The 72,089-nt window shown below is 28.8% G+C and overlaps 2 protein-coding genes across 2 annotated transcripts; one reads left to right on the forward strand and one right to left on the reverse strand.

Annotated features, from left to right (window-relative positions):
• Nucleotides 1-18,948: 18,948 nt before the first annotated feature.
• PrBP (Prenyl-binding protein) lies at nt 18,949-30,488 on the reverse strand. Its single transcript, XM_016057286.4, has 6 exons — nt 30,264-30,488; nt 28,586-28,648; nt 26,911-26,936; nt 24,589-24,714; nt 23,089-23,194; nt 18,949-20,182 (listed from the first exon to the last, which is right to left on the reverse strand). The coding sequence occupies exons 1-6, from the start codon at nt 30,302-30,304 to the stop codon at nt 20,101-20,103; spliced, it is 444 nt and encodes a 147-aa protein (XP_015912772.1). The 5' UTR covers nt 30,305-30,488; the 3' UTR covers nt 18,949-20,100.
• An 84-nt stretch (nt 30,489-30,572) lies between these two features.
• On the forward strand, nt 30,573-39,874 carry ND-SGDH (NADH dehydrogenase (ubiquinone) SGDH subunit). The gene is made up of 4 exons (XM_016057275.4): nt 30,573-30,984; nt 35,020-35,228; nt 37,062-37,168; nt 39,437-39,874. Exons 1-4 carry the CDS (start codon nt 30,876-30,878, stop codon nt 39,579-39,581), a joined length of 570 nt encoding a protein of 189 aa, XP_015912761.1. The 5' UTR covers nt 30,573-30,875; the 3' UTR covers nt 39,582-39,874.
• Nucleotides 39,875-72,089: the final 32,215 nt, after the last annotated feature.

Consider the following 72,089-nt stretch of genomic DNA (forward strand, 5'->3'; position numbering starts at 1 on the left):
TTAATTAGCAGAATTCGACCATCCTATAAAATTAATAATTAATAATATTAGAAATGTATAAAGAAAATTTTTAACTGTCAAAATAATTTTTACATTGCAGTTCTAAATTTAAAAAAAAAACACACACACACATTAAGAAATATTTTTTATGTACAGATATTTTGACTGATATTTGTTTTTATTCGGCATCGCCATTTTTTTCGCATGTTCTTAGCTGCAAAATTTTTGTAACTACAAATCATTGAAGACGACTATTTTACAAGTGATTCATAAGAAGGCGGCCATCAGTTTCATCCATCTAGATTTGGCTTTATTTCGCTATTCTGGCGCACACACTTAAAATTTTAATGCGGCAGTCGATCTTGAGCTGATAGGAGGGTAGTTAATCGAAGGCAGGTGGTGTGAGATAATTATGGGGTTAAATCCAGGTAGGAACTTCCGAGGATGGATAGAGCTGTACCCGCTGAAATTGCACAAAAATTGTGAATACAGTTTTTAAACAAGAAAAATATGATTGATAGTTTTATTTTATCCTTTGAAAAGAAACACAGACTATGAATTACGACCACCTATGACTAAAGATGAGAATTTAGGGAATCCTTCCTTTAAAGGGGATTCAAAGTGCTCTACATTTATTTTGTAGTCAAAAAGTAGTAATAGTTCGAAATGCATAAAAATAAATAATGGTTTTAATTACTTTGCAAAATTTTCTAATTTAAAAGACTACAGTTTAGTTGCAGTTCAGTAAGGACCTTCAATTGAAAAAAAAAAGAAAATACCATGGGGTTTATGAAATAAAAACAGGATTTTATACATCAATCATTAAAATAGAAGTTTCGCTGTTATGGGATATCTGAAAAGGCATGCAACATTATGGCTGCATTGTGTCTGAATTTTTATTTTATTGTCACGAAAATGTTTGTACTAAAAACCTTTTTTTTCAATAAAGCAAAAATATTGCAGTTTCAAAAATTTCATCCTGAAAGGATCAAAAAAGGAATTTTTAAAGCTTTTTTGAAAAAGTATTGTAATTTAGGTCCATCGTGACTTTTTAGCTGACGTCACACTAGCGATGGGATCATATTGCATTGCCCATTAAAATTTCATGACAAGGTGGAATTTAGCTGAGCATGCAAGACGTTGAGAAAATAAACCTTATAATTACCTAGATTTAAGATTATATTCACAATAAGACAAACTCTTTTTAAGGTTTTAATATAGAGGGTTGTTTTCCAACGTTTTGGATTAGGGTAATGTGAGTAGAACAGAGCAGATGGTCACAGATCTCGTTTTAACGTTAGAAGGTTTACACGTAAACCATATTGCAAACCACTTTAGGTTTACATTAAAAGGTTTTTGCCGTGTGAAAATAAACCTTATTTTGCTATTTGGGATCTTACTAAAGAGCGCAGACTGTATCTATTTTAAGCTAATTAGATTGTAATTCAATTTCGAGTTGAATAAAAGAAGTTTAATGATTTAAAAATATCCCACCACTAGCACTTTTTATTTCTATTGACAACTGCTTAGTGAAAGGATAAATATTAATTAATAAATAAGAATAAAAGCTGATTTCACTTCAAATGTGTAAATTTCTTTTAAGAAAATAATCTTAGCTCCAAGCTGACGTCTTTAATTTTGTAATTTCTTACTCAGGATTTTAAAACATTGCTTAACTCGCACAGTGCAAAATCTAAGAAAATGTCAGAGCTTGATTTTTCAAGACTAACAGAATACAATACTTTAACAGAATAATAATCTTTTAACAAAGTAATAAGTGCATCACTAAAACTTAATTAATTAAAAGGTATCGGCAGTTTAAACTGCTTCTTTGTTACCGACTACCTATTATTTAAGAACGAAATTATATTTGCAAAACTAATGCGTTTGGTTTAGTATTAAAATTTGTTGAATATTCAAGTTCAATTTTGCATTATTGAATAAGAAATCTTAACTAAACTAGCACAAGAAGAACGTCACTTGACTGTACCTTAGATATCATGCAAAAAAAAAAAGTTGAATAATATTTACCTTTTCCAAAATACGATACTTGATATGGAACTTATCTGATGCATTAGATTTTTTTTTTGGAAAATATAGTTATCCTGATTTTTTTTATAAAAAAAAGAATAATACTATACCAATATTCAAAAAATGATATGTTGGTTTGGATGATTTATTTACAAGGAAAATGGTTTAAAATTTTTAAATATTTTTCCTATTCAATTCATTATCATAATTTAGAAAGAAGATAATACACATGAATTATTTATTAGCTCTCAATGTACAAGAATTCAACATTGACCATCACCTAAAACCTTTCAAATTAATTAAAAAAAACTTTAAAATCTTTAAAAAATTATAAATTTTTGCTCAAATAGGAGTTAATGGAAAAAAAATTACTCCATAAAAATATAGTTTATAAAAAAAATTGCTAAACAGTCTCCATTAAAACTATGCTATGAAATGTTTCAGAGCATAAAATTGTTTGGAAGAAAAAATAACCAAATTCAAAAACTTTGAAATAAGTTTCAAAAAATTTAAACATGCAGTATCGTATCTCGCCAATCTTCTTAATACAGAACATTGTTTGAAAAACTCCTTTTATACTAACATATGAATAAAAGTACCAACTCTTACACATTCAAATTTCTGTCCAGCAGATTACTGATTTAAGGAGTTTGTTCAGGTCAAAATTTGGAGTTGTCGCTTTTCTTTTTCTTATTCTACACTACAAAACAAGTTTAATGTAGCTTTTGAATATAAAAATTTTCGATGTATTTTTTAAAAATGTATTTTATTAAATTTAGATAAAAACATTTAAAATTTGAACATTTAATTATAGCAGCTAGATGCGCTTTATTTTGGTAGCGTTTCTGACAATATTCTCAAGCTTTTTCTCATTGGCAAGAAAATATTATTGTAATTTTTTGTACGAAATTAAACTAAAATTAAATAACTTTCCAATGAAAAATTCTTTGATTTTTTTTTCTTGCGGTTTTTTCCCCCTTATCCATGGACCAAGATGGCTGGGCTTTACTGTAACTTTTTAAAGATTAAAAAAGTTTGAACAGACATATGCTTTTCATTTTCATAAAACTGTGACTCCCTATTGTCCCCGAACGCGCTGACTAAATATTGATTAAACTTAAACTAACAGTACTGAATAACAGCCGCAAACTCACAGAAGTTATGAAACTTGCATAGTGTTCGTAAAAAACACAAGAGTGTTCGAATAATATACTTAAGTTAGTCGAATTCTGGTATTCGTGCAATTTAAAAATACTATGAGTGCACTCCTAATCAATCATTACCTAATTTGGTTTTTCACGTTTAGTTTTTTCTTTTTTTTCCCAACCTGATGGTTTTATTTTATTTTATAACCGTCGTTGAACAGCCGACTCAATTTCTGGGTTAACAATTGCTGATGTCCAATTCCATAATCTTGTAACTTTGAACCCAATTTAGATGATAAGGGAGCTCTCGGATCAAGTATTGGGGATAAATCTGTCTTTATGGAGGACATTTTGATGGGATTAATCTGAATTTGCGTTACATGGAGAGGAATATCACGAAACCCTCTCACAGTTAGACGGACGGTAAGGTGATTCCAACCCAGGACCCGCTTACTACTGAAGATAATCCGTCTACAACCGAAGATATTTTACGTCAGCACTGTGGTCGGTGCGAGTCGGCTGCGAAATTTTTATCAGCTAGCTATCGCTGTAATTCGATTCCTGTTCACTTCATTGTAAGGCGAAACGCTTCATTCCTTGAGCCACTGCGGCTCCAATCTAATACTTTGTAGCCCTAACATTTACGTTTTGCTTTCAAGGATGTCATTTAGGTTGTGTTTGAAATACATACTCATAAGAGGTAAGAAACTAAAACCGAAATTTTTGTAAAAAAAATTGAATTCTTATAAGTCTTGAATCGAAGGATTAGAACATGAGCATTTTTCTATCTGACCTTCATATTGTTTAAAATATTTTTAGGAAGTGGTGAACAAAATCTAGTGTAATTCTAATTCATGAAAATGTTAATACACTATCTTTGCTGCTATTAGGAGCTCCTTATTAAAACCGCACTAATTGCGATAAGAAATGCAGCTACACAAATGACGCGTAATTAATTTCAACAAAATTAATTAAGCGTAGTCTGCGTCAATAGTAATATGACGATTTTGAAGCTAATTCTCTCCTAAAAAAGATAGTTTATTTTTCCATTTTCTACATTCTTTAATACATATTCTTTTTTTTTAATTTAAATTAACACATATCACCGAAATTTATTTGGCATCCATAATATAGCGACTTATTGGAATTTTCTTAAACAAATAAAAACCTTCGCTATATCAATTTTATTTTTTGTACATAGTTTTTTTATATTTCAATATCAGCCGTGGTGGTCCAGAGGATAGAGCGCTCGCCTTCCAATGAGGTGCATCGGGATTCGATCCCGGTGATGGCTGGTAGATACGAATTCCGCATCCGGCTTGCACCGACCACAGTGCTGATGTGAAATACCCTCAGTGTAAACGAATCATGGATTAGAGTCCCCTTGCCGTTAGGCTAACCGTGGGAGGTTCTCGTGGTCTTCCTCTCCATGTAACGTAAATGCGGGTTAGCTCCATCAAAAAGTCCTCCACGAAGGCAAACTTCTCCCTATACTTGATACAGGAGATCCCTTGTCTTCTGGATTGGGTTCAAAATCACAAGGCAACGGAGTTGAACATTAGTTGTCGTACCATGTTCAACGACGGTTATAAAATAAAATATGTTTTAATATGTACTTTTTTTTTTCAATTTGTACCTAAAACAGAAATTAGTTGTGCAATATTGGCGTCAAAACAATGTGATAATTTTCTCCATTAACTTATTTTTGAATACATGACTTTTTGTAACTATTACCAAAATTAATTTATTTTATTTCTCAAAATAATTAGTAACGAAACTAAAATATTTATGTTTGGCAAACGAACAAATATTGATACTTGTTTCGAAGATCGTAAAATATTGCCAAACTAATTATTATCCATATTATTTACTCCAGTGAAGTTTCACAGAAACTGGTATAAAATAATACTAGTATTATACTATTGTAAGGGCTGTGGTAAAGGGAAATTTTTATACTAATATAAGTTTCTAATATGGATACTGTAGTAAATGGTTTTTTACCTCCTTAATATCACTTAACTACACATATATACATAACCATAATATTTTTATTATTGTTTTATAATCCGTATCTGTTTTATACTACAGTCAAACCCCGCTATAGTGAACCTTCAAGGGACCGACATTTTGGTTCACTATAACCGGGAGTTCACTATATCCGTTAGCAGACAATTTAACTAATGGTTCCTTAAATCCTCACTCTAATTACACATTATTCAAATAAATGACTGAAAAATATTATGTAGTAGCAAAAGATGTGTTATTTTTTTATTACTTTTCGTCTTGCGTATAAAAAAAATCTTGTAATCTTTAGCTGATGAGCAATCCTCAGCATCAGATATGGAAAGACTTCCCAACTCTCAGATAATTTTTCCTGAATTTCTGTTATTCCGCTTTTTAAACCTGTCTAACCTGCCATTCGATTACATAAAAGTAGTCTCACAAAACGGCTTAGCAAAGTCTTCGACATTTGTCCAGATACTGGAAGTTTGCGGCTTCTTCGAATGCTGAACCATTTCAGTAACGCTTTTTCAACATCCTTGTGATCTGCTTTCTTTTCTCAACTTTTATCTGCCATCTAAATTTCTTTCATGAGCAGAAATTGGTAATTAACTATTTTTCCATTTGTAACAAACTGTAGATTTGGAAAGCTTATATTCCCTGTAAATATCAGCTTGATTTCATCCATTTTCAATTTTTTGACTATGCCCATCATTTTATCATCAATGGAGAACATTTTACGTTCACTGCTCGCCATAGTTGAAGCTGAGACACTTGTTTGCAGGCTTTTTTTAACTGAACTGAGAGCCAAAAAGAGTTGAAATGAGGGTCTTATCAACATAGATTAGTTGACCAATAATGAATAATTACTCATTCCCTCTGACAGAAAATGCATATTGATCCCACTGACGCTTTACAGGTGCATCAGTTGTGCCTGAGTTGGAAGCATCTGCTTGGTTCATTTAGGGATGGGAAAGTGAGATAAAAGAAGCTAACAAGAAAAAGTGCTTATCGCTACATTCCCCTCTATAAATGGTTTTAAAAATCTAAAAATCGGCATATGTATTTATTTTGAAGTAGAAAATTTCAAAACTATTAAAAAAAAATGAAGAAAAAAAGTAGTCGAAGACAGAAAAATGTTCATTATATCCAACTTCCTCACTTTTTTGGTTCACTATATCCACAAAAAATAACATTATACGTGCATAGCAAGGCACGGGACCGAGCATTTTGCTCACTATATCCGGGGGTTCACTATAAACCGTGTTCACTATAGCGGGGTTTGACTGTATTAGATTTACCGTAATACGAGTTAGAAGTTCAACTCACTAAAAGTAAGATTAACTATATATTTAAATATATACTTTCATTCAATCTGTGATATTTAGAATTGACAGCAATTTTTCCAAGTCTTGATAATTTCACTTACTTCCTTACACTTAATTAGAGTCTAAATATATTGACTACGAAAATCACTATCACTCTTAATTGTAGGTCTCATTAGATTCCATTACTGATTTTGCACGTGCCAACAAAACAGAATATTTTTAAACCAAAAGGCTAAATTTTCTCGTACCGCTAGAGGTGCAGTAACTACAAAAAAGCCATTAAAAATTTTTTTTTTTTTTCTGAACCTAAACTATTATAGTTTAGCGTTGGTCTTACGTAAACAATATGATAACTGTATAAATATTTAAAGTAAAAATATTTAATTTCATTAGAGAAATCTTGTTATTTGAATATGCAGTTCAGAATAATTAGCAATATAAAATCCTGACTGCAACTTCAATCTTATTTAAAGCATTGCTGAAATTTTTCCACTACCATTTCTGGTCATTGCTTCTCTTCAAAACTTTGTTATGAGGAATCAGAATTTGTGGAAGAGAAATAAAAGTGGTAATTTTTTTGTTGTCAGTTGGTAATATCAAGTATTGCTTAAAACTGCACCAATCCCTAGAATCAGGAAGTATAATATTCAATATAATTGCAGTGAACCCATTTGATGAATGCCTTCAACAGTTCTATCATTCTCAAGTGTCATACCTCCCTGAAAGCCTTTAATCTTATCAGCAATGATCTGTCTTATGTTAGAATATCAGAAAAGTAAGCTTTGCAATAGCACCTGTCCCACTCATTCATTTATCAGTTACTAACAAAGTACTATCAGTACTAACAAAGTAATATTTCTTGAATGTCACATTGAAAAGACGAAAACGTTCATTTCTATCACCTCTCATTCTTTTGCTTGAATAATTGTCAGAATAACAAAGGAATGAAAGACTCACAACAATACGCTTTTTGAATTCTTAACACGCCTTGATTAATAAGTCAGTTCAACTGGGCTTAAACTAAGATTCTAGCCATTAAAATTTTAATTAAAATATACATTTTTATGATTACTGGAAGGTTATATAAATTACCTATTGATTCACAGGCGGACATTAAAAAAAAAAAACTTTTGTAAAGTGAGTGATTTTTTTTCTTCTCAGATATCATTTTCGAACTAGAAAGAAAGAAAATTAAGCAAAATTTCTTATCATTTTGAAAATATTTACTCTGTACATTGAAAGGGATGCCAACTGTTCCGCTTTCTGGAAAATATTTAATAAATTGGTAACGAATTAAATAATAAGACTTATGGAATGAGGATAATTATGCCTACTTTTTCAAAAAAATTACTACGAGAGAAAATCGTTAACCCTTTCGAATGCGGTGGGAAGTATACTTACCACCACTTTTAATTGACGTTTCCATTTGTTAATAACTTCAGCTTTCTTGAAGTGCGTTTGAATAAAATTGGTAAACATTTGTTAGTTTAAAAAACGAATAAAATACATAATTCCTATTGAAGTTTGTAGCATTTATAAAATTTATTTTATAAATAAAGAAAAATAAAAGTCAATAAGCTCCTACTAGGTCGTGTTAAATATATTTACCATTATTTCATTTACCATTCAGGGGTTTATATATAACTATTTCAAGTAGGGGTGTGGGGTCATTATTTAGGACAGGTTTTGGCTCCAGTCGATGAGAGAAAGGTAATTTTTTTCTTCGCTCTATTGTGGAGAGAAGAGAAGCTACCCTCCCTGAAATGCGCTTTTCTTGCTTCCATAGCAACAGTGGCCTCGGACTGACGGGGGGTGTTCTTACCGTATACAACCTATATTTAAGGCGAAGAGTATCAAAAAATATTTGCATGCTTTCATTTTTCATTAGTATACAGTTCAGGATTTCTTGACTCCATAAGACCTTCCTTGTAAAAGTATTCATTTCTACAACAAATTATTTCTGTTCAATATTTCTTTTCCAGCCCAATCCTACAAATTGGTAGATGTACAAAAAAGAATAAAAAAAATATTATGCTAATAGTTTATTGAGAAGGCATATTTCAAGATACTTAAGAACGAATTGAATAACTTTAAATTGAATTTGAATTGAATTAAATTGAATTTGAATTTTTACACTATATGAAGAAGAAAAAAAGAGCCATTTTTATGCATATGATGAATTACAAAATCTTTGGTTTTTAATACATCCGTATATATATTGGACAATACATCTAAACTAAGAAACAAATGAAAAAATGACCAAAGTCATGTATGCACTTCACAAAATTAAAAATGAGCAAGTTGAAAACTAATTACCTTTGACTTAATTGAAATAGTATTATTCATAAGAAGAAGAAAAAAAACTGGAAAAAGATATTCCATAAACTATTTTAACAAAATTCTTGAGTTTTCGAAAGGATCTATTAAATGGATATTTCAACGAGGGAAAAATTTTAAATTGTTATAACAAAACCGCACATTTCTCTCCTTTAATTAGGAATGTACAACTTTTTTTCTGACAAAGAGCTGCAAAAAATCACCTTTAGGAGGACACAATGAATTAAGTTTTTATATCAATTGTTTAATTTCTCAGTGCATTTAGAACTAAATCTTTTAATAATTAAAAGATAAATTGCATCAAATTGCGAGAAATATAAATACAATATTATTAAAAATAAAAACATTTGAAGTTTTTAATACACCAACATTTTTTTTTAATTTTAGTAGATTAACTTAAAGAAATTTTTTTTTAACTTTCAATTTTGTTTTTATTAGTTTTCTTATCTATATATATAAAAATCTCTTGTCACAGTTTTAGTGGTTGAACTCCTCCTAAACGGCTCGACCGATTTCGATGAAATTTTATATGTATATTCAGTAGGTCTGAGAATAGGTTTATAACTAATTTTTTTTCCTTTTTTGGACAAATTTAACGTATATTTTAAATATATCTTTATTTAAACGATTCCAAACTAGACATAGAAACATAATTCGCGATCGCAACGCTCGAGTACGCCGTCTAGCGGGAGCCTGTAAATATCAGACATTAATTTATCACGTTTTCATTTAGTTCCATCAAAATCATCGACAGAATCAGACACCATTTTTTAGCAGCAAATAAGAAACAAAATTTCCCTAAGGAAAAGGCCGAAGAACTTGAAAAAAATCTCCAGAATATAAGTAAATCTTTCAGGAACAGAACACGCCAAACATTTGAAGAAAAATTCCTCAATAATTTTTTATTTCTTTTATCAACAAACTTGCAACTGATGACTTCCGATTTCGGATACTGTTACAGATGTGTGTATTAAGGTAAAATGCATTTCTTCTGTCTTCAATTCATTACGAATTAAAGTGAAGTCAACATTGCTTTCGTCATTCCAGTGAATAAATATGAATTCAGAACATACAGAATTGTAATAGTTATAGCATATTCTTCTTCGTTATAGAATAGTATATATTTCTGTATCCATATAATTCGGAAAACAACAATAAAAAATTATCCAAGTTACTTGAAATAATGCCATTTGTGCTGATTCTTAATTAATTTTAATCGTTTTCTTGGTAAGTATTTTTTAGTTTTGAAAGAATAAGTTCAACTAGAATTCAGCTATTCTGTTTTCAGCTACATATTCAAATTAATATCAATTATAAAATTTTGCTGTGTAGTATGTTATCTAAAAGTAATGAAGGGATAAACTATGTATCTATTATTTGAGAATAAAGTTTTCAAACAAGGAACTTATCATTTTGGAATTCTCCGGGAATTATAAATCAGGTAAGTGCAATGATTTTTACAATAAAAAATTTGCTTGTAAATATTTTTTTTTCATTTGATGATGGTTCTCTACAGAATGGTTTTTTACGTCTGATTAAGAACCATAAGAATAATAAAAAAAGAAACAATATGAAAGTTTTTATTTCAATGTAAAGAATTCTTAAAATCGTTTTTTTATCCTAAGAATTCTTTATTTTCCGTTTTTTAGTTTATAATTTTTTGATAAAAATTGTTCTCAAAATACTTTTTTTGAAAAATTAAATGGTATAACATTATGTGTTTATGTATACTTCTTGTATATTCCAATGTTTGAAGTAATATGATTCAGAAAAGTATGGAATAAAAATTCGGTACTTATGTATTAACGCCACCGCCGCTACAGATTTGGCGGTTTTTAAGTGCCGCCAATCTACACTTAAAATTTTTGCGACAATTCATAAAATAAAACACTTTATTTAAAATCAAAATAGTCAATCGGATTTCAGTGGAAAATGAGCAGATATAGAGTTTAGCATAGATTCAAAACAATCATATCGCCATATGAACTCTGATGAAAAGATTCCAAATGAAATAACATTTCCAAAACGTACGTTTACCAAGATAAAGTTTCATGTTGTGGGAATTGGTACATTTTTGTTTTTTCGGTAAAATATTTCCCTCCTGAAAAAATAAAATTGCATCTTGTTTTGTTTTTGGCAAATCCCAAAGACGAATTTTCGTAGCACTAAAAATGGAGACAAAAAAAGAATTGTTTTTTTGTTTTTGTTTCGTCAGCATTCTTTATTTTACGTTTCTTAGTTTCTAAATAATGATTTTTATTGAAACTTGAAATTTTTTGATAAAAATTGTTGTCAAAAAACTTTGTTTACAAAATTAAATTTCATAAAATTATGAGGCTTATGTATACTTTTTGTTCATTTTAATTTTTGAAGTAATATGACTCTTAAAACTATAGAATGTAAAGTTTAAATGGACCTTTCATGTTATATCATTAAATTTAGTAATACTATTTCTCGGGCATTAGGTTTTAACTCTTATAAGACTATACACATTTTTTTCTGTTAATGTACAAATATTTTTCCGATGTGTTTTGGATATTCCTTCTCTAATAAAAAGAGATACCATTTTGTTTTCGTTTGCATAAGAAAGAATATCAAGCATTTTTCTTTTTTTAAATTTAATTAGCCACAATAAAGAAGGAACCTTGCAATGCTACGTGCTACATTAACGATGTCTCTAGAGTAACTGAATGACTGTTCATATAGAAATCGCAGGTATAAGTCTCATACAACAACGCCCCCTATAGTTCGTTGCGATCGCGAATTAATAAAAAGTAATATTCACGCACATTGCAACAAGTCATATTAAACTGTAATACTTATGCTCGCCCTTAAAAGAAGAGCATCAAATATATTTGCAAGTATATGAATAAAGGCAGTATATAATATGGCAGTATTTCGAGTTGAAAGTACTAATGTGACTGCTCTTCCAGTGAATAACAACGACGAAATAACGCTGTACCAAATTGGCCGGTACATCAGCTGCAATGAAGCTGTTTGGCGTAACTTTGGATTCCCAATTCATGATCCAACCGTTACTCATTTAGCCGTCCATCTTGAAAACGGTCAGAGCGTATATTTCACGAACGAGACAGCGATTGACCGAGCTATAAATCCACCAAAAACTACACTAACAGATTTTTTTTGAATTGTGTAATCGTGCGGATGCCTTTGCATGGATATTACTTTACTCAGAAGTACCATACTATTTCACATGGGCTCAAACAAAAAAATGGAAACCCCGCAATCAAGGCACACCGGTTGATGCATGTCCCGGTTTATTTAAACAGTTATTGCCAGGTAACTTGGTGACATATATATATCCGTTGATGCAGTTCGCAATCACATTGAAGCTGCAAATTTTCCAACAGTTTTAAACTAATTGGATTTACCAGGCATACCACCGCATAGTTTAGTACTCAAAGTTGAATCTCCGGTTATTTTGCTTCGTAATTTGAACCCACCATGGCTGTGCAACGACACGCGATTAGTCATTAAAAAATTAATGAACGTTATCGAAGTTATTATTTTAAATGACAAATTCCGGGGTGAAAGTATATTACTACCACGAATCCCTATTATACCCACAGATGTGCCAATTCAATTTAAACGCATTCAGTTCCCCATTAGATTGGCCCTTGCAATGACAAGTGACAAGGCCAAACAATGTCTGTTTCTGTCTTAGGTTTGAGCCCACCATGTTTTTCACACGATTATACGTGGCATGCTCTCGAGTGGGCAAACCATCCAGTTTATTTGTGTTAGCTAAAGATGGAATGACAAAAGATATTATACACTCCATTGGACTAAAAGATTAATATTGTTGACTAATATTTTCAGAATTCGTTGTATATATAATTTATAAAAAAAGTTACAATAAATTAAAAAAAACTATTATTTGGTGTATTGTTATTTTCACATTCCGTCATCGTTCACAGCGCTCCATGCCTCTTCCATTCATATAATAAGATATATTTTCATACTCTAGAAATAAGAAATAATTCATATGGCAAAACAACGTTTGCCGGGTCAGCTAGTCTTTATATATATATATATATATAGCATAATAAAAAAACATGAATAAAGAAAAACAATCTTTTTCTTCCCCTTTTTTAATTGTTCTGTAATTTTTCCCTCGCTTTCTCTACATTTTGAACTTATATATATATATAACATAAGAAAGACAAAAAAGATTAAAAGAGTTTAACGAAGAAAAATAAGAATGTTTTCCTTACTGTGCATAAGCTACCAGTACTTAGAACTCAAATAAGTTAAAAATACGAAGACGACATGGGAAAAAAATATATAAATTTTTTAAAAAAAGAAAAATTTGAATAAATAAAATATTTTTTTAAAAAAAATATTTACAAAAGCCAGATAACAAAAAAGAAAAAAAAAAAAAAATATGAGCCGATGGCAAGATTACATCTTTTCTTTATTTTGTTATCCGGCTTTAATTTTTTACAAAAATATTTTATTTATTAATAATTTTACTCATTCAATTTAAAAAATTGAAATATTTTTTTTTAATGTCTTCTCCGTATTTTTCACTCCGTTTTATGTATATATGAAACATAAAAAGCTTTAAATAATCTTTTTATGTTATTTCTTATTTTAAATTCTTTTTAATTCATAATTAAAAGTTTTCTCACACATTATTATTCACATCTTCTCATTCTATTTTTGCATCCAAAGTATGCATGACTTAACATTTTAAATTTTCCCTTTTAATAAGTGTGAGAACTATATTATTCCCCCAACCAATTGCAATTACTAATGTTTCCCTTTTGCCATGCGACTTGAAAGTTTATCAAGCCTTATTTGAAAGGTTTTTCCTAGCTTTCGAGAGGGAAGCACTTTGATTTTAGATTATTCGTTTTCTTGCTCTCATACAATAATTAATAAAAGCTTCTATTTTGCTTCGGCATACCAGTTTATTTATCCTGCTTAGATACGCTGCTTTTTCATATATATATAACCAACAATACTTGCACCTCTTACATTTTGGTAAGAGGATTATTGAAATTAGTTTCAAAACCTAACACTAGGTGTGTACATTTTTCTAATTTTCAGCTACCAAACAAGGAGAGGGGGGGGGGGAGAGTTTGATATACCAGGGGTGATTGTAAGCCCAAGTCAAAATTCCGGAAAATTTCCCGAGTTTTAAAAAAAAAAAAATTTAAATTGAAAAAAATTTAAACTAGGTTTTTCTAGGAGAAGTAATTAAAATTTACAAATATGTCTTACTTTCTTGAGTTTATGATTTACTGATAAAAAATGTATCTGGCTCTCCCTTACAAACAAAATAAACTGTGTCTTTAAGTTCCACTTTTGAAAATTTGATTTCCGGAAACTTCTGTGATCAAGGATTTTTTGAAACGTCTGGACTTTCGATCTCAGGAAACTTCCGGATCACTGTTAGCGAAAAATCCGGATTTTTTCCGGAGCACAATCAGCCCTGATATACTGACAATTATAGAACAATGTTTGGCAACTGGTTGTGCACTCAATTAATGATGCATGCACGAATACCAACTGCTCCACATTAGTGTTTAATAAGTGGTACAATATAAAAACTTACAAAATTTAATTGTTTTTGCAAACATTTACAAAGGCTCACCATGAGAAAGCAGGAAATAACTGGAGTTTCAGATGAATATTTGATACAATTCATTAGTGATGGGTGAATATGCCTTTAAAAAAAATGGTAACAACGTTTTTCAAATACATAGGAAAAGTTAGGATAAAAATTTTAATAAAGAAAATAAGAGCAATTTAAAGCTCACATTTCATAAATAATTTTGTAATGAGTTATATTTGGTGCTACATTTTTAAAACTATTAACTATCTTTAGTTACACATTAGACAATATTTTTTAAAATATTTAATTAAATAATAAATTTTTAGTAATTCCATTAGAAAACAGCGCAATATACTTAAATATATTTTCGTTTGCTAGTAAATTCTTGTACTTTTAACCAAAATGCTCTCTCGAACAATTTTAAAACTGCGACTAATCATAAAGTGGTCCTGAATTTTTTGGCCTCCTCCAAAATCAAATCAAACAAAAGGCATTGATTGTAACAGAAGCAAAAATAATCACACTGGAATGTGAACTTTATTTTATAATGAGCATGATAAAAACAAATAATTACAGTTTGATTTGAAGACAGCAGACAAAAAAACATAACATGTAGTGCATGGTAATAAGCAAATACAGGCGAGGGCTGTTGTCAATATTCATAATTACTACACTGTGTACTTCTCACCTGAGAAGTATAGTTTAAACAATTTCACAAAAACACCAATAAACTTAAGTACATTTTAGAAATAAAAAAGAGTTCTGAAACACTGAGTAAATGCAGTTTTTGCAAATCATTATAAAATAAATAAATTTTAAGACAGTTTACAACATAGTTTTACAAGTATACCTAATAAATACAAGGTGTAGAGAAAATAATGTGAAATGCTTAGAGGCCCTTAATGTGCATCATACTGAGAATATATACATATAAAATTGGGGGCTCAAGCAACAGTACGTGGTTTCAATTTCTGAAAAATTCTATATCAATTCAGTGGACGCATTCATTTGTAACACAAAATGCTTGAAGTACTTCTTTTTCCCCATTAGTGACTTTTGGTATTAAATTTTTTTTTCAAAAAAAAAAAAAAAATTAAACAGCTGACTTTACTAAGAATGATTTAAATTATTATTATTATTTTACATTAAACGCAGTAAACGACGTGTTATGAGACTCTAAACACCCCACATTGTTACATATGCACCTTGTATGTACACTATATACATACATAATCCAACTAAACATTGCGGCAAACTGAGAAAGGGGTTGAGGAATACATTGCATTCCCTGTAAAATACATTAAATATCTCAACATTGGAAAAAAATAGCTTTTATGAATAGCTAAGACTTAAAAAAAATCTAGATCTACCCAAACCAAATCATTGTGCACGCTTATTACATTAAATTTAAAAGCAGATTAGTGTAAAATTAAAAAAAATAATACCAACTTCATTTATCAAATAATACAAAAGAAAAATGATTTTATAATTGTTTTTAATTGATTATTTAATTATTTTCTGTATCACACAATCTATCATCATGCAACAAAAATAAATAAAGCATCAAATATTTATGACAACTATAATGAAATGCAGCAGCGAGCAATTACTTACATAGTCAATATCAAAAAAGTTTGCAATCGTATAAAATTTGTCGCTTAGTGAAAGTAGAAAATATTTTTCTTAAACAAGTTTTATTAGTTTGAAAAATAAGACTGGCTGAAATATTACAGATTCTTAAATGTTGTATCTATAAGTTGAGTCAATTATTTAAAAATTCAATTCTTAGATCAATTTTTATAACGATTTCATTATAGATAAAACAAAATAATTTCAAATTTACTGTTGTCAAAGTAAAAATTGATTTCTTCTAATGTTTACAGTCGAAAATCACATTTAAAAAGTGACGTGATTTTAATCTATATACCAATTTTCTTTAAAATATGCGTGAAATATTGTACTGACTCTGCAATAATTAAAATTCAGTATGGCTCGACCCTTTATATTTAATAATAATTTTGCACAGGTGTATATGAGAAAAATCAGTTGAGGCCTGATATGGTAATTTTTCTCCTAAATATAAGGTAAAGCTTAAAAAGAAAAATCAATATTGCATTAATCTCCATATCGAACACAATTACACTAATTTTTGACCATTTCACATTTAATGATTTTAACAATAGTATAATATTTCCAAATAGTAAGCTTTTTTTTTCTTTTAATTTAGTGATTATAAGAGACAAAGTAAATAAAAAAGTTATTTTCAGAGTTAAAGTATAATATTTCATTTTAGTACCCTGTTATTCAATTTTTTTTAATCTTCCACCCTACTTTTTCTCTGAATATCATAAAACCAGTACTAAAACTAACATAATATATTTGGTAGTAAATGTTTTTACAGTTTTAGTGTCACCTAATAGTGCACACATACATGTTTTTAGTTTCCTTCCCTCAAAGGAGTTAAATTGTCATTAGTGTTTGAAAAAGTAATAAAATTTGCTTTTTTAACCATCCAATACTACTTTTAACAAAATATTTATTAATATTTTAGTGTTGATTGGTTATCCTTGTTGGTGAATACATGGTTACCAAAGCTTTCTGTAAACACAAAATAAATTAAAATGTATTTCTTTGTATTCGTTATGATTTATTTATGTTACGTCATATTTTTTAAATGACAGCTTTGCACAAAAAAGAAAAAAAAAAATAGAAGAAAGAAAGAAATGAAAAAAAAAAAAATGGGAACTCAATTATACAAAACTATACATAAAGCTCCAACATAGGGTAAAACTCATTATAGATTCCCAAATACAGCCTATTATTTAAAAATAGTGTATAAGGAAATTTCTGTACTTCGAAGCATTACTAAATGAAGTTAATATAAAGTATCCCGCAGACTATGTTTCTTCCATAAAGTGAACATACAAAAACCTATCATGTCTGGATTAGTACAAAGATTAAATATAAAAACTAAATTTTTTTTAACATGGTTTATAAAAATCAATACTATAAATGACAAAAAAAAAAAAAAAAACAACAACATGTTCTTGTTTTGAGTTTAAATTTAAACTTATTGTTCGATCATGTTACACATAATAGAATTTACAACATTCAGTATCGTATTTTTGTCTAAAAATTGTCCATACAATTTAATTGCAAACATTAATTAAAAAAAAAAAAAAATTGAAGAAAAAGCAGGTCATACAATTTTTGACTAAAGTTTATAAAAACAATAAATCCTCAGAAAATATTTTATAAGAATAATTATAACAGTATCATAAAGATATCAAAAAAATATCAATAACCAACTAGATACACACATTACTCAATGAATCCATACAAATGAAAATGATAACCTCTCAGTAAAAACAGTTAACTTTTGACTAATTTAGCAAGTAAATTAAAATACAGTACAACCTTGATTATCAGAAATAAACAAGGACAAACCTAAATTCAGTAACTGAAATATTTGGTCGGCAAAGGTTAACTATTTTTAATTATCCAATTTTATTCATCAACCACAAAAACTTAAGTTAAAAAAAAAAAAGAATTTTTTAAAAATCTCTTGGCCGTTGAGTCTTTTTCTCGTTTGGTCTATTTGAAAAAAAAATTTTTTTTTTAGACCCTATATCACCACATGAACTTGAATTAATAATTTTCACTATTTAACTTTTATGCAACTAGTAAGTGCTTCATTAGCATTGATAGTTGATATCAATAATATAAAAAGTGCAAGTAAAAATAACAGTTCTGTCATCAGTATCCTTGTAAAAGTTGCAAATGAAATATTTGATATTTATAACTTAATGCCATTCTGTAACTGTAAAAATATACATATTTTCCTAAAGTGCTGTTTTCAGCAATTTTTTAATGGATAATATATATTTTCTTAGCAATCATTTTATTGTAAATAGTGTAATATTATATGGTTAACTAATGAAGTAAAAATCAAACTGAAGTTGAGGCACTGAATATACATTTAGATACCTGCAAACATTGGAGAAATAAAATGACGGAGATTTTACAAGTGACATTTTTTGAGCTATGAGTAAAGTTTTGATACAGCACGCATAATCATATTAGTCCGAATTGGAAATAATATAAGCACTTACATTTTGTGAAATAAAATATATGCATATAAATAATAATCTTAAGATTGTTTTAAACCATTATTTATGATTACTTAAACTATAAACTCTCAACACACTGCAGCAATAGCACCATCTGTTGAAGAATTAGAGAAGTATTTTTGCCATTAACGGTTATTTTACTGCCAATTTTTTAAAAAATTTCTTCAACAATTACGAAGAAATTTGAGAATATACGGGTAAGCAGAAGATAGTTGTAAAATACAGGAGTTTTCATCAAAAAACAGGTGACCCGGCAGCAGAGCCGGATTATACCTTTCGTAGGCCCTAGGCACAGAGCCGGATTATACCTTTCGTAAGCCCGTTTTTGGGCCCTCCCCTCCTTTCCCCACTCCTCCCCTCTTTTCAAAATATATGCTAAAATTTTCTCGCATATATTTTTTTTACATTTTTATTAATATGGATTTTAATTTACAAATTTGTTTATCGAACTTTATCTGCAATACCGACATACTGCCGATATTGCTGTTGATATCGATAATACCATTATGATTAGCTCGATCGATAACAATGTTAAAGATAAACTTGTGAATACTTTTCCTAACGTTCACATTGCATTAAGAATATATTTGTCGATTCTTGGATCAAATACAGAAGGAGAAAGATCTTTCTCCAGATTAAAATTGATAAAAAATAATTTGCGTTCCACAATGATCGTTTGGCATCGCTCGCACTTATGTCTATTGAGTACGACATTTTGCGTAGTTTTGGAATTCGACAGCTAATACAAGATTTCGTTGAATACAAAAATCGCGAAAAAGTAATATATTAGATCATAAGATTCTGCAAAATAATTTGTTACCAAAAAATATTATATTTTTATATGTATCTTCATAATTTTGTGCAAAATACACTTGTTGTTTTTAAAGCTAAATTATTTTTGCCAACAAATTTTTTTCTCCCAAGTTTTTCGTAGGCCCCTGAATTTTGTAGGCCCTAGGCACGTGCCTAGTGTGCCTATAGGTTAATCCGGCCTTGCCCGGCTGGCCTGCATTCAATGCAATTTACATAGCGTAAATGTTTGCAATGTATATGTTTAGAATGCACAGCTGAATTATTTTTCTGTTTGCTTACAAATTTTAAACATCATGCATCAAACATGAGCATTGATATAAATCAGCAATCACCACGTAAAAAATAAATAAATAGGAAATCCATTTTGGCCAACAGAATTGCTCGTCTATGAAAAGAGTTTGGATAATCAAGATTTCACTGTACAAAAATTGTTTTCTAATTAAATAGAAAAAATATATATATAACAAAGCACCGTAGAAACAATGTCTTCATGTATCGATATAAAGAAAATTTCACTATATTGATTCAAATAACAATTCATTCATTCATTCTAATGCACAATAAGCATTCATTAAAATAAATTAACAAGCATGATACTTCACTACTAGTGAATTTTATCAGTTCTCAAAAAAACAAATGATCTTGTATAATTGTTCCAGTGATTTTGTTCAATGTGGACATAAGACATGTAAGAACAAAACTGGTGCATGAAAAGAAGTGTAGTTTCCCTTTAATTATACATAAAATAGACGTACTTTAGAAGTGCTGACTAGAAGGTCACCATCATAAAACTTAGTCTCAATAATGACATTACCACTGAAAAAGAAACATAAAATATCTTTACACAAAGCATTAGAAATTAATATTCTTGAATGGAAGGAAAAATCAAAGTACTTGTGTTTGGTAAAGAATTATAAGTTTCACCAAGGCTGTAATAAACAATTATTACAAAACCTTCAAATTACAAATCAAAATCTTCAAATCAGATAAGAAAACTTGGTTAAAAAATATTTTCTAAACACTTAAATTGATAAAAAAGAATTTTATCACAAGTTTTAAATTTGTATTCAGTACGTAAACAGTGTTTTCATCATAGAAAAAAAATGGGTGAGAATTTCTCACCCTTTCTCAAAAACAGGGTGAGATTTCAGAAAGTTAAGTGAGATTTCTAAAAACTGAAAAAATACAAATAGAAAAAATTTCTTTCATTATAATACATTTTTAACGTCTTCTATTTTTTAAAGCATTGAATATTCTTGCTGCATCATCATAGAAGATTTTGCCTTTACTAGGTATTTGTCCATCTTACATTAGTGCATAAAAAATTTGAACGTCTTACATGAAAAAACCTTACCTGCGGTAAACACGTGGTTGCAGAGAAATGTGTTCTGAAAGGGGTTCCGTGGTTCGGAGAGGTTGTGTTCTGTTGCTCGAAAATGTTCTGAACAATACTGGTAAATAGGGAATCTAGATAACGGGGCAAATGTTGAAAATAATGAAAGATCCAGGAAGAAAAGTGAAATGGATTTTATTCTAATTGGCGTAATTCGAAGCTTTTTCCAAAATGCGAGAAATTTGCGAATTTTGAAATTGATTTATAGAATGCGCGAATTTCTCGCGGTAATCATTTTTTAATGCGAGAAAAGAAAAAAATATGCGAGATTCTCGCGTTCTCGCGCTGTAGTGAAAACACTGGTAAAATAGGATATTAGTTTGAGTTATTCATACCTACATTTTTTCAAAAGGTAAAACTTTTAAATATATTTTAAGACACAAAATTACCTAAACCCCATATTACCATAAATAAAGAACTGTCCCACTTATTTGTTGTAAAATGCAGTTTCTATCTTTAAAATAGCTATATTATACAAGAAACTCAAAAATTATGATGAAAACATAAGTAATTAATGTTTATACAAGAAAAACTTAGTAAACTTTGATTACTTCAACTACAATTATTTTTACATTTGTGTTAAATTCATCGAAGTATAAATGAAATAATAAATATTCATAAATAAAAGTGTATGTAAGTAAAATGAAATTGAAAATTAAGTATCTTAGAGAAAGAAAAAAAGAAAAGAAAAGACAAAAGCTGCTACTGGATAACATCTATTTGCTTGGTAAAAGCCATTAAAAAAAATCTGTAAAAATACAATTTTACATATTTGAAAGTACTTTTTCAAGTCCCACTCTAAAGTTCTATTAATTTAATTTTTTCAATCAAATAAAGAAAAAAAAAAGACTTAATGAATAATAATTTTGAGGCTTTTTCAACTCTTTACTGTCCAGCAATTTTAAACAGGAACTATGTCATCGGCTATTATCTCGTAATTGAAGATGGTAAGTGAAGTAAAACATTCTAAATAAACTTCAATAAATTTTATCTATGTTGAATTATATGAAATTAACTTGATGTAGAACATGAACTATATGAATAACTTTTGAGAAAATCTATATTGCCCTGAATTTCATTATAAAATACTAACTAAACACAGTGGTGCGACACAGCCCATAGAGGTCCAAGGCCTACTGTGCCCATCTCAGCTTTCTTGACCTTGGGCTCTGGGGTGCAAGAGCTCATGTTCCGGTTAGGTGGTCAGCCGAACATGGAACCCCTAGTGTTTAGTTCGCAAGCACGTTTGGAATTCATTTATCGACCAACTGAAGGGATGAAACGCTGAGTCAACCTTGCCCGGCCCGAGTATCGAACCCAAGATCCGTGGCACGGGAGCATGAAGCGCTACCACTCAGCCATCGGGTGCCCCAAAATTTTATAAATAATACATGTGCAATGAAGAGCCTTACCATATTCACTGTTCCATTAATTAACTTAATTAATAATAGTTTTAATTTAATATTTTTTTAATATAAAGAGGATTAATGAATAATCCTTTTGAGGCTGTTTTAACTTTTTGTTTACCAGCAATTTTACACAGGAACAATGCCACCAGTTATTATTTTGCAATTGAATATGGTAAGTAAAGTAAAACATTCTAAATAAACTTCAATAAATTTTATTTATAACGAATTATATGAATAAAGTTGGAATAATCTATATTGCCCTGGATTCCATAAATTGAAATAGATAATACAAATACAATGAAGAGCTAACAGACATAGCATACATTTACATGTAATGAGCCTAGCAAAATAGCTGCAAGAGAAAAGTATTGAGGCATTGTAATTCGAAAAAAGTCTGGCGCACACATTTTTGCATTAATGAATAAAAAGTATTTAATATTATAACTAGATTCATCACATTTAAATTTACACATGCAAATCATTTTTAAATAAAGATTGCAACAAGTCTTATAGCAATGATTATCATAGTCGAAACTAAATGTATATGACAAAAATTATAATTGATTTAAAATAAAAGCAAAAACACATAGGTAACGAGGAAATAAAGAAACAAAATAATAAGGCAAACAAAATAGCAGAGATAAATGTCGAGAGTTATTATATTCAGTAAACAATTAAATGCAGCAAATAATATACTGAATAGGCAGTATTGATATTAAGTTGACTTATAGCATTGATATTTAAGCTCCAAATATAAATAAATATAAAAGGGATGTTATCGTAAATTGCATCAAGTGTAAATATATACAATAGATATGTTGATTTTATCTAGTTTTATTACTAAAAAACAGTACTTTATAGAAATTACAATTTATCTGAAATAACAGCAAAAATAAATTAAATCTTTGCAATATACTTACTTTAACACATTTGCTGGCATCATTTGGGATTCAGGCGCAGCTTCAATCAATGACTGCCAAGTGTTTGTTGAATTGGGTATCACAAAACCAAAGTCAAAAAACCATTCTGCAAAAAGAAAAAAAAGGATGGTTTATATTATAGACGCTTAAAAGTTGTCATTCTTATTGAGCAATGTAAAAAAATTAAGCCAGACCTAATCTATAGAATTACCATATTTTAGGGAAAAATTACTTGCATCATCATGTTAAAAACGATTTTTTTCTTTCTTTAAACTTCAGAAACAAATAATTTTGTGTATGTTTAGCATACAAGTTAACTTCTTATTCACGCAAGTTGATAATTAACATTTTACTCTCAATCTAACAAATTAAATTAATATATAAACGATGAAATTTTTATTATTAATGTTTAAAAGTGCACAAAAGTTTTTAAGAATAATTTCATAAAGGTATTTCTAAACTCGAACTATTTTGCTAAACACTCTTTTTCTGATAAGGAATAAAAAAATTCAAGAAATAATAGATCTAAACTAAACTAAACTCAGTGGCGCGACAGCCCATAGAAGGCTAAGGCCTGCGCCTATCTCAGTTCTCCTGACCTTGGACTCTGGGGTGCAGGAGCAGATGTTCTGGTCATCCGAACGGGGAACCCCAAGTGTTTGGTTCCCTAGCATGCTTGATACTCATTTATCGACCCACTGAAAGGCTGAGTCAACCTTGTCCGGCCCAAGGATCGAACCCAGGACTTGTGGCACAGTAGAGCGAATCGCTACCACTTAGCCACCAGGCGTCGAAATAATAGATCTAGTATGTGCTTATTTTCAAGTAAAGTTCTGCAATTAAGTCTGAAATTTAGAATATTTTGCAAAATGCAGCAAAGTTGCACGTAAGAGTGCAAGAATCTCACCGAATCTAGCTCAGTAGGCTCAAATGCGAACTCGCAAATATTTGATCAAACATGTAAAATGATTAACGCTTTCATACGGTAATAGATAATAATCTGGCGTTAGAATGTAGTCAGCACAGAGATAATGAAATTATAGGAGAATCGTACATACAGAATGACGTAAATAAGATTATATTGGAAGTAGATATTTAGCGTTGTGGGAAGAGGGATGTGACAGATTGTACAGGTGGAAAAAGAGAAGGTGGTCGACATAGTTAATGTTTTATTACTCAACGTAACGTTATCTGCGGGAGTTTAATTATTTGGTTTTAGGAATGAATTTTCATGACCTTAGCTATCTGCAGACTGATTGTCTTTGCATGTTTTTAGTATTCCTTAGTAAATACAAAAAAATATAATCAATCAGTTTTATTCACTGATAATAAGTAAGGTAAATATTAAGCATGATTTAGACTAAACCTCTGTTTTACTAGTTTGTTCTAATAAATCATTTTGAAATATAATATTTACGATAGAAAATTATAATAACCTGTTTAGATAAACACAAAAAGATACATAATGAATCCGAATAAAAAGTGCTTAACTATTCATACCTTCTAAGCACCTTCCTTTAAAAAGCACACGTTGCTCAAGACGAAATTTTTCCATTGGTTCAATAGAAGAAAAGTTTATTTCCCGAGAAACAGCACGGCATTTCAGAATTTTCTTTGGTACACGAGCTGAAATTAATATGTTCATATGAAATCCTTTTTTCTTTGATCACAACGTAACTATTTTATGGTAAAATTTTATTATCTAAATAATTCTAAATACCAATAAGCACACAAACTACAACCACAATGCACCCTTAACTACCTCATTTATAATAGCAACGTTGTCTACTTTGATCCATATTATTTGACATAATCATGTTCTTTATTTAAAATAAATAAATAAATGAATGAATATGAATAAACAATGTAAAAATGCTTGAATTCCCAAAATATTGAAGCAAAACTCTTGCTTGGCTCTATTTCTAAAACCCAAAGAGCTTGTTTTTATCAGTATAGCCCAAATGGAATTAAATTAACTAATTCCTTTTCACAAACTTATAGGTTATCTTAATTAAATATGTTTGATAATTCGCTGAGTTTTTCATCCTAATAAAATTCTCTGACTTTAGTTTTGTGGCCACTTTAATAAACTTTATTGTTTAGAATAAAAAGTATAATGAATATCAATCAATAGCATGAAAATGTAAAAATACCCAAAGAAAATTCTTGGCCTGGTGATCTGTCTTAATTTTAAAATGCATTTTTTTTTCAGTATAGTTCAAAGAATCATACACTAAAAAACAATTAAACTGTTCATAAATAAAAAATATCTATGAACATACATGTGTACAAAATACTTTGAATATGCTTTAAATTTTTTACCAGGAATTTTTTTTTTTCATTCCATAGATTGATAAGTATACAATAAATACTAAGTAAGATATAAAAATCTATAAATAAAATTGCAATGTGCTGCATGTAGATGGATATTATAATCATAGAGTACATTAAGCTTGAAAATATTGAAAAATAAATTATGCAAACCTGATTTGTTATTTTTGATGAAGAATGTGAACATTAATTCAGAAATTTAAAATATCTGCCCTTTTGTCACATATATATTAGCATAAATAACATTAATCACATACATATAAGCGTAAAATAGCATTTAAATTTTAACATGAAATGTAAATGCAACTTTATATTTTAAAACATTAGAAGAAATCACATTACAGGAATACACTCATATAGGAATTAGATTAAACCAAAGATCTACTGTCCCCCGCTCATAATATTTTGCCAGTTACTAAACAAATAGCAAACTTTCAGTTCCTAGATTATTGAAAGTAGTATTACACACAATAATTTAAATAATTATAAATATTTCTCTTGAATAATAAAGTAAAAAGTGTCAAAATAGCTCCTATTACCTATTTACATATAAAACCTTATCTCAGTACTTATTAATAAAAAATACTGAAATTGCCAAGAAAAAAACATAATTTTCTTGTTGCTACTTCAAAAATGTCTTTAGATCAAGAAAGCTATCTCAGTTACAAAGTATATGCCAATGTTTTCCACTAACAGATACATGGTAAACAGAATTTAATATTTAGCACAATATGTTAAATAAATGATTAATAATAATTTGACCATGATGATTGTACTTTTATGTTAATTCATTTTTATTTTAGTAATCACAATGGGTTGAATTCATTGATAATTTCATAATTCAAATTGGCAAGAGCAATAATTTTCATGTACGTGTTTTTTCTCTTCCTCTCACTCGAATATCAAATAAATTTCAAAATGAATTTTGAAAGAAATAAAAATGTCATGTTTATTTCTTTAATTTCCTTATATTTCTATCAATTGAAGAAAATTATGAAAGTGTGAGAAAAAGAAAAGGATTATAACTGCACCCACATTTAAGTCAGAAAAATATATTTAAATAACATGTCACTTTGATCCATTGAAAACATAATCAAAAAATGGATTATAGAGTTACGTCTCTACTTAATTCTTGAACTAAATTTTTCGGGTCATTGTAGAGTAACATAATACTTTCATTTTATGAATCAATTACATTTTTGATTTTTAATGGAAGGAAGAGATAGTCCTCCAGAAAAAGCAAATTTAGCTTTATTTCCAGGATTTTGTTAGCTTTTCATATGTATAGAATAAAGTTGAAAATAAGCTGAATTGATAAAATCTTACTTTATATAGTCATAAATTTATTTATTTCATTGAAAAATAATGTCACAAATAACATTGAAAGAATAAACACTCCTTTAATAAAAATTGAATAATTAACTTCAAATAAAATTAATACAGGAATATTTCTTTATCATTATAAAGTATAAAATTTAAAAACAAAAATACCTTCATGTTCAACATCAGGCTTAGACCTGAAAAAAAGAAGTTAATAAAATTAATCATTAAAATGATAGATTATAAATAATTTTAAATATGATGAAAAATTATCGATTTACATTAAGGAATGTCATTGTATTTAAAAAAAATGTAAATATATACTTATACAATAAATGAGTAAACTGTATTATTGCTACATATATATTATAAAATTAATAAACAATTTTAAGTAACTATTAAAATAAATTTTTATTAGTAGAAGTTTTGCTAAAAGAACTTAGTTGGTATTGCTTTAAGGTGTTTAAGCTTGCATAAAATTATTAAAATTAGATAAAAAATATTTTGGAAAATAATTTTAATACTAATGAAATAATTAATAATAATTAATTTCAATACTAATGAAATAAAATAATTTTAAAACTAATGAATAATTTATAACACCAATGAAAGCGAAGTTACAGAAAGGCTCACTGTGAAAATTGTGAAGAAAGTGGGATTAGTCGCACCATCCTTTAGCAATATTTAGAAATACAAAAATAATCATGGGATTTAAAGAGCCATGTAAGAAGCAGCGAATTCAATTTAAACGATGCAGCTTCTCTCTTAGTCACATGGCATGTGACGCTGACCATATGTGCACAAAAACGCTGAACACATGAGATGCCATGCCATCAAAGAAGGAGCTAATAGGGTTATAATAACTGATCTCGTTTTTGGCACATGACAAAAGTGATGCTAAAAAAATGTGCGAAAATTGGTTGTTGCGAAAAAATTTGCCAAAACAGACGCATAACAATTAAGTTCCAGTTTGAAGCTTTCGCTTTTAGTAAAAAGAACATCGTTGAAAAGTAAAATATTAACTCTTCGGGTATTCATTTGTAATTTCCCAAATACAGTAGGGAACCGATTATCCGGAACGATCGGGACCATCGCTATTCCGGATAACTGATTTTTCTGGTTTTCTGAATCGCTACAAAAAGCCTTTTTTTTTTTTTTTACTGTTAAACCCAACTAAAAAAGAAAATTAAAATAATCTTAAAAAGAAGAAAAAACGATGAAGTAATACACTAATGATTATTTCCAAAATGATGGTAAGGTAAACATCTTTCAAAATACAGTACAGAACCCGTTATCCGGGAATCAGAAAACCGGAAAACCAAAAAACCGGAACGAAATTCGATAAATTTTCCGACCATTTTTTTAAAAAAATGTTTTTTTCCTCATAAGATTTTAGGATTTTTCTTTCTTTTTTGAAAGATTTTTACCGTACCATCATTTTGGAGATAATCATTAGTGTATTACTTGATTGTTTTTTCTTCTTTTTAAGATTATTTCCAAATATATATTTTTTTAGTTGGGTTTAACAATAAAAAAAACGGCTTTTTGTAGCGATTCAGAAAACCGGAAAAATCAGTTATCCGGAATAGCGATGGTCCCGATCGTTCCGGATAATCGGTTCCCTACTGTAGAAAGAAAAATCCTATGAGGGAAAATTTTTTTTTTTGTTTGAAAATGGCAGTAAAATGTATCGAATTTCGTTCCGGTTTTTTGATTTCCAGATAACGGGTTCTGTACTGTATCAGGGAATCACTGTAAGCAAACAATACAGTCATAGGTATACAATTTATGGTATAATAAATAAAAGAAATATACATAATTTAAAGCTTTTATAGTCTCAACTTACAGATCTTCTGATCCTTGCCATAAGACTTTACCAGAATCAGCATCTCGTAGATTCATCCAATTTCTGTAAAATCGAACATTAATAAAAATTTAAAAAAATCATAAGAATATCAAAGAAGATAATTATTTATCAAGTAAAAAATAATCCAGTACAATTTGATCATTCTCATACAATAATTAAAAAATTTACTAGAAACATTTACTTAAACTTATTCTCATAAGAAGCATACTGAAGTTTAAATAAATCCTGTATTTCAAAAATGGAAATTACAAAATCTAAAATAGACAACAAAAACATTATTTGGATAATATTGAAAAGGATAAGGTAAAGCATATGGTGGAAATAAAGAACCAAGAGACTTTAGGAACAAAAATGGAAAAATACAAACAAGATTCGTAAATAGCCTTTGAAAAAAATATAGAAATACTCTCACAACCACTAGAATCAATCAATAGAACTTATACAAATATATCCTAAAAAGTTTAGTAAAAGTTTTTCCCTTTCCTTCTCAGTTGTAAAATATATCAAATCACATCTATGGTTCTCTATTAAAGAAGTTCTTGCTGAAGCTATACTGTTTCTCAGAAATAACTAATGCCAGTTTTTCACTTTCATAATAAATACTTAATATAATATTCTGCTAAGCCATAAATTTTTCGTTCTGAAGCATCTTTTACTTCTTTTATTACATTAAAGGTGCCTATGTTTATAAATATGAGAGGGATTTGGAGTCGTTAAGTGTAAAGTTCTAGATGTTGGAATCAAAGTATCATTTTCTCTATTGACTCCACTGTTTTAAACAAAACTGAGAAATTTGTGGCATGATTTTAAATTTTTTTTTCTAGATCCAATGTAATTGTTTCTAACTTAGTAAAGAGGAATAACTGCAAATTAGAAAACTTTAATTTGCACCTTATCCACAAAATTTCCTTTTGTCGATCTAAACTGTCTATTTATTGCTCAAAAAAGAAAGCATTAAAAGATATTTTAAGTTACAGCAAGCATTCAATTATGAATAAAAAAAAAATAACTGTTTGGTTAACTGTAGAATGTTTCCATTTGATTCACAACTAGAGTCTAAAACTAAATATTTTTAATTGATTCTAATTAAAGAGCTGGAAAGCTAAGAAATGGTACCTTGGCAATTGCAGTTGGTGATATCAAGTAGCATATGTTGTAATTGCTATCTCCCACTGACATAGATTCAAATGTTAATTGTAATTATTGTGAGAATAGAAAAAAAAAGAAAAAGATTTAGAAAGAAGACATTATATATTTTCAATTGTCCTAATATTATAATATAACAGTCAACCTGTTCAGACAAAGTGTTAAATAAACAAAATTTGTTTAATAAAAAAGAAACAAATATAATCACTTAACACATTAGATTAATGATTGAAGGCATCAATCACTAGGTTGGAACTACAAAAATTGCAAATATAGAAGATCTACAATTTTAAGGGGTAAAAAAAAAAAGGAACAATAGCAATAAAATGTATTATTTTATTATTCATCTGAAATTTATTTACTATAATAAGGCGATATTATTCTTTATAACTTAAGTCTGATATATCTTTGAATCACTTACATTAAAATAAATCTAGTTAATTTAGATTTCTTAATTATGATAGAGAAAAACATAAAATAAATAATTTATAGAATAAGTAAATAAATTTACAATTTGAATCCTTGAAGAATGTCTTCAGCTTTTGACGGCATTGTATACAGTAATAATTGACTGAATATAAAATCTATTAAATATAAAACATTTTATACCAAACTTTATTAAGAATTTATTAAAAATTAAAGTAGAAAAAGCATTCTGTAATTGAAAAACTTGACAAATTTCGTAGCAATCGGAGATAGAAATTATGGATTCGAGGAATTAAACGTGATTAAAGTTGAAGTGCATAATTAAAACTAAGTAAATCGAAATAATGGAAATAACTTTGATATCTAACAATTTTACAAATATTTTTTCAAATAAATACTCGTAAAGAATTTAAACGATGCTTTTACTAAAAATTTTAAAACTTAACTCCAATTTTCAGATACATTAGGCAAATTTATGTCATTCGTAATGTGTTATAATTTTACGAAAATATAATATATTTTTAAACCTTTTATATTGAACAAGTTTATTCCGTTGAAAAAAATTATAGCGAGTTCTTGCTTCCAGATTTGTTTTATTATTTTATAAATTTCCTCATTATTTGTGGCAACTATCACGTCAAAACTTTGTTTATTTTCATTTTTCGGTAACTTTGAGAAATAAAATTTGATAATTAACATGTCTGTTTTAAGCACTTTATCTCTATTAAGTCGATTACCTACGGCACTCAAAGTATCTAATGTTACTAGGATTCTCCTCACAAAGCAACAGAATGTTATTATGGAGGGTAATTTAATTAATTTACTTTGTATTTACCATTGTGACCTTGTCATTATTTTAAAGAATTTTATCGTTGTGTCCTACCTCTTACTCTTTTTTTTTTTTATAATAAAGTAAATTGTTAGAAGCTTTAGCAGTTTAATATAATTATTAAGTCCTGAAACAGATGATTAAGCGTTATTTTATGCTAAAATAATCTTGCTCCATAATAGGGCCCGTTTTATAGCCCGAGATTTGGCATTCATACTGCTTCAGATCACACTAAATAATTGTTCAAAATTAAATAAAGTTATTTTTAGCATCATAACTCAGCTAAGAAAAAATTTCCATGCTTATGGCTATCTGTTTTGCCTTAGGACAAATAGACCCAAAGACAAATTTTGCTATGCACCATAAGCAGATACTTTGGCAATGTTCTGAAACAAGCATATAAATGAGTGAAAATGTTCTGCAGTTATGTATGTATTCGTTTCTGAGCAAGCTTACGTAAATATAAGTCAGTTAGAAATTTAATTTAAAAATGAGATATGAAATAAAATATGTCAATGATAGTGTATGCTTGTAATTAACTGTTTCCTTTGCACATAATTTGATTTTGTTGTGACTATTATGGGCAATAATACATACATTTGCTATTGCAAATTGCAGACATATATTTGCAAATTAAAAATAAGTTTAAAGTTGCAATTTATTTTTTGTGGTTTACACAATAATGAATTAATTTGAAAATTAAGCAATATATTATCCTATCTGCAATCTTTTATTAAAAATGAAATAAATCAGAAATTAAAAGAAAATATGACATACACGTGACAAAGATAAAAAAGGAAAAAAAAAAAAAAAAACGGAACATGGAATCTAATAAGTTGATAATTTTTTTTAAACAGAACCAAACTATCCATTATAAGTAGAGAAGTAGGGTTTACCATTTTAGAACATAAGAAAACGTTAGCATGCACAAAATAAAAGGATGTAATTCAAAATGTAGATCCAAAAAAGCTAAAATAGTAAAAATTATTTGCATAAACAAATTAGGCCATGAAAGTGATTTCTTATGAAGAGGTTTTTTTCTTCTTACCTTATTAATTTTTATTATTCTAAAATTAAGAATCATCAAAAATAGTTGATGGGCAGAAATATCGCAAAATCCTATCCAGCATTCAATAGTTAAAAAGTAATGAAAAAAATAATATACCCACTACATTAATGCTATGCCCCAATTTCAAGGAAACGACACATTTTATTTTTTCTCGTAAGACATATTATTTTAAAAAATTCTTACCTTCTAATAATGATAATAATTTATCCATAGTATCTCTGTTGATAATTGATTCTTCTTTGTAATAGATTCTTTTTCTTGTTATATATTAACGTCATTTTCAGTGCTGATACCAGCATCATTATTGATTCTCAGTTTTTTTTTTAAGCGTTACATCCAATTTAATTCAGTAATGGTTTTTTCAGGGCTCGAAAAACCGCCCGTCCTCGGCGGTCAAAAATTCCCCGCGAACAACAAACCCCTCAAATCCGACGCCCCCCCGGACGGCCATTTTCCCGTTAATGTTAGTGATATATTTTCTGTTTTTGTTATCTACAAGAGTCTAGTGCCTCACTTCTAAAATGATCCTCTAATCTGGAAATACAGCAACATACAGCGCATGGTGGAATTGATGTTTTCTTTGTCTGGGAGTACTGTAGCCGTTGAAAGGGGCTTTTCAGCAATGAACTAACAAAAAAACGCGTTAAGTACTGGTCGTAAACAAGAAGCGTTAAATGCAGTTATGAACATCTACTTAAATGGAAAACCTCTTTCAGATTTCTTGTGCAGAAACCTCTGTAAATCATTGGATTGATTGTGAAACTGGCAAACGTCATATTTAATTTATTTAAAAAACTCAGTACCCGCGAATAAATTGACATTCCAGATAACTTGATCTTTGTCATTTAAATTATTTCATAAAAGAAATACTAGGTTTTACTATTAGTAACCTAGTATTTCTTTTATTACTATATAATGTAATCCTAGTATTTATAATCCTAGTAACTACTAATTCATTGTGCAATTTATATAAATATTAGTAATAAATAAGAGAAAATTATATTTTTATTTATTTAGAAGCTGCGGGTTAGTTTCAAAGGAGGACGGGTACATTGTTGGACAAACCGTCCTCGGGGACGAGTAAAATTTCTGAGTTTTTTCGACCCCTGGGTTTTTTATTCAAGTTTTATATGGGTTATTAATTTCTTGAGCAATGCTTTCAGGTTTATAGCAATGATAACGGTGATAGTAGGATTTCAAATTTTTAAAAATAATATGTATCTTATATTTAAAGCTATCTACTTTCTTACGAGCAGATATTTTTAAATCATTAAACATCCGTTTGAGTTTTCGATTTTTCTTCCTTTTTATATTTAGTCAAGTACTTGAACACTAACATTACGATCTATGACAGTACAGGCTGATCTGAAAACTTCCCTCTGCAAAATAAACCCTGGCTCCAAATGTAATAATTTTTTAAAAAAAAATATTTTTTCAAAATGATATTTTTCTAAATACTTTATTATAATTTTATTGATATAATCATTATTCTGTAGGAAGGATTCTTGTTCTGTGGAGTGTGCAAAACTTTTTTAGCATATTCTGCTATGAGGACACTATATTCTGTAAACATTTATTTATATTTTTTAACTAAACAAATATAAAACTTAATGTGGCATTATTTTATAACTTATTCGGTAATATACTATTTTTACGCTTATTTCTACTTTACTTGTGCAGATTAGTTTACAGTTTGAGTAATTAAATATCTTATTTTGTTACTACTCGGTGTTTACGATATATCCTATTTAGCAACTACAATATTTCTAAAGATTACTGTTTTTATTAATTCTATTTATTTATTTATTTTAATATTTGGCAGCTATAAAGTGGTTGATAGAAGAAAAAATTAAGAAATGTCTATACTTTTTATTTATTGTGATTAAATTTAAGTAACTCTCAATAATCTATAATGATAATAAAATGCTAAGAGGATGCATTGCTGTGTGAGAAACTTTTGATCACAAATTCTATTTTTCCTCCATTATTAATTTAAAGCATTGAAAAAGTGACCAACCTGAAGTAAACCATAAAGTTTCAAATGCTGAATTTTTTTTTTAAAATATCAAACAAACAATTGGGATAAAACTTCCTTATTGTGTAATCTTAAGTTATTGTCATAATTTATTTTCATTTTGATATCTTGAAAATTTCTTTTTCTGGATTTGAAACTTCAATGTTTACTCTAGGTTTTTTTGTATAAATTATTTACACTATAAATTATTTCTGGAGGTGAATAGTTTGCCAGTTTTTATGCATCCGATATTTGTTTAAAAGTCTAAAAGGTTAAGAAAAATATGCCCTTCTTTCTTACATCCAAACTTGATACATTTTAAAAATCATACACCGCGATTCATATTTACACGATTTAAAAATCCAATATCGCTATTTGGTTGAGAATTTAATTATAAATCTCAGTCCAAATAATTATGTTCAATATGAATAGTAAATTGATATTTTGTTATTAGAGTTTGGCACATAACATTTTCAGGGTTTTTCTCTGTGCAATGCTTTGCTAGCTATTCAAAAATTCTGCTTCTGTGGTACTTCAAGCTCAATGACTCATTAAGCAGCCTATTTACAACAGTGCCTTATGGCACCTATTTATTGAAATTAATGCAATTTTATTTTGCTATACATTGAATTTCATCCCCAAAAAGGCAAACCTTATTATTTTTTCATCAAATTTTGTACCATCAATAAATTTTTATGTTTTGTGCATGCAACAATCCTGACAAATGAAGAATTTTGCATTTATGGGCCTTGTTCTAATAATCACTTAAAACTAATGAAATAACGCTGAGTTTCTATAGCTGTTTCCTGCTTTTCTATCTATGATAAAATCGAAGACTTTTCAAATTTTAAATGTTAAAGATATATTTTTTTAATCATAATCTAAACATGTTTCTTTTTGTTTTAATTTATATGTTTATTCTTTTATAGCTGTACGCAAAATGTCTGATGAAAGGAAGATGCATATAACCCCTACTAGATTCCAGTACACTCGCTTTAAGGATGACTTCCATTTCTACATTACATTAGGAATTGTCCCTCTAACTCTTCTTATCCTTTATGTAAACATCTTCATTGGGCCAGCCACATTGACTGAAACTCCTGAAGATTATCAACCTAGACATTGGGAATATCATAGGGTAATATTTGTGTCTTTTTTTTTTTTACTTTAAAAATTTTTTACATTTGTCATTGATCAGGGGTCATTTTAGTCCTTTATCGGACCCTTCACTAAATTTTATCTTGAATAAGAAACTTTTCACCAAATAGTTTATAGTTGAAACGGGCTTTTTACAAAATTTTTATTATTAAAATGATTCCTTTGAAAAAAAACTCTAATTCATAATTTTAAACAAAAATTCCTTGAAAGGCATGTTTTTCGTGCTTTTCCAAAAAAGAAAAAAAAGCTCATTTCCCTATATTTATAAAATTATGAATAGATTTTACTCAATTTCACAAATGGGAACCTTTCAGAAAAATTTTGAACTAAATTAATTTTAATTAATTTAAAAATGATCTGATCCGACATGAAAACAGACCTATCATAGGAAGTGGATTACCCCTATTGACAATTAAAAAAGTAATATGCGTAAAAAAGCCATTAAATTTGTGTGATGATTCTTATTTGTATAACATTATATAAGTTTATATTGCAACAATCAGAACTTAAAAGTGTAGTTTATTTCCATAGTTCCTGAATAGCAGTTTAGTAAAACTATGGAATTTAATATTAGTACACAGTTTAAATTTTTTTTACAAATAAATCAGTATAAATTGTTGGTAAAGAAATTTAAATTATGATTTGATTCTTTGTTATTTGGTTCTAATTATATAGCGCTTTTACATCTGTTTTAAAGTTAGTCTTTGTTATTTCTTTGAATGAACAAAATGAAAATAATTTATTAATTATTTCAAACATAATATTTATATTTCATGAAGGAGTAATCAGGAAAAGTATTTTATTTTCTGCTATTGAAATTAAATATACAGCTTTCAAACTGTCTATTTGCTATTGCTTAGTTTCACTAGATATTTCACACTGTAGCTACTTAAAATCAATTTTCATTTAATCATGTAGAATTTTTTTGATTTTTTTCTGAGGATTTTTTTTCCAAGTTTCTTTAATTAAAAGCATTAGCTGTAAAATAAGCTACAAAAGTAGAGGGGACAAAAGGATCATGGGCTTAGTTATTCATTTTCATCTGCCACCCAAATTTTTTAATCATTTTTTAGTTTTTTAGAATTATTTGAATATGAACATGATATTCTTATGTAAGAGATATTAAAAAAGTTCCTGAAGTTAAACATATTCCTTGAACTTGATAAAACATAGTTTTTTTAATTCTTATCCTGGCCACGCCACGTATTGTGAAAAAGGGAACTGTTCATCATAATCACCCCATTTTCATTTCCACTTGACCCTTACTGTTATAATTTGCTGGAGGAGTATCATAAATTTTTCTAAATCTGAAAGAGACAAATTTATTTTTAATTAACCCAGGAATTTTTCCACATGGAAATTGGGATGGTTTTACAACCCCTTTTGAACATCTGAATTAATATAAATAGTCCCTTCACAAAATTCAAATTTGTAAAATGGACCTCTTAACAAAGTTCTTAACTGTAAAGAAATAATGCTCAATCAATATGTAATTTTTTTTTTTAATAGGGCAAAGCTGAGCATATAAAAAAGGAGTTTTTTTAGTTAATATTTTATCAAATTACTGTTCTTACCTCTTTGGAAATACTTTTGATATTAAAATTAATCTAGTGACTGCTAAAATTGAGTGTTACATCTAATTAAGAAATTTTCACAAAAAATATTTCCTCTTCTCTATAAAATTTATCCTCAAAAAAATAAGCTTTATATTAACCTCTGTAATCTTATATTTCTATTCTTATTTTTAAAAATTAATGTTTTCCCTAAAATGTGAATGTTATTCTGAAATATGGTTCTAATTTGTATATTTTAGCATCCCATTACCCGATTTATTGCTAAAAATTTTCATCTTGATCCTCAAATCCATTATGAGAAAACAATTCAAGGATTGGTTGAAGAGGAAGAAAGAGGCAACTGGATGTAAGTTAAAAGTTCTTAGTTTTTATTAAGTTGTCTCCAATTTTTAAGTAAATATATAAAATGTTTTTCATTTTATCCAAATATGCTCCATTTACTTCAATACACTTTTCCCAGTGAGAGTTTAACGCATAGATATCTGTCGTAACGAAATATTGACCATTAAAATCAATAAACTCTGATATGGAATTTTTTTCGAATGTTTTAATTTTTTTTTACTCTTTAATATGTAAAAATTGCTCTAAATGTTTAAAAAAACTAAAGCTGGTTGGTGTAAGATGAGGTGAATAAGCTTATTCAACAGAGCATTCCCTTAAAAATCCATTTCATATGTACCAACATAATAGATATATTACTGTGCATTTCCTTTTAAAAAAAAGGGAAATATGTTGACTTCTGATGTGTTATGCAAGCTGATTATTCAATTAAATTACATCTTCTTCAATTTACTATATCCTATATTAATGTTATTTGAAAAATGTATAGTATCAAGTTTCTTCCTTTTTTCTCTTTTTTTATAGTTATGGAATTGTATTAGCCACTATATTATTTTACATGTTTGCTTTTTAAAAGTCTTCTTTTATCTAGCCAAAATTTCTTGAATAAACTTGCTTACCTCACTACCCAAAACGTAAAGTTCAAGCACACGTCTCTCTTAAAATTTCTGATGTGATGTTTGAATTTTGTGTCACGTTTTTTTTTAATGATTTAACAACAAAATACGAATTTTAAATACTTTTCAAATAGCCATTTTTGATACACATGTTGCCATGATTTAGTGTTGTGAAGAGGACTGGAAATAAGTGGTGATCTGTGATCTCGAACAACTAAAATCAGACTCAGTCAAGTGTAATTGGGTCTTTAGACCAGCAACCAAATGTCGCAAAGTAAAAGTATGTTGTTTGGGTTATTTGGTTTCTGTTTTTACACAAAGTAGCATATTTCATCATAGTTATAAACATTACGCATTTTTTGAATTGTAATTTTTCATTTAAATTCACTTTATTAGTTTATGAAGAAAATATAGTAGATACATGTCGACTGACCAGTGAAAATGTGTGCAGCTAATATCTTTTAGTTACTGGTTCTGATTAAAGTTTCTTAATTTTTACCCCTGATGTTTCCCCTAACAAAATTCTCATATAGAGTATACTTTCGATATATCGAACTTCTATATCTTGAAAACTTTGTTATGTCAAAAAATATTTTTCCCCCTTAAAACTACATATCTACATAATGTTAATTTTAATTCCTATGTTGAAGAGTCTCTTCTCAAAACCTTGTTATGTTGAATATTTTTCGAAATGGAAAATTCTCAATGTATGTTTATTGTAAACCAATAATTTTCTATGCAATGCATAATTATTTTTGTCTTACTTTTAAAAACAAAATTATCATAACAGTATTTAGTCTTATAGTTAACTATCATGACATACATTTTTATTAGTAGTTATTTTTAAATTGTATGACTTTACTTTTTAGAGTACTATCTAAGAAAATATTTTTCTACTTTTTAGAGCATATTTAGTTCTTAACTTGTTATCTCGAAAACTCCCTATCTCAAAATATTTGCAAGCATCCCTTCAACTTTGAGACATCAAGAGTATACTGTACCATAAAATATTTTTTATTTCTAATGCCCACCTGTGTTAACATTTTGTCAATTCAGGCATTTACAGGGCAGATTTGTGGTCCACTCATTCGGGGGCACTATATAAGGTTGGTCAATGTTGCTCCAACAGTAAGGACAGATAGTACAGAGAATGAAGAAAATCCGTGCCTTGTCAGGGATTTGAACCCAGTACCTTTCTGATGCTGGGGATAAGCCGGGTCGTGCTTTGACCTTCAGAGGTAATAGAGGCGATCAGACCGTGTTCAATAGATTCATCAGTGGTCACATAAAGTGCATGAGGTATGAACAGCAGCGAAAGGTCTATCCCACCTGCAATGAATGTTTCTCCAGTGCAGCCAGCCCGGCCCACCTCTTTAGCTGTGTGGATTTTGAAAAAGAGGATTTTCTGTGCAATCCAGTCTTGTTTTTTGATTTCCTGAGGGAGAATGGACTAATGAACCTGGTCTAGCTCCGGTTGACAAGTGGGGATGAGAAACAACAACAACCTTTCTGATGCAAGGCCAATTTCCTGTCCCCTACAGAGTCCTGCCGACGTACCATAAAATATTAATTTTGAAATTGTGTTAAATTAAACAGAAAAATAAATTCATTTTTCATTTAAATGTTCTTTATCTTAAAAATTATTATTTTTTTTTCAGGAGAACGATTGATAAAGTGAATAAATTGATGGGTGAAAGAGATGATTACAAAGCCTGGTACTACTTGGAATCTGAACACGGAAGGCAAATCAGATATGCCAGATATGAAAATGATAAATTAGAGGAAATGAAAGGTTACAAATAATCATATTTCAGAGTAGATAATTTTTTAGAGATGTTTGTAACAACATATGAATTGTTAATTACAAATATTTTGGAAGTTTTGTTATTGTGTAAATAGTACTTATTAAAAACATTTCTTTGATTTCTTGTTATTTGCCAGTTTCATATATTTCCTAATAAATAGTCCTTATTGTTTGTTTGGGCTAATTATAGCTCTTACTTTTTACTGGTTATTATACTTGCAAGTTTCCTTAGTGAAGGGTTTTTTGCAATCAGCTACTGGAAAGTTTGTGTGAATAAAATATTTCCAAAGAACTTATGTGAAATTAATATGATTTATTACAATATTTGAAAGATCATTGTTCTATTTTGAAATGTTCAGAGTTTCATGTAATTGTGTTTAACAACGAAAAAATAAGAACTTAACCTGTCATTCTAAAACGATGTGACTGAAAGTATTGATTTTCAAAAATGCAATAAAATTGTTAAATTGAAAAATCGTAAAGACTTCCTCCACTGTTTTGAGTGTTCAACTTAACCTTCAATTTTGTTTTTTGTGCAAAAACTATAAGACATAGAAACTTGAATGGACAAAGGTCTGTTGGAAAATGTACAGTGCGCAAAATAAAAAATGGACCACCCTGATTATCCTTTGATCTAATGATCGAATATTCATGTTCTAGGACTTAAATATGCTAATTAATTAATGTAGATGATATTTTAAGTTGCGAAATCAGACACAAAAACATACATTCTTTTAATAAACATACCTTTTTTTCTGGCGGATTCAGATTTTTGACTCCTAAAATGTAGGGGTAGCTGCAATCTAAAAAATATGGTAAAAGCAAGTATGGGAATCTGGAAAATATGATAGGGTATATGGTTATAAAAGTCGCTTTTTTAAAATTTGATATCTCAGGAACTATTTAACCGATCTCGTGCAAATTTTGTATTTTGCCCTGTAAAATTAGATACTTTAAAACTATACAAAAATTTATATACCTTATATTTCAAAAGTTTTACGACAATTATTAAATAAAACAATAAAAATTTACTAAAATTCATTTTTTCCATGGAATTATCGTTGGATAAACAAATTTTATAATTGTGTCCAAAGATTTTTCAATTCGTTTTAAAAATTCTTGAGCTACTTGAGTACGCGAAAATTAAAATTAGGGAGTCCAAAATTTTGAATCGCTCTCCTGACCAAACTATGGGGACCACATTTTCCAGATTGCGGCTACCCCTTATATATTGGGGGTCAAAAATCTGAATCCATTGAAAAAAAGGTATGTTTATTCAGAGATTTGTTTTTGTGTCTGATTTTGTAACTTAAAATATCGTCCGTACTAATTAATCAGCACATTTGAAGTCACCCCCTCGAACCATTAAGACGGAGTCCTAGAACGTGAAGGTCCGATCTTTAGATTATAACTTATTCAGGGTGGTCCATTTTTTATTTTGCGCACTGTACATGGATTACAATAGAATGAAAAAGTTTAACATTCAATAATTTGTTCAAAATTTTTTACTGTAAAACTTGTTGGAAAAAATACCATACAGGCTACTCTACAAGCCATAGGAATGCGATTACGAAGTTGACATGCTGGAAAGAAAATTTTTGTAATTTTTTTTTTTTTTTTTACTTTTAAGTTTCAAATTATGATTTTTTACCCATTGTTTTTTAAATTTATCTATCTCAAGATTTTCAGTTTTTTCGTTCACATACTGCTTTATGTCAAAGTAACAAAAATGGGAAAAATAAATAAATAAAATGATTGAAAGAGATTAGATTTTACCAGATATAAATATTATATTGAAATTTTTTAAGAATATAAATGTCACAAGAGAGATAAAAAACTATTTCAATTTGAAGTGTTATACACTATGTAAGGTTATTGTGAAAGTTTGTTAACAAGTAACATCACTTATTTATTATTTCATATTTTATCACACATTCTATAATTCTAAGTTTAAAATCCCCCCCCCCATATAGTTGATTATTTTTCAAATCCTTTCATTTTGTTACGATTAACATAACAAAATTTTCTTACATAAAGTTATATTTTATAATCAGTGTAACACAGCCGACTCAAATCTGAGTTTATGTCTATGAATGTCCATCTCCATAGCTTTGTAATTTTGAACACATTTCAAAAGATGAGGGACCTCGAGTTTGAAGCATTAGGACAGATTGTCCGCTCTGGGTGACATTTATGTTACATGGAGAGGAAAAGCTTCCATGGTTAGCCCAACAGCAAAGGGATTCTAACCCATAATCCATTTACCACCTAGGATAATTTATGTCAACCGTAAATTCGGATCTGGGTTTTCTAAATGGGAGGTAAGCGCACTATGCCCTGAGCCACCGCAGCTCTTTCATAAAATTAAATTATATTTTATAACTGCTGTGGAACGGCTAACTCAGTTTTGAGTTTACGGCCATCAGTGTAATGCTCCTTGCATAGCCTTGTAATTTTGAGCCCAACCCAGAAGACAATGGAATGCTTGGATCAAGCACTGATAAAAACTAACTTTTGTGAAGGACTTTTTGTTGGAACTAACCTGCATTTGCTTTGCGTCCCTGGAAACCATGAAAACCTACCACATTTAGCCTGGCGACAAAGGGACTCTAACCCATGATCTGTCTGCCACTGAGGATATTATACATTTGCACTGTGCTCGGCTGCCCTACATAAAATTATAATAATTATGTAATTTATAAACAAAATTATCTTTTTTTGAAAAATATGGAATGTTAAAAAAGAAAGAAAAAAAGTTGAGTAAGGCTTTAGCACAGGGGTTGACAAACGGTACCTCTTAGTGATAATTATAATGAAAGAGAAGGTGATATAGTAAGTATAATAACAAAACAGAACTATATTAAGTATATAAATGAAAAGTAACTGCTAACATAACAATAATATGGTTCTGTAGTAATTAAAAATTAAATTAGTAATAATAATATTAAATCATCAGTTTAATACATTGTTTTCCAGCTGGCAGCTTCTCAACATTTAGGAACTATAAAGGGTTTTACAAAAAGATAATTGTTACCACAAAATTTTAAATAATTAAAATAAAAAAATATCAAAATAATAAATTTACATACATATATTTATTGTGCTGTTTCTAATTAAAAAATAATAATTTTTTATGATCGAAACTAATTTGATCTAATAATGTGTAAGTAAGTTTTAGAGTATACTAAGTATAATTTATGTTTTAGTATAATAAGTATAAATTATTTCAATAATTGATAAAATTTTTATTAAATATGCACACTCAGGGATACATCTATTTTTTTTATTCACAATCAGTAGTTTAATAACAAAATCGTAAAAAGTAATTAAAATCATAAAGTATATAAATTTTATCATCTTGATAAAATCATTCACTGATAAAATCCAAAATTTCAAAGCAAAAAGTAAATAAACGAGGATTTAAGTCTCTGTAAATAAATGAAGCTCCATCCTGCATTTTGAGGATTTCTAGGTTATGATAAATTAATAACACGAAAAATCGGTTCTCCATGAGAGTTACTACTTAGTGAAGATAAGCCGTACTCTGTAAAAACCATTCCTTTCCTCGCACAAAATCACCCAACTTTTTACTTTTTTTGGAAAAATTCTACTAGTGATAGCTAAGTTTATGTTTTGATGTATGATTCTTTGTTTTGTAAATTTGGTTTAAAGTAATTTTCCACACCACTACATGGAAATAATAGTTGGCAGCTTAGTAAAAATGAGTTTAAAATGTGGATTTAAAATTTTATAAGTACTTATCTTCCTGTGCTTTTTTTATTTATTTATATTTTTTCATTTCTTATTTTGCCTCCACCAGTGAAATCAGTGACACTTCACTTTTAACTTAGTACTAGACATACACCTGCTACTTATAATATTTAAAAGAAACATCGGCATTTATCTTTTATGTAAAAATATATCAGATTTATCAAGCAGTAACAACAAAACCAGGTTGCTTTATGAATATTTTTATGTGGAAAAGACGTGCTTTCTATAATCATTTTATGTAAAGTGGCAAAATCAATTAATTTGCATCCATTATCATCCGTTGTATCATGTAAACCAAACAAATTCCAGTTACAAATTTTAATTCCCTTTCTATGCCTACTTTAGCATATAAATCCCCAAAAATAATTTTTACATCATATTTTGGACAACTGTTGTAAATGACAAAGTCGTAAAAAAATTATTCGTAAAGCTACCTGGCGATGTGGTACTTTAGCTAACCAAATTAATCATGTACTATTGTGGATTCGTGGGACTAATGTGGATTCTGATCAATTCCGGATAATAGTCAGATCAAGATTATATAACGCAAAGACGTTCAAGAGCGAGACGTTGAGAGAATATGACTGTGATAAACTTAAAAATGAAAGGATAAGACTTGAATATTGCGAAAAACTAAAGGAACAATTGAATTTAATGCATTGTGAAGATACTGTGGAAAACAAATGGAAATGTATAAAAGACAGTATTTGTAACGCTGCCAATACTGTGATTGGTAAAGTAACTAAGAAACAGGTTAAGGATGTATAGGATCTATAGGATGTATAGGATATATATATACATACATATATATATATATATATATATATATATATATATATATATATTTCTATATATATATATATATATATATATATATATATATATATATATATATATATATATAATATATATATATATATATATATATATATATATATATATATATATATATATATATATATATATATATATATATATATATATATATATATATATATATATATATATATATATATATATGGTGATTCTAAAAAGATGGGCAAAATTTTAGGAAGTAATAGTACACGCCAAAGCAAACAATTTTTATCCATTCCTGTTGCGAGTTACTGCGCTGCGTTACTTGTCGCCAAGCTTTCGGTCACTGCAGGGAAAGTTCGTGATATGCCCTATCTTTTCTTCGCCGTTGTACTACGTGCATAGCCACTGCCGGACACTATTTCGAACACTTATTGTAATCACATGCCATTAAAGTTGCTTTTATAACTTAACTTCATCGTTCTTTGTGTGTTTGTGCCTCATATAAGAACATAAACTTTGACGCCCTCTAGCGGTTTTGCGTTTTGTTTTCGACCATGCATTCTTTGACAAAAGTAGTTTGCTTGGTTGTGTACTATCACTTCCTAAAATTTTGCCCACCTTTTTAGAATCACCCTGTATATGTAAAATGATGCAGGCGGACCAAGCAGGGAAACAGACGCAGGATTTTAATGAAATCAGATGTATTTTACTTAGATCATTTTCTTATGGAAGACCAGCGAAAACTGATGTAACTCCATTCAGGATCAGTCTTTCTGGTAGGAAAATCTTGCAAAAAATCCGAAAATGTCTCTATTTAGGGAAATCTTAGAAATTACTATTGGTTAATGAGCTCAAGTGATTCCCACGAAGCTTAAAAGGCAAAAAAGTCTTTTCATAAATTTATGCATAGTTGGGCCAAAAATAAAATTAGAAACAGGATGTGACTTTTAAAAGTGTAGGAAAGTATTTCGATTTGAATAAATAATTAGTAAAATTAGGAGTTGTTTTATAACGAAGAAACTAACATAAAAAGATTAATAGAAGCTTTTTATGTTACATGTATATATATATATATATATATATATATATATATATATATATATATATATATATATATATATATATATATATATATATATATATATATATATATATACGTATATATATATATATATATATATATATACATATATATATATATATATATATATATATATATATATATACATATATATACATATATATATATATATATATATATATATATATATATATATATATATATATATATATATATATATATATATATATATATATATATATATATATATATATATATATATATATATATATGTATATATATATATATATATCAGAATACAGTTCTTGAATGAACTAAACTATTATATGATGGGTTATCTTTGTTCAGAAATTAAAATTATGTATGCCAACTAATATAAAGACTACGTACATCAAAATTCAAGTTTATTGGAGCAGTAGTTTTAGAGAAAATGTTCCGTTTGTCTTAAAATTTGCAGCTAAAGGCAAAAAAAAAAAAAAAGTGGAAAGCAATGTTAATAAATTGTACAAACAGTTTATGAAAAAAGTATACAAGGGCTTCTAATGTAGCTAGAATGAAAACTAAAATTGTTTTAGAATCGTTTAATTTTAAATTCTTAGTAAAAAATTAAATTGCGTAATTCTTTGTCAGAAAGCGTGAAGTAATCACCTTCAGAATGATAAAAATAAATTTAAACGCTGTTTTTCAAAGCTCCGTCACCAAGGGAAATGAAAAAAATCTATAGTTTAAGTGAAGCAATACGATGATTCTAAACTATGTACATAATCTTGCCATGAAGAATTATCTGAGCTTTAGAATATGCAAATAACTAAAATATTTTAAAAATTATTGAACTTTTTTTTAAAAATTGCTCATTTGGCGACATTTTTCAACCTAGATGAAAATTATCAAAATCGCTGCCTTATTCTCAGTTTTTGCAAATTTTTATTAGCCCAAGTAATGCAACATTGCAGTAAGTTCTTGAATATTAAAACAATTAGACCACAAATGCTTTTCATTTTCACAAAACTGTAACATTTTTCCATATTGATGTTTTGCGCCATTTTTAACGTAAGCATTGGCAGCGCTGGCCGTAGATAGGCCAATTTTGACCAAACAGTCATAAGTAATAATTGCAAACTCACAACAGTTATAAAAATAGCTTATAATTAACAAAAAAGCATCATTTCATATTACAATGGACCCTTCGAAAGGCAGCCTTAATCATGAAGCCTTTACACAATGTACTACAATTCTTGCACCACTGTTAAGCCCTAGATGACCCTAAAATTGGTCACAGGTTTGCAATAACCTGAGATGCTGATATTAAAGGAAAATCCTTAATAATACCATTTTATATGTTTTTTCAATATCCTTTTTTCTCCACGTTTTTTTTGTTGCTGTTTCTAAATATAAACTTGTGATCGGCATTGTCTCAAGGGAATAGAGCTTTCGCTTCCCAATGAGTTAGTTGATCCAGGTTCGAAATCCAGCTGTGGCTGGTTGATAAGAATTCTGCTCCCGGCTTGCACCGAACGCAGTGCTGACGTAAAAATATCATCAGTGGTATACGGATCATGGGTTAGAATCCCCTTGCCATCGAGCCAACTGTGGGAGGTTTTCATGGTTTTTTCTTCTCTATGTAACGCAAATGCGGGTGATTAGCTCCACCAAAAAATCGTCCACGAAGGATAATTTGACTGTATGTTTGATCCAGGAGCTTTGTCTTCTGGGTTGAGTTAAAATTTACAAGCTACGGAGTTGAATCCTGATCAGGCCTGCCAACTACTATGCTTTTTGTAAAATATTTTATAGAGTAGTAGACATTTGAAAACCAAAGCCTTCAGAATTTTTAGTAATATTGTCAACATTTTATAAGCCTCACCACGAAATATCTGGAACAAAGTGGACTTGTATACGAACTTTTAAATCATTTATATGTTGTGGCTTAGAAAAAAACCTTAAATGAGTAAAAAGTGCATTGAAACATAAATTTAGCTACCACTAGAATAAATATTTACAAACAGCGTTGAAAGTTGGCAGCCCGGTTTGATAGTTGCAAACTCAGAATTGCGTCGGCTGTTCAGCACAGGTTATAAATTAAAATATATACTGCTGGATGAAAATTTTTTTAACTTCTTAAAATATTTAGTAAGCCGTAAAAGATTATAACATAGGATATAAATGTAAAAGATTACGAACATAAAATAAAATAAATGAAAAATATTTTAGGAAAGTCTTAAGAGTTTCCGTTCTTTAATAAAAGTTATTCGTTTGATGAGGATTTATACAATAAAAAATTAGCATTTAAGAAAAATTACAAATGCGTGTACTTAAATTGTATATTGTAATAAATTTTGTCGCAAACATGTAATTTTCTTCTATTTAGTAAAACTTTTTAAAAAATTACGAGTTACTTGAATGAGCTGTTAAAGATTATTTATTTTCAAATTATCAATCCATAAATAAAGCATTGTTTTCTGCCTTTTACAAAAGATCCGGATTATAATTTACAACATTAAACAAACTGAATGAATAACATTTTTAATATTTTCATTCTTTAATAAAAGTTATTCGTTTGTAAAGGAATTATAACACGAAATGTATCATATACAGGTAAAACTTTGTATTTAAGGGAAAAAAATTAAAAGTGTGTACTTAAATGAGACATTTTAATTAATTTTGTTAAAAAAAATATGTTTGTTATTTTTCTGCTAAATAAAATTTTTAAGAAAATCAAGTCTTACTAGAATTTTTTTTAAATTTATTTATTTCCAAATTGTGATTCTCAAAATAAACCGTTTTCTGTCATTTATTATTCTGGGATATCTAAAACTTTTTACCAAAATTATAACAACAAAAATTTAAGTCTTCTATAGTTTAATTAAAATAGGATTTAAAATTCTATACCTGTATTTAAAACTTGAAGAATTTACAAAATTCAATTTTTTTGCTTCCTTTTATTCGAACTGTTTTCAATAGTCTTAAGAGATTCGATAGTCAGTGGCTTCTATTAATTCTCCGTCGGAATATCTTTTTCTTCCGTTAATCCCCTTCGCAAATACTAAACATATAATCTTCGATAACATTTATGAAAGATTCAGAAGAATTCTAAACCAAATATTTATACTGTAGTATTAATTTGGCTGGCGGGAGGATGAAAAATAACTAGATCTTTTGAAATCTTGAGCAGCGGAATTTGCATTACTTTCGAAAACATTGTTTAAAATTAATCTTTTGTTAAGCTACTTTATTCTTGGCCGCAAAAAGAAAAATATTCTTTCGTCAAGCCAATTATCGTGGTTCTTGAGCACAAAAAGGAAAATATTCGAACGAAAAAAAAAAAAATGTTCCAAACTCAATTCTCGTTATACGCTTGGCCATTTTTTATTTAAATTTTCACTTTAAGCTCTCTAATTTCAAAATTAAAAGTAAATAACCAAAACTTGCACTGTAATTAAATATGATTGAAGATAATTTAAACTAGCAAGTGCTTTTGTGTCCGTAAAGTATATAATTTAATTTACCTTTTCCGTTAAAAAGAAAACATTTAATAACACAGCTGCTCGTTTATATTTCATTGCTACAAATAATTTACGAATTAAAAACAATTCTTCTGGGGAAAACTAATGCCACAATTTTCTTGCGCCATTAGTAAAATTTCTCATGTTCCTTTTTACTCTTTTGATGAAATAAACTTAAAAAACTATTTCTACAAAACAGCTAAAAGCAATGTTTTTAAAAATAACGTAGTTTCGTGTATTGCATGTCCTTTGAATTAAAACTTTGCAAAAAATTATTTCTGACATAAAGATATAAGAATGAAATATGAGTATGATTTCACGGGATATTTTTTTAACAATTTTAATTTAGAACATGCATACTTTAGGTTCAAAGAAAATTTATTACTAAAATCTTATTTCCATTTTTGTAAGAAATAACGAAATCGTGCTGACTTTGTATTCATAATTAACAGCTCTTTATTTTCAAAATACAATATATAAATATAAATATGCAAAACGATGACGTTAAAAGTTTTAAATAAAAATCCAATTTTTTATTGTGATTCAAGCGTTTTGCCCATCAATGTTTATAGTCTAGAAAACATTTTTTGGTATATTTTCTAGCAGATGATATTACTGTAGAATAATTTGTAACCCAAACAGTGTCTTGATGAGCATTTTTTCCATATAAAGAACATTTTAGAATGAGGAAGGATAAACTTGTTTTTTTCTTTTTCAGAAAATGATTTTTAATATGCTTCTGATACGTTTTCAAATTTCAATACTTTTTGTCATTGAAGGCATATTTTAATGAGTAAAAATTTATCTACTGGAATAAATTGTGAGCGTTTTCAGGTTGAAATAGTTTTTATTTTATTTCATATCCTAACGTAATAATACGACTGTAACTAAAATTGATTGACCACTTTTCGTACTTTATTTTGCTTATAAGTATACTTTAATTCTCTCGCAATTATATTGTTGTAAAAATAAAACTGATTGACTACTTTTTATATTGTATTTTACAAAACGCATTATTTTATTCTAACATAATACTCTTGTGAGAAAAAAATAAGTGACTTTTTTATCTACTTTATTTTACTAAATTCTTGTTCAAACGAATGATACACTTATCTAAAAATGAATGAATACTTTTTATACTTTATTTTGCTTAAGTATACTTTAGTTTTTTCGTAATTATATTCTGGTGAATAAGACTGATAGAAAATTTTTTATACTGTATTTTATAAAAAGTATTATTTTATTATAACATAATACTCTTGTGAGAAAGAATAATTGACTTTTTTTATACACTTTATTTTACTAAATTATTGTTCAAATGAATGATACACTTCTATCTAAAAATAAACGACTACTTATTATACTTAAGTTTTCTCAAATATATTTTAATTTTCTCGTAATTATATTCTGGTGATTAAAACTAATTGAAAAATTTTTATACTGTATTTTATAAGAAGCATTATTTTATTCTAACATAATACTCTTGTGAGAAAGAATAATTGACTTTTTTTATGCATTTTATTTTACTAAATTATTGTTCAAATGAATGATACACTTCTATCTAAAAATGAACGAGTACTTATTATACTTAAGTTTGTTCAAATATATTTTAATTTTCTCGTAATTATATTCTGGTGATTAAAACTAATTGAAAAATTTTTATACTGTATTTTATAAGAAGCATTATTTTATTCTAACATAATACTTTTGTGAGATAGAATAATTGACTTTTTTTATACACTTTATTTTACTAAATTATTGTTCAAATGAATGATACACTTCTATCTAAAAATAAACGACTACTTATTATACTTAAGTTTGCTCAAATATATTTTAATTTTCTCGTAATTATATTCTGGTGATTAAAACTAATTGAAAAATTTTTATACTGTATTTTATAAAAAGCATTATTTTATTCTAACATAATATTACTCCTATTCTGAAACAATATTCTTCACAGAAAGCATGTAACCTTACGACAACCTTGAGGCTTTCTTTTTTTGATTTTCTTTTTATAGTCACGAAAATGTTTGTACTAAAGACCTTTTTTCAATTAAGCGCAAAAATACTGCAGTTTCAATATTTTTGTTTCAATATTTGTTTCAATATTTTTTTTATTTCAGTTTCAATATTAGTTCACCCTAAAAGGATTAAAAGTGATTTTTTAAAGCTTTTTTTAAAAAGTATTGTCACTAAGATAAAATGGTTATTTAGGTCCATCATGACGTTTTAGCTGACGTCACACTAGAGATAGGATCAAATTGCACTGTCCATTAAAATTTCAAGACAAGGTGGATTTCAGCTGAGCATACAAGACGTTGCGAAAAGAAACCTTATAATTACCTAGATTTAAGATTATTTTCACCTTAAGACTAGATTTATTCAAAGATCTTTCCACGCTTGAAAACCCTAAGTTAACCTCGATGTAAGGTTTATATATAGAAGGTTGTTTTCCAAGGTTTTGGATTAGGGTAATGTGCGTATAATAGAGCAGATTGACACAGATCTCGAGGTTAGAAGGTTTACACCTAAACCTGCAAAACAAACCTTTTTAGATTTGCATTTTTGCTGACTGAAAATAAACCTTATTTTGCTATCTGGGCTTGTAAGGAAAAAATAACCGACTTCTTTATATACTTTTTTTTTACTTAAGTATTTTGCTCAAACGCATGATACTTTTGTAACTAAAAAGATTCCCCACTTTTTATATTTTATTTTATTAAAGTATACTTACATATTTATGCTATTATAATTTAAAAAGAAGTCCAGTTTAAGAAGTTTTACCTCTTATGTAGATTAAAACGATATTTTATTTATATTTTTCAAGAAAGCAAATATATTACAGTTTCAAACCTTTCATCTTAAAAGGATTAAAAATTATTTTTTAAAGCTTTTTTAAAAAAGTATTGCCACTTTGGCATAATGACGTTTTAGCTGACGTCACACCAGCGATAGGATCAAATTGCATTGTCCTTTGAAATTTCATGACAAGGTGGATTTTAGCTGAGCATACAAAACTTTGCGAAAAAAACCTTAATTATTATCTAGATTTAAGATTATTTTCACCTTGAGACTAGATTTATTCAAAGATCTTTCCACGCTTGAAAACCGTAAGTCAACCTCGATTTAAGGTTTTTATATAAAAGGTTGTTTTCCAATTTTTTGGGTCAGGGTAATGTGCGTAGAATAGAGCAGATTGTAACCGATCTCGTTTTAAGGTTAACACGTAAGCCATATAACAAAATTTTTTAGGTCTACATTAAAAGGTTTTTGTTGAGTGAAAATAAACCTTATTTTGCTATCTGGGATTATAGTAGTCTAATAACTTCGACCACCTTTAATGGGGTCATAAACTACTTCAACTGGAAAATCATTTAATAAAAAGCACTTTTAAATATAATCGCAAAATAGATATCAAAAATAAACTAAGTATATTTCAGAACGAAATTAATTTTTACGGATAAAAGCTGCTCTCGTTAATACAAAAGCAATGACAAAGATTAATTATATACAATAATAATTCTCCATACTCTAAAAAGACTTGCTCAATAAATAAGTAAAAAAATCTTTATCAAATATCTTCTACTCTAATAACTTCAAACACCTTTGATGACACCAAAAAAGACTTTGGCGAGAAAATCCCAGCTAATACAGAAAGCCATATAAAGCGGAAATGACATCGCATCACATATGAAAAAAAGAAAAGCACCTTAGTGCTTTATGAAGCTTAAGGAAAAGGACAAAATAGAATAAAAAAAGAACACGTTTCCAACAGATGAACTTAATATATTTTTTATACAGTTTCTCCCTATCGGGAGAGCAGCTTTTGTGCCTTCTGCAGATAAACAGAGAATTTTCTAGCTAACCCGTTAAGGTAATAATTTTTGTTCTAGAGGTTTGGACAATAGCACAGTGGCATAGATTGCCTTCCATTGCCTAAATGATCATGGATATTTGCGGTGGAGTTTTGGCAACGGCTTAGAAAGCCAAACGATAAGACCGCTGGCTGATTAATAGGAGAAAGAAATTAATGCAAGAAAACAAGTAATGATCGTCTGCCGTTTGTCTTTCTTGAAAGAGGTGGGGAAAAGTAAGGAATTTGCTGACTTACTGAGCGGAAATTAATGTTCTTTAAAAAGAGAACATTTTAAAAATAAATGTTTAAGTTATTTAATTTATCTAAAATGTTTTAAAAAATAACGAATTACGGAATTTTTAATTTTATTATTCTCTGGATATCGATAAGACGTCTTGTACTATTTCTATTTATTCCAACCGTGCTGAAAAAAGAATTAAAATATTATAAAGTAAATTTCTTAAAAACTGTGTTTTTCAAATAAGGTAATAATTTATGGCGATTAAGTAAGGGTTATGTTTTTCAAATATTTTATTAGACATAAAACTTAAAATGTAATTTACTCACTTTTATATCCATAAATAAAGTTCTTTTTTTTTTAAAAAAAAATAATAATAATATTTTTGACTTACAGTTCCCTTTTGTCACAAAGTGTAACGTTTTATCATACCCTTGACACCTTCTTATTACATGTTGCGCTATATTATGCGCATGTTCAAAAACAAAAGATAGGATGCCTCAAATTTGATGATAACACAAATAAATACGTCTTTCGATGATATTTGTGATTATGATGTGATATTTGTGTATTAATTAGCTGAGTACTTATTTTGATCAGAAAAATGGAAAAAAATTCTGTAGTTTTTAAAAATACTCTTTTTTATCCAAAATGTGGCGTGTCACATTTCTTGTTTCCCCTTTCTTCCTTCCTGTCACATATTGTCACGATTTTTTCCTCTCACCTTTCCAAATGTGACATCATTCATGGACGGCCCTTAAGACATGAAGAGAATTAATCCCATGGTAGAAGTTCATTTTGAAGGTATACTCTGCATATCTTATTTTAGTCTTGATAAGAACGCATTTAATTTATCCTTTTTAGTCTATTTAAAAACCGTATTTTTTAACATCTTTATTTTATTTCCTTCTTTTTAGCCTACTTGAAAAACGTAGTTAATAAAATTATTATTTAATTACATTATTTCCTTCTTTCTAGGTTTGCATTTATTAGTTTGTCATGCCATAAAGTGGTCGAAATTTTAATTATCGATAATTGAATTTTCGCTTTCTCTATTTAGGCAGGCGAGAATTGTAACTTGTAATGAGATTAGGCACAAAATTTTGGTTAAAACCCGATCACTTTAGGTAGTCGGAAAGTGATCGAATTCTATTTGAAAATAAAAGAGTGATAAAAATTCTTTTTGTTTATGCCAGGAAAGGACTGAACTCGGTATGGACATCAACCAGAAGAGCTCCACTTCAGTTTTGGAACTCTATAACTATAGCTGCAAGTACAGAGATTTAATTTTTAGACGAAATATACAAAATAAATTTTAATAGAAACGAAATGTGCTTCACACACATTCCACCTGCTGTTGCCATATTTTCTAAATTTGATGCTCCAAAGCTTACTGGAATGTCACTTAGAAACCTTTTTCATAAAAGCTCCAATTACCAAAAAATATAGAAAAGAGAAGAAGTCCAGCCTGCTGTTGCTATATTTTCTAAATCTGATGTTCCAAAGCTCACAGGAATGTCACTTAGAAACCTTTTCCATAAAAGTTCCAATTACCAAAAAATATAGAAAGGAGAAGAATTCCAGCTCTTAGAATACGTAACTAATGCGGGGAACGTATTAGAATACGTAACCGAGCTGCTCGGTGTGGTATGCTATACCAGAAAAACAACTTACAACTTCTCCCCAACCACAGGAATGGCTGATTTTTCCTTTATACACAGGGACCACACCAAACCTTGGAGGACTGGTTTACATTATGTCAACGGAAGCTAGCCTTCTTCCCCTACGTATATTCATTGGCAATTACGCCCTTTCAACTCAAATTGACTTTAAGAAACCAATTAAAAATTATAACTATTACAAATCTATTATTTTTATTTCTTTTTTGCATTATATTAAATGATCCCGTAAAAAATCTATGAAAATTGATTCTCAGTCAAATTGGCTGAGTATTTATTATGTTGTAGTTCAAAACATTCTGAGCAAAAGTTATCATTGGCACATAGACCAGAAATTGATAGTTTTCGGCACCAAATTTTCTCATAAAATACTTTGTACTTACAGAAGAGTATATTTAGTGTAGTGCCAATTACCAAAATTAAGTATCATTGGTGTCAATAATCGTTAGGTGACTTTCTATATTCTGATAAACGAATTAGTACCATTTTTCTATTAATTTTGCTTTTCAGTATTAATTTTTTTAATTTCAACTGCCGTTGATTTTATTTTTTTTTAAAATTTCAACTACAATTGATTTGTTTTAAATTTTCTTTTGTAGTATCATGTTTTAAAAAGCATAACTATGAAACAAAATAAACTCGTGGTTTCATATAATCTTCGAAATACTGGACCCCAAACCAATTTATCTGATAACCTGGAAAATATAAGGGGATAATAAAATTTAAAAAAATTGGTAAATTAAAAACAATTTCAAATCAAAGTAAATCAATGTAAAAACGAGCATCAGATTAGGTATATAGATACATATGGTTTTTAATCTATTTTGAAGATTAATGAAGAAGAGATCTAATCACGACAATAAATTCTTATTGTATTAATCAGAAAATGCTTCTAGAAAACGAGCATCAGCCTAGGTATACCGATAAATTTGGTTTTTAATCTATCTGGGTGATTAATGAAGAAGAGATCTATTAACGACAACAAATTCTGTTTATATTAATCAGAAGACGCTTGGGGAAAATGAGCATCAGCCTAGGTATACAGATAAATTTGGTTTTTAATCTATCTGGGAGATTAATGAAGAAGAGATCTATTAACGACAATAAATTCTGTTTATATTAATCAGAGGACGCTTGGGGAAAATGAGCATCAGCCTAGGTATACAGATAAATTTGGTTTTTAATCTATCTGGGAGATTAATGAAGAAGAGATCTATTAACGACAATAAATTCTGTTTATATTAATCAGAGGACGCTTGGGGAAAATGAGCATCAGCCTAGGTATACAGATAAATTTGGTTTTTAATCTATCTGGGAGATTAATGAAGAAGAGATCTATTAACGACAATAAATTCTGTTTATATTAATCAGAGGACGCTTGGGGAAAATGAGCATCAGCCTAGGTATACAGATAAATTTGGTTTTTAATCTATCTGGGAGATTAATGAAGAAGAGATCTATTAACGACAATAAATTCTGTTTATATTAATCAGAGGACGCTTGGGGAAAATGAGCATCAGCCTAGGTATACAGATAAATTTGGTTTTTAATCTATCTGGGAGATTAATGAAGAAGAGATCTATTAACGACAATAAATTCTGTTTATATTAATCAGAGGACGCTTGGGGAAAATGAGCATCAGCCTAGGTATACAGATAAATTTGGTTTTTAATCTATCTGGGAGATTAATGAAGAAGAGATCTATTAACGACAATAAATTCTGTTTATATTAATCAGAGGACGCTTGGGGAAAATGAGCATCAGCCTAGGTATACAGATAAATTTGGTTTTTAATCTATCTGGGAGATTAATGAAGAAGAGATCTATTAACGACAATAAATTCTGTTTATATTAATCAGAGGACGCTTGGGGAAAATGAGCATCAGCCTAGGTATACAGATAAATTTGGTTTTTAATCTATCTGGGAGATTAATGAAGAAGAGATCTATTAACGACAATAAATTCTGTTTATATTAATCAGAGGACGCTTGGGGAAAATGAGCATCAGCCTAGGTATACAGATAAATTTGGTTTTTAATCTATCTGGGAGATTAATGAAGAAGAGATCTATTAACGACAATAAATTCTGTTTATATTAATCAGAGGACGCTTGGGGAAAATGAGCATCAGCCTAGGTATACAGATAAATTTGGTTTTTAATCTATCTGGGAGATTAATGAAGAAGAGATCTATTAACGACAATAAATTCTGTTTATATTAATCAGAGGACGCTTGGGGAAAATGAGCATCAGCCTAGGTATACAGATAAATTTGGTTTTTAATCTATCTGGGAGATTAATGAAGAAGAGATCTATTAACGACAATAAATTCTGTTTATATTAATCAGTAGACGCTTGGGGAAAATGAGCATCAGCCTAGGTATACAGATAGATTTGGTTTTTAATCTATCTGGGAGATTAATGAAGAAGAGATCTATTAACGACAATAAATTCTGTTTATATTAATCAGAGGACGCTTGGGGAAAATGAGCATCAGCCTAGGTATACAGATAAATTTGTTTTTTAATCTATCTGGGAGATTAATGAAGAAGAGATCTATTAACGACAATAAATTCTGTTTATATTAATCAGAGGACGCTTGGGGAAAATGAGCATCAGCCTAGGTATACAGATAAATTTGGTTTTTAATCTATCTGGGAGATTAATGAAGAAGAGATCTATTAACGACAATAAATTCTGTTTATATTAATCAGAGGACGCTTGGGGAAAATGAGCATCAGCCTAGGTATACAGATAAATTTGGTTTTTAATCTATCTGGGAGATTAATGAAGAAGAGATCTATTAACGACAATAAATTCTGTTTATATTAATCAGAGGACGCTTGGGGAAAATGAGCATCAGCCTAGGTATACAGATAAATTTGGTTTTTAATCTATCTGGGAGATTAATGAAGAAGAGATCTATTAACGACAATAAATTCTGTTTATATTAATCAGAGGACGCTTGGGGAAAATGAGCATCAGCCTAGGTATACAGATAAATTTGGTTTTTAATCTATCTGGGAGATTAATGAAGAAGAGATCTATTAACGACAATAAATTCTGTTTATATTAATCAGTAGACGCTTGGGGAAAATGAGCATCAGCCTAGGTATACAGATAGATTTGGTTTTTAATCTATCTGGGAGATTAATGAAGAAGAGATCTATTAACGACAATAAATTCTGTTTATATTAATCAGAGGACGCTTGGGGAAAATGAGCATCAGCCTAGGTATACAGATAAATTTGTTTTTTAATCTATCTGGGAGATTAATGAAGAAGAGATCTATTAACGACAATAAATTCTGTTTATATTAATCAGTAGACGCTTGGGGAAAATGAGCATCAGCCTAGGTATACAGATAGATTTGGTTTTTAATCTATCTGGGAGATTAATGAAGAAGAGATCTATTAACGACAATAAATTCTGTTTATATTAATCAGTAGACGCTTGGGGAAAATGAGCATCAGCCTAGGTATACAGATAAATTTGGTTTTTAATCTGTCTGGGAGATTAATGAAGAAGAGATCTATTAACAACAATAAATTCTGTTTATATTAATCAGAAGAAACTTGTAGAAACGAGCATCATCCTTGGTATATCGATAGATTTGGTTTTAAATCTATCTGGGAGATTAATGAAGAAGAGATCTATTAACGACAATACATTCTGTTTATATTAATCAGAAAACGCTCGTAGTTTGCATTGTTATCAAGTTAAGAGCTCAATTGAAGATCTGAATGTTCTAATCAATTGCAGAGTGGTCAAAATTTCGATTGTGACATTTAATAACTAAAACACAAAAAGCAGATAATAAAATCATAGTTAAAAAGTTGAATAGTTCTATAGTATTTATGTACAAAGGTTTGACTTTAATAAACACATATTGTAACATCTAATATTTCTTTCGAAACAAAAAAATTTAATTTCATGTCTATACTCCCACACGTTTCTATTATTTGAATTCAAAAAGATAAATTTAAATAAATAGCTTTTCCGTTAGAATGGCAATATTAAACGTTAGCTAAACCCTTTAAGTAAACTAAAGGTGTTATATTTTATGATTACTAACTAAGCTTAAACTATGTCATTTATCTTACTTATCAAAATTCACTATAAGTCATATAAAGGTTAAGTTAACCATAACTTACGGTTACAGCTCATGCACATTAGATAATAAGGTTACAGTTAAAAAAAAGAGAAATATCCTATAAGCAATGAGAAAAACTAGATGATTTTTTTTCGTTAAGGGAACAACTATTTCTTCGGTATTAAAAGACGGAGATATGAATTGACTGACAATGAATCGGAGCAGTTTTGTTCCTTTTCTTTATTTTCCAGGGTATTAAGAGGCATGTTCGAACTTTTTCTAACTACGTGATGGTAAGCTTATGAAACAAAGAAGAAAAAAATTATTGTTTGATCAAGGGTAACAAAAAATGTTTTTCATCCGTCAAAATTGCTTTACAACAGCTTCTTCTATTAAATAAGTTTAATTACTTTATAGAGTATTGCATGTTTTTGCATCATCTTAAAGTAATTATTAACTTAAGCAATAATTATGCATTGATTTAAACAATAATTAAGGATTTTTAAATAGTTATTGGTAAGTAAATATAATTAAAAATTATGTTTATACTTTTTGCTTGAAAAATAAAAAAGATGATTCATTTATTGATTTATACCAATGGAGAATAAATATTTTGTTGTGTTTACACAATTACTTGATTTTACATAATTCGGTTGTGGGGATTTCAAATCAGAAATTAGTTCTGCTTCTAAAGTTATAGATTGTTTTTAAAATGACCTTTTTAGTCTATTTTTGTTGAAAGGTTCAAAAATGTTATGAGTAATTGTGTAACAGTTACAAATTTTCAAATGCCCGTGTGAGACGCGGGCATGTGCAAAATTTGCCAGTAACTTTCGCTCGTGCCAGACACTTATTCATGTTCACTTTCTTACAATATTAATCTTTATTTTATATACATCAATTGTAGATTTGAAATAAAAAAATTTTTTTATCACACACAGCCTTCTCTGGATTTGATATTCAAACACCCACTTCTCTGAATTTGATACTGAAAAACTCCAAAATATATGTAATAGATATAATAGTTTAGAATAAATAGTTTATTTTAAATTAACACCAAATCAGACGTCTAGGTGCACGTTAAAGGGCATATTCATATTTAAGCACTACTAACAAAGAATGCTTACACCAAGCTCAAGCGCATTTACACTATTTTATCATTTTTAACTCCAAAAAAGTCAATTTTGGATACGTTTGGGAAATCGTGAGATGAAAAAGATGGATTATAGAGAACGAGAAGGTGTAAGTTAAGGTCTCACGCTGCTAAACATTCCACTGAAACAGAATAACCGTTTTAAATGGTATTTTTACTTCCGCATGTTTCAAGTTAAGTCACGAAGATAAAGCTAACTATGTTATTACAAGAAGATTTAAATATATAAGTCAATTATCTCAAATAATATTAAAATATTTAATTCTTGTCCATTTCTGTTCCATTAAGCCTAATTCGATTTGTTTTAATGTTCTCTCTGTGATGTGCGTAGGGTAGAAAAATAAAGCTTATTTTATTTCAAGAATATTTGAGCGTTTAGATTCTAAATTAATACTTCTTGTTTTAAATTCTGTCGTAAAAATAAATTCATTAAGTTATGTGAATTATATCTTATTGCCACATGTTGTCACAAATTTTGGCGCAATTAAGCACCTAAATTGGCGGCAGCTACTTTACATCAAAAGCAGTATGATGGAACATTTGTTGAATTAATGACATCAAAAACTATCCTTATTATCTCATTAGATCCTTTTCGTGTAAAGATATATCTTTTACAGTTTACAATTTATCTTTCCGGAAAATGAAATTTTCCTATACGCTGAGATAAAAAGTAAATTAAAATCAACCATAATATGATGTAATTTACCGTGTTTCCGGTTTTATGGGAACACCAAAAGGCTCGATAATTTTTACTGAAGCGCTTTGGTAACTATTTTGGTAAAATTAACTGTAAATTATGGTTCTATAACATGTGACAAAATTTGATAAATGTGATGAAATGAGGGTAATTTTATCATGATAACTTAGAGCATGGCATAAAAGCCATTTATTCTGTTAAATTTACTTTTCAGTTTCGTAATTTTTACTAAACGTATGATAATACGAACTATAATTTTAAAAACTGCATTTCCCGGGTAAATATCATTACCGAACAGTACAGTTATTTTACCATATATATATATATATATATATATATATATATATATATATATATATATATATATATATATATATATATCACTAGATCCTAGCCGGTAAAAATAAAATTTTTTAATCATTGATTTTCCGATATCAAGTTGAAGCTTTTAAAGATTGAATATTTGATACAATTCAACACAAAATATAGCAGTTATAGCAATGACGCTACTTAATCTTGGGAGAAAAAAAACAACTTTTAAGAAAAGTATCATAACGCAACATATATCACGCTGATTCGAATGTTTTTAATTTTTGTTCTTTATCAGAACAAATGACAACTTTTTCCGGAAACAATAAAATGTAATATGGAAACTAAAAAAAAAAAAAAAAACAACACCAAGATTTAGGATAGATTCTAGAAAAAGAGAGATAAATAGTTGGGGAAGATTTACTATCGGAAACTATTTTCCGGTCTTAACACTTAACTAAGAGTTATAGTTTCTTCTTTTTATGTTCTTTCATAATTCTGTGTGTAATTCCCGGATTACAGAAGATTACGAAGATTACCTTTTAAAAGACAAACTATAGATACACTGCATTTCCACAATGTTTCTTTTAAACTTTAATGGGTACGAACAAGTGATTTGACAGAAAAAAGTATTTTTGCAGATATTAAATCTTCTAGAGCTGATGTGCATTTTGTATTTCGGACAATGAATTTTGAAAGTCTAGTTTGCTATTTATAAGATTAAAAAAATTGAAATAATTTGCTGGATAAGATTTTCTGTTTTACATGAATAAATTAAAACATAAAGGGTATTGGTCAAATTGTTATCATAGAAATTTTTTTTAAATAATTTTACAACAAAATGTTAAATTAAAATTGGTTTTTTCAAACTTGTTTTATCAATATTTCTCTGTTCCCGTTCTGTAGCATTGGACAACGTAGATTGTTTACTATCAAGCACGAGAAAGTGTAAGCTTGTTGTCTACACGCAAGATGCTACACAATCCAAACACAGAAGTTCACGCTTACAAACGACTGGTATACGTGTTTAGTAATATAATACAATTAATTATGTCCTCATAAGAAGATTTACATTCAGCTGTTACATATATTATATTATTCGATAGTAATTAAATTATATCCACTTCTATTGGTGCCGAGATAGCCGGATTGGCAGAGCTCTGGACTGACGTTCCGGAGAACCGGTGTTAGAATCCAGCCGGTTGAAGACTGCCCGTGTAGTAAATGGTCACTGGTGCACTTTAAATCTGTCGGGTCGCAAAGTTCTCCATGTTCATATAACAAATACTGAATATAACAGGTACTGAATTGGAGATTGATCCTTCTCTGGTTCAGGTTAAAATTGCGATGTGTCGATGAAGGATTGGGTCCGCCCAATTAACGGTTGCGACAGAAGCTGAATTTTTGGCCATAGATGGCGCCACTGGAAAGCAAGAACAATCGCACATGTTGCCTTAATAGCCTACGACAACAACAACATCTTCTTCTATTCCCTTAAGCCTAATTCGAATTTGTTTTTACACAAAAGAAATTTTATTTCAAGATTCGTTGAAATGAAATTTCTTTTATAAATTCTAAATGTAAAAAATTTTATTAAAATTTTTTACATTTTATACTGTATGAAGAATGTTAAATTTAATTCCTTTTCACAGAATCTTATAGTATAAATATTTATAACTTATTAGTACATCTAAAGTGTTCTCTATACTGTGGCAGTGCAAAAGGTAATTTACCACAATTTGAATTCAAATATTGATTTCTAGGATTTGCAACATTGCTTTAGAATACCAATCAATTTAAAAATGCAGTATACAGTCACTGAAAGGAAAAAAAATAGGTTCACCAAAAACCACAAACCGCCTTGCAATTCTGCTGTCTTTTCTGAAGAGTTTAATAAATAAGATTTTAATAAACTCGGAACTAGAAATAAATTGCACACGAATATATGTGATCGCAGTAACAAAATTGCTTTTAAAGGAATAAAATTGGTTTAAATTTTCAAAATATTGTCAAAAATATTTTTGATACTAAAATGCAGCTAATGCCTTTCTCCATGGTTTTGCTTTTTGTTAACCGAAATATGCTTACAAATTGTGTGGAATTGCTGATATTATTTCAATCGAAATGGCTTTCTGTATAAGTGACTACTAAGAGATTTTATTAAATGCAGATAGATTTTTTTTCACGGAAAATCTGAAAGTAGTTTAAAATGTCACTAAGAAATTCCGTTTTTAAATTTTTCTCTTGACTTCACAAAATGTCCTTACGATGTGTACCAAAGTATGCCTACAGTTCCAACATTTAAAATATTTCAGGAAAGTTTCTTCTCACAAGTTTAGTCCAAACATAAGATCAGAAACAAACTGATTGAATAGTTTCTCCAGTTTTAAAAGGGCCAATGCTTTCTCTACACCAAAACAATCCGCAAAAATCTAACTCACTTTACGAACGCTGCTGGGAACCAACAAACTCTCCTGCTTCTATTTCGAACGCCTACGCTCCATTCCTCTTTCGTAATTTTATTCGAAAAACGAAAATCGCATGCATAATGCAAAAGCAAAGTGAAATTCTTCCAGTTGAATTTCGGAACATATGTTAATGCTAAACACCATATTTATGAAAGAAACGAGTAAGATTTTTAAAATTTGTTAAACAAAATAAACTTCGTGGGTGTGTTTTTGTTACGTTTCATGCAATACTTTATTCCTTTGCTAGCCGATTTGTGAATTTGATTATGTTTATCTATTCTACTCTTATTACAAAAGTGGTTTTTTAAAGCTGAAGCAACTTTTGACGGATTCAACTTTTTTTTTGTTTATTTATTTTTAAAAAAATCTAAATTTGATAATGGATTTAGAATTTAGAAAATAAGTTCAGTAAAAAGCTAATTTAACGATATTTCTAAAGAAAAGTTTTATGACTTATGATTTTATTTTAGTTGAAAATAAAATAAATAATAATCAGAAAAAATTTAATTTTATTTTTATTTAAAAATATATAGATTTTAAAATGTTTTAATGCATTTATAATTAGTAAAAAAAAGTGCTTATTCAGTTAATGATAACTTTTTTTAAAGTAAAATAAACTTTTTTTCTTATCAAATTTTCTGATCAAATAAATATTTGTAACGAAAATTATCTTTAAGATTTTAATACAAATTTGATTTGAATCGCTAATGATGACTAATTTGATTTGTTTAATTTCATTCGCAATGAAGAAAATACCCAGTTTCACATATTTTAAAATTTATTTCGTAAAACATTAATGATTTGATAAATTATTTAGACACATAAAATCAAATTTTACTGCTTAAATGGAAATTTTTTCTTAGCGGATTCTTAGAAAATTTAAATATCCTGTTTCCAATTTCTTTATAAATTTCTTAACAAGAAAGTTCAATAATCATAAAGTAATTTTCAACAACTAATCTTCCTTCTTTGAAAAACAATTTTTTTAAAGTAACTATCGATTATAGAATTGAGCGAGTTGGAATAAGATAGGCTTATGGAGGCAGATGTAAACGGTAACAAAATTTCTATTGTAGTAAATAGTACTCGAAAAATTAATGAAAAGTTAAACATGCGTGTAGCAACTTACAAAAAAAAAAAAAAAAAAAAAAAAAAGGCGAGAAAGAACAGCAACTCTCCGGAAATGCAAAATTAAAAAGCAAAAAACAAAAGTATGCTCTGTTCATTTCTTGTATTCTAATGACATTAGGTAGGATCTAAATAAATAACAGAGTAGTATATATATATATATATATATATATATATATATATATATATATAAATTGAATTTTTCCATTCTCATATAATCTAATTAGCAATAATTTAATGAAACAATGCCTCACGATTGAAGATTACTTCCTAATATCGAATGACGTACTAAAACCTTATCTCCCAAACTCAAATTAAGATGGTTTCTGTGTATTTTTCACAAAAATTTCATTCAAATTTGGCATTTTTTAATTATAGTCTTTAAAATTGCATAACTTTCAATCAAAAATTTGTTCGACTAATCAAATAAAAAATAATAATCATTTATTAAAAGTTTTTTTCTGCGTAGAATTATCCTTGTATAAATGAATTTTACAATTGTGAGTAAAAGTTTTCAACTCGCTTTTAAATTTCTCGAGATGGTGTGAAATACTCAAAAAGCAAAATGAACATTAAGGGGTCAAAACGTAGGGCTCTCTACTGTCCAAACTATTGCGACCATATTTTCTAGATTACGGCTACCCCACATATCTTATTTGGGTGGGGGGGGGGGTAGAATTAGAATTCGGGTGGTAAGGTACTTTGGGGGTAGCCGAATGCGTTGAAGAAAAGGTATGTTTATTCAGAGAAAGTACATTTTTGTGTTTGATTTCGTAACATAAAATATCCTCCGCATAAATTAATTAGCCCATTTGAGGTCACCCCCTTAAATCATTAAAATTGAGTCCTAGAACGTGAAGATCCGATCATTAGATTAAGAGTTATTCAAGGTGTTCCGTTCATCCACAATTACGCAAAACTTTTTAAAAGGAAGACATTGGTTTGTTGCCATTTGAATGACAAAAAGGTTGTTTAAAATTCATAGTTATATGAATATTTGAATATTCTGAAAGATCGGTCTTCTTTCTGAAAGTGAGAAACGTTTCGTTATGAGAAAAAGAAATAATAAATAAATAAATAAAAGTTACTTCAATATCAGCGAGTTGCTTGGTCAGTTGTCAACGCCATCTCAGTGAAACAGTTTTTCTTCCTTCTCACTTTTTTTTAAAAAAAAAACTTCTTTCAGGAACAGGCCTCAGTTATGAAATTCTTTGTTCATGAATTTGTCACTTGAAGGCATGTCCTTCCGTCTCTGTAGTCATGGATACCAAGCGTACGTCTGAATTTCTCCTCCTTAACCCCCTCTTCTTTTTGATACTCTATGAAGACATGAGCTGTTGCCAAAGTGGCATATAAAAAAGTAAATATCGTTTGCACGAAGGTTCTGTCATTTTCATTTTGGAATAATTTTCAATGAATGCAATTAAAAAAAAAACAGTACGTCCCTTCAAAAGAAAAGTTTTTTTTTCTTCATTTTATTTTAAAACAAATCTGAGCTGTAAATTGGTGCAGAAATGAAAAAAAGGGGAGGAAAGTGGCGGAATTCAGCGAAATTAATTTTTCCTTTCTTCCATGAGAATGATTTCATTTGCGCTAATTGAATTCGTTCTCAAAATGAAAGATGAAATTTTAAAAGAAAATTGAAAGCGAAAAAATACACAACTTTTTTTTTCCTGAATACATTTCGTTTTCAAAACATTTGTGTTGTTTTTGAAAGTTCAAAACCAACACAAATGTGGTACAAGCATGAAAAACGACCAATGAAATAAACTATTATAGATAATATTTGGAATATTTGTTCCTCTGTTAATAAACACTACGAAATAATTTTTAAGAAAAATATTGAAAATAACGACAATAATAATACTGTGATAATTTATGTTTTCATAATATGAACTGTATTCCTGACAGGTTTTTATGCTTGGTGTTCCTTAATAACGGCTCTTATTATACTGTTTTAGAATTCTTGTCTAAAATGAAGACAAAAAATATACACATTGTTGGTTTTCAAGTACATACGGATACCACAATCTTGAAGTATTTAAGTATGTAGGAAGTAAGTATGAAGTATTTAATGATAATTCTATTTTATTATCCAATTGTATCCTTCGTTTTTTCTTTTATAGTTTATTTTTTCATCTTATCATCTTGAGTATGTAGTGTCATTTAGCAGTACGTAGCAGTGCAGTTGATTTCAAAGCTTATGTCATACACGCAATAAATCTTTAAATTGTTGAGAAAGTATTATGTAATTATTATAATACTTCATAATACTTTATATACTTAATACTATAATGATAATTATTAAGTATTATATAAGTATTATCATCGTACTATACATATAATTACGAAGTAAAAACAATGCTAGGATATAATTTGTTCGAGAAAATTTTTTAATTTTAGTTCTGTGATTGGTTAGTACTAACCTAAAGGAATATTGATATGTGAGTAAAGTTGTACGAAGTAAAAACAATGCTAGGATATAATTTGTTCGAGAAAATTTTTTAATTTTAGTTCTGTGATTGGTTAGTACTAACCTAAAGGAATATTGATATGTGAGTAAAGTTGTATCGGTAGTATTAACTGACGACGGTAGTATTAACTCGGTAGTATTAATTCGGTAGTATTAACTCGGTAGTATTAGCTGATTGAATTAAGAAAGTGTGCTCTGTAACTATTACGCTTAATGAATATTTTTAGAATTCATGTCAAAAATAAAATAAGAAAAAATAGAAATCAGTAGCCTCGAATTAATATTCAATTTAGGAGAAATGGAAAATGTTTTTAAAATTTGACAAATTACTAAAAAAAGTCGAAATTCTCCACAGAACTTGATGGATTTCTGAAAGATTTTGAGAAATTTGATTTTTAACTCCAAATTTCAGTTAACAGCTAGTTTCGAATAAGTTTTGGAATTTTTATTTACTTCTATTTTGTCCTATCCTTTGAGTTTGATAACATTTTCCCTTGGTTTAAATTACAATCGATGGTGATATGTTAAGGGCGTTAGTTACAAATAATCTGCATATATATTTCAAGTGTATTCCATTCAACAACAACTGTAAATAAATAAATTTCTTTCAACAAATGAATTCCGGACGATGATAAGCAACTAAACTCACTTTTCTGTTACACATAATCCCTAAATAACTATAGTTAAATTTCTGTAACAAATAGTTTTAAACAAAAGTTATTTTAAAACTGGTAAAAACAGATAGAAATAATTTTGTTTAATCCTGCATCCATCGCATTAAATTTTATAGTTTTATTCGAATTATAAACTGTTTTGAATATCGTTTGACCAGAGAGTCAGAGAAATAACGAAAAAAACTCTTATCCTTATTCACCATAAAAACCCTTCAAACTGGAGTACATTAAACGAAACAGCCATTGAGAAGCATTTTAGAAAATAAAACCCAACTCCGCGTATAATTTAATGCTTAAAATCTCGACAACCCCATAACCATTGCGAGGCTATGTCGGCGTTGCCACCACCAGAAGAATAAAACAGATCCACAAATCCGAAAAGTCGTTTTAGTGAAAACAACAGACGATGTGCATGTGGTGGAACGAAATTTTCGAGACTAACAAGAGTGCTTTGTTCTTTCACCAGGGGTCACTGTCATCGTGAGCTTTATATCAAATTTTCCACCCTGTTGAATAGCTCAAGGGTAGAAAATATTTTATAAGCGAAGAGCGGGCACTGCAGCAGAAACTAATTATTTCGATGCCGCGTTTTCATGCCCTTTTAGGTCCATGTGATGCACAAATTGTTGAATCCCTAATGAAAAGGGTTCAGCAGGATTTCAGAGTGCTTTAATGAGGAATAGGGACTTTGAAGTGATCTCGATTCGGGACATAAAGTATTTATTTATAAATGCAAGCACAGTAGAGCCGAATTTCTTTAATCGAATTTATCTCAGTTAACCAAAGTCCATTAAAATTTCTTTTGCTATTTTCCTTAACAAACATACTAATATTTCCGTAATACAGCCGTATTATTAAAATTGAGGTATAACATTGCTATACAGCTAAAATATTAATCTAATTTAACACATGATACAGCTTATACGCCAGGCCTATGACGTAAAAGAACTTTTTGTTCTTTAAACTGAGCGTTTGTGCTGCTCGGTAATGATAGGAAACCAATAAATGTCAATTGTTTAGATTTTAATGAGTTTGATTTATTTCAGCTATAGGGTCTATTTTAAATGGGTTGCTGTGGTTGTTTATTTGGAAATTATAATCCTCGCTCAAATTTTAATAGTTCTTTTGAAAATTACATAAGTTAAATTAAAAATTCACAGCAGAATACTTCTCATATAATCTGAACTTTAGTTCTGAGCTTGTTTGAAACTCAAATTTCGATGCCTTGTTCGGTTATCACAATTGTAGTAATGTGGATTGCATTTAACCTCTTCTCCATAGGATTTTTTTTCTTCGAATTTCTGGCCCAAAAAAAGCTTTTTTTTATTGCAGAAAATTAATATATGTTCTATTCTAAATTCGAAAAGGCAAAATTTTCTTGTCAGAATACTTTTTGCTTGACCTATTGGGGATGAAATATGTAATGTACCGTCCATTGATCTCCAGTTTTCAATGCAATGCACTCAAGTTTTATCATAAAAAATGCATCGGTAAAATTGGAACGACGATGATCTGGATACACTGTTTTTACTTCAACCCACATCCCTACCGCGCTCATATAATCGTCTTCTGATTCACTTGACTCTGAATAAATATTATCACTTGATAATATCACTCGATATTATCACTAAATTAATATTATCGCTCTCTGAATAAAGCGTAACTATTTTAACATGCAACGGTAACAGTAATGAAAGCGAAATTAAGGACAGTCCTAAATGACTTTGATTTCAATTCAAGGCGAGAAATCTCAATGCGAAAACTGTGAAGAAAGTGAGAGTAATTGCGCCATCTCTTAGCAATATTCAGAAATACAAAAGTAATCGCGGATTTTAAAGAGACGAATTCAATCTCAATGTTGCAATTTTTCTCCGCCTTCGACCACACGGGCACAAATACGCCGAATGTATGAGATGCAACGCAAACAGAGAAGGAGATAAATGAATTCCAAATTTTTTTAAAAATGCTTAGAAGAATTTCTAAATTGATAGTTCTTCGTAGTAGTCAGTTTCAAATAAATAGCGGTGCAGGTCTGCATATTTAAGTTTTTTTTTATCAACTAAAAATTATGGCTGATTGATTTTTTACCTATAAAATTTCATAACACTACCTATAGCAATCATTAATTCTTGCAAATTCTTTACAGTTACAAGTTGCTTTGATGATAGCTGTAAAGAAATACAATCCAGACAGCAAAATAAGGTTCATTTTTACTGAGCAAAAAACTTTTGATATAAACCTAAAAAGGTTTTTATGTGGTCTACGTTTAAACCTTCTAATCTTAAAAGGAAATCAGTGATAATCTGCTCTATTCTGCGCCCTAATCCAAAACTCTGGAAAACAATTTTCTTTATAAAAGCATTAAATCGTGGTTGTCTTAGGGTTTTCAAAAGAGAAAAGAATCCTTGAATAAAGCTTGTCTTAAGGTGAACATAATCTTATGCAGATAATTATAAGGTTTCTTTTCGCAACGTCTTGTGTGCTTTTTCATAAAGTTTTAATGGACAATGCAATTTGATCCTATCGCTAGTGTAACGTCAGCTGAAACGTCATCATGGACTTAAGTGACCATTTTACCTATGTGACAATACTTTTTAAAAAAAGGCTTTAAAAGTAATTTTTAACCCCTTTAGGATGAAAGGTTTGAAACTGCAATAATTTTGCTTCATTGAAAAAAGGTTTTTAGTGCAAACATTTCCGTGACAATGTAAAGAAGATTCTGATACAAAGTTGCTGTAAGGTTACATGCTTTCTGGGAAATTATTATTGAATAAAGCAAAGCACCTACGTAAAAGCTAAGGTAAGGAGAGTTGTTTTATCTCAAAGAAAGAGCTTTACCGCAAAACCTTTGTAGATACAGTATTGAGTAATGTAATAAACAAAGCAGAAGAGCCTTTCAGTACTCTAAATGTATACCATAATCTGTGAGAGTAAAGAAAACGCGTAAGCTTACTAAGATATGCTTTTAAGTCGGTAGTATTCTGCAACTGCACTCTATGTTTACACGCTTTGAAATTTTATAAAGCATGTATACTAATGGCCAAAAGAGAAGAACATAACCCCAGAAAGCATGAATTCTTACTGCAACCTTGTACCGGAATTTTCTTTTTATTGTCACGGAAATGTTTGTACTAAAAACTTTTTTTCAAATATGGCAAAAACTATTGCAGTTTCAAACCTTTCATCTTAAAAAGATTAAAAATTATTTTTAAAGCTTTTTTAAAAAGTATTGTCTCATAGGTATAATGATCACTTAGGTCCATGGTGACGTTTTAGTTGACGAGAGGATTTTTGCGGAGCATACAAGACGTTGCGAAAAGAAACCTTAGATTTACCTAGATTTAAGATTATTTTCACCTTACGACTAGCTTTATTTAAGGAATTTTTCACGCTAAGACAACCTCGATTTAAGGTATTTAAATAGAAGGTTGTTTTCCAAGGTTTTTGGATTAGGGTAATGTGCTTATTGTCACCGATCTCGTTTTAAGATTAGAAGGTTTATACGTAAACCTTATTAAAAACCTTTTTAGGTTTACATTAAAAGGTTTTTTGCTGAGTAAAAACAAGCCTTATTTTGATATCTGGGTTTTAAGTTTATGTTGTTACTTATCCCTGATGGTATAGATCATCTCCATACCATCTCCATAAAGCAAAAAATTCTTTAAAAAAATCCATTAATAAATCTTTGAAATGTTGAAAACAGTAAAATTTAAGCATTTTATAATACAATTGGAGGAGTCATTTTAAGTTTATTAAATTGTGAACTCTAAATAGAATGATTTTTGACTATCCCAGATATCAAAATAATGTTTATTTTCACCCAGCAAAAACCTTTTAATATAAACCTAAAAAGGTTTGATTTCGGCTTACGCGCAAACCTCTTAACCTTAAAACGAGATCTGCGACTATCTGCTCTATTCTACGCACATTACCCTGATCCAAAACCTGAGAAAACAACCTTCGATATCAAAACCTTAAACCGAGGTTGAATTAGGGTTTTCAAGCGTGAAAAAATCCTTTAATAAAGCTAATCTCAAGGTGAAAATATCATCTTAAATCTAGGCAATTATAAGGTTTCTTTTCGCAAAGTCTTGTATGCTCAGCTAAAATCCACCTTGTCATGAAATTTTAATGGACAACGCAATTTGATCCTATCGCTAGTGTGACGTCAGCTAAAACGTCATTATGGACCTTAGTGACCATTTTACCCATGTGACAATACTTTTTAAAAAAATAGTTTTTAATCCTTTTAAGATGAAAGGTTTGAAACTACAATACTTTTTCTTTATTAGAAAAAGGTTTTTAGTACAACCATTTTAGTGACAATAAAAAGAAAATTCCGACACACGGTTGCCATAAGGTTACATACTTTCTAGAATGTGTGTTTCTTCCATCAGTAAAATCCGAATGTGGAGGATTTTATTGCGGCAACAAAGAGTATGTTCCTCAAGAATATCGATGCGACTGTCGAATGAATTTCGTGAACGAAAATGATGAAGAAAACTGCGAAACTTATGAGTGCGAAGAGGAAACGATGAAAATAAATCCGAATGCGATGAAAATAAATGCCTTCTAAAACGATTTTTT

The sequence above is a fragment of the Parasteatoda tepidariorum genome, chromosome 4, assembly GCF_982258835.1.
Source record: "Parasteatoda tepidariorum strain Cologne lab strain chromosome 4, Ptep-v5.0, whole genome shotgun sequence".
Classification (NCBI taxonomy): Eukaryota; Metazoa; Arthropoda; class Arachnida; order Araneae; family Theridiidae; genus Parasteatoda; species Parasteatoda tepidariorum.

Coding starts and splice junctions, on each gene's coding strand:
- PrBP (XM_016057286.4), bottom strand. CDS start 30,304: ATGCCGTCAAAAGCTGAAGACATTCTTCAAGGATTCAAATT. Junction 28,649..30,263: donor ATTCTTCAAGGATTCAAATT/GTAAATTTATTT, acceptor TCGATTTTACAG/AAATTGGATGAATCTACGAG. Junction 23,195..24,588: donor TAAAGGAAGGTGCTTAGAAG/GTATGAATAGTT, acceptor TTCTTTTTGCAG/AATGGTTTTTTGACTTTGGT.
- ND-SGDH (XM_016057275.4), top strand. CDS start 30,876: ATGTCTGTTTTAAGCACTTTATCTCTATTAAGTCGATTACCTACGGCA. Junction 35,229..37,061: donor GACATTGGGAATATCATAGG/GTAATATTTGTG, acceptor TGTATATTTTAG/CATCCCATTACCCGATTTAT. Junction 37,169..39,436: donor GAAGAAAGAGGCAACTGGAT/GTAAGTTAAAAG, acceptor TTTTTTTTTCAG/GAGAACGATTGATAAAGTGA.